The sequence below is a fragment of the Microtus pennsylvanicus genome, chromosome 12, assembly GCF_037038515.1.
Source record: "Microtus pennsylvanicus isolate mMicPen1 chromosome 12, mMicPen1.hap1, whole genome shotgun sequence".
NCBI classification, from domain to species: domain Eukaryota; kingdom Metazoa; phylum Chordata; class Mammalia; order Rodentia; family Cricetidae; genus Microtus; species Microtus pennsylvanicus.
In genome coordinates, this window is record NC_134590.1 from 18499472 (window position 1) to 18571560 (window position 72089).

At 38.0% G+C, this 72089-nt stretch overlaps 1 protein-coding gene across 2 annotated transcripts; it reads left to right on the forward strand.

The window, feature by feature from the left end:
- Positions 1 to 6538: 6538 nt before the first annotated feature.
- On the forward strand, positions 6539 to 52029 carry Cenpc (centromere protein C). Of its 2 annotated transcripts, XM_075942996.1 has the most exons (19): positions 6539 to 6793; positions 9179 to 9222; positions 12329 to 12399; positions 14816 to 14886; positions 17763 to 17862; positions 19966 to 20251; positions 21279 to 21479; positions 22975 to 23570; positions 25013 to 25171; positions 26384 to 26660; positions 27164 to 27310; positions 28346 to 28428; positions 36659 to 36715; positions 38815 to 38919; positions 40376 to 40498; positions 41022 to 41117; positions 43030 to 43184; positions 50449 to 50539; positions 51722 to 52029. In XM_075942996.1, exons 1-19 carry the CDS (start codon positions 6776 to 6778, stop codon positions 51790 to 51792), a joined length of 2751 nt encoding a protein of 916 aa, XP_075799111.1. In that variant the 5' UTR covers positions 6539 to 6775; the 3' UTR covers positions 51793 to 52029. The 2 variants fall into 2 exon arrangements, with proteins under 2 accessions (XP_075799111.1, XP_075799112.1); XM_075942997.1 differs by lacking the exon at positions 25013 to 25171 and having other exon boundaries at positions 6596 to 6793; positions 51722 to 51871.
- The last annotated feature ends 20060 nt before the right edge of the window (positions 52030 to 72089 follow it).

The window sequence follows — 72089 nt, forward strand, 5'->3', positions numbered from 1 at the left end:
GATTACTTTACTATCTACTTATTAGTATTGCTTAAACCAGTAAGTCTGAGCAGAAATGTCCAGTCCTCATGTAGAATTTCTTAGTTTCTGGTCCTTAGTACCTATTGATTAATTACCACATGCATCACAATTCATTTGATAGATTTAAAAGGTATTAACATTGAATATAATTGTGTTGCCAGGTGTGGTGATGCACACCTTTAATCCCAGCACTCAGGAGGCAGAGACAGGTGGGTGGATCACTGAGTTCAGAACAGCTTTGTATACAAGTGAATTCCAGGACATCCAGAACTACACAGAGAAATCTTGTCTTGAAAAACATGCATGCATGTGCACACACATGCACACACAGACATATACATACACACAAATTTTATGTTTACAATACATAACTGGAAAAAAAACTTCAATTTTAACAAACAACAAGGTGAATGAGTTTCTCATCAGTTTTTTATTGATACTAATAGGATAAAAGTGTTTTCAATAGAGAACATGAAAATTGTAGTAATAAAATCCTAGAGATTCATAGGCGCTCAGTACGGAGTTTCTTCCCTCCCCCTTTACCCAAAAATTATTGACATAATGAAGTTTTCAGAACATGTTTTCCAGAAGTATTTGGGTCAGAAAAAAATGGTGTAAAATCACTGCTGCTGAAGTTATACTAGAACCACTGTTTAATAATTTAATTCACTAGCCTTAGCATTTTTAGTATTGTATGAAGAATTGCTTTTAGTTGGTAAGAGTTTTTCCTGGTTATATGCCCACACTATTTTTATAATGTAATAGTTTGGGTGCTTATGGGCCCCCCTTCCCCCATTTTAGGACAGGTTTCATCATGTAGTTTGATTGGCCTGGAACTCACAAAAATCTGCCTGTCTCTGATGGGACCAAAGGTATGTTTACCGTCACACTCTAGTTGTGAATCTTGATTGACAGTCTTTTGTGGGGCACCTAAATTAGCAAAGGACAGTTCTGGATGTGTCTATGAGAAAAGTTACAGAGAAGATTAACTAAGAGGGAAAGATCACCTCTGGAAGTATGTGGCACCATCCCCCACACCTGGGACCTAGATGGAATAAGAGGGGGGAAGGGGGAGGGCTAGTGAGTTAGGCATGTTCTCTGCTCCCTGGCTCTATGGTATGTGTGTGTTCGGCTGTGCTGTATCCTCTCCTCCGTGTCATGATGGACTGAGACTTCTGAAACCATGAGCAAAGTCGGCCCTTCCCCAACTAAGTTGTTTTCCCAGGTGTTTTGTCACACTGGAGAAAAGTCTAACAGAGACCAATATACATATAGAACACCAGCTCCCAAATTAAGTAAATCACAAGCTACTGTTAGCTTTAGCAGAAGCAAGGAATTCAGAATAATAGATACTCTGGTGATAGCGTAATAATGATATTGTTAGTCAAATTTCTTGAAAATTCATTCTGCGATTACAGACTCAAAATATACAAAATTCAAGTGTATGCTTTTCATTTAAGATCATTTAGTTGGTGATGCAGGGTGAAAACAAAGTAGATTGATGCTTCACATTCATTTATACCCTAATATGCCATTCTTTACTGTAGAAGCTGAAAATGTTGGGAAACCCCGCCGCCCCCCAAAAAAACAATTCCAACTTTCTGCATTTTTTCAGAAAGTTTCCCAAGTAGAATTGGAATGAACCAATATGATTGGCAAGGATTGGATTCTTTTCACCAAAGTATGGTGGATGACGGGTATGGGCATTCACACCCGTCCTTAGGAAGAAGCCCAGAGGCACATCAAGGATGATTTTAGTCTTCCCAGCTGCAGGGGTACTCAGCCTTTTTGGGGACAGAGACTGTGGACCAAGCCAGGTTTCTTTATTGTTCTCCAGCTTTCATTTTTAGCAAGCTGATTTCCATAGCTTCCAAAGGGACAATGCCAAATGCAAATTCTCAATTAAGGAATATCATAGTGTGCTCCATTTTTTTTCTCAACCATTTCATTGCATAGACTTTGTACCCTTGGGAAACTCTCAGACAAGCTTCACATGGGAGGGCAACAAGAGAAACAAAAGGTAACTGCTCAACAAAAGGTGGGTTTAAGGCTTGATGCTACACACTTGGAGTCAGACTAGGTGAAGCTCAGTGAGAATTGTCCCATCACGAAAGAAAAGCAGGAACAGCTCATAAGTATCTGACTTCTCCATGGTAATGAAATGGGATGGTACAGTGTGCAATTGCTAGCTTCGCCAATGTTGATGGCCAGGGGCCATCAGTTGCACTGGTGTGTATCATGTTAGGTGTGATGTGGCATGAACTCAGATGCAATAAGCAGTCTTGATGTTCACTGTTGTGTTATTTGTGTAGGCTTCTCTGAGGGGGCAGTTTTGTAATTGCGGTGACTTCCTGATTGCATTGCCTATACAGTCTTAGAGACTGGCATTATTATCAGGTTCCTAATTTTTCAATTTGCTTCATGATTATAGAAACAGTGGCTTAACTTCACACCAAGTCTTTGAGCATGGATCCCCAACCATCCTCCCTCCCTCCCTCCCTCCCTTCCTTCCCACACATGATTTTACCATTCCTCCCTGCCAGAAGCAAAGACCTGTATTTTGTTTATTGCCATCTTAAGCTCACAAGTTAAGTAAAATATTCACCTCTGTCACCTCTGCAGGATAAGTTCTGAGTCTAGCAAATTAACCTAGTAACTTGTCTCCCTGCAATACCTGCAGTCCTCAAGCTTTAGAAGCAATTAGCATTTCCTTTGTTAGTTAACAATCACAGACCTCAGTATTTCCCCATCAAATAGGGACCTTTCCAGACCTAAATTCCAGCATCCTACCTCCTCTCCCCCTTGCCTGTTTGCTATATAACAGCTTCTGAGGAATAAAAAAGTGGACAGCTTGATAAGAAAACTAGACTTGCTGTCATTTCTCGTGTTTCTTGCCCTTCTATTCCTCCCCTCCAGGTTTATCAGGGACCCCCTCCCTCGTTCATGTCCCACTGGATGGGATACCTCCCAAATTTCTGTAAGCTGTTAAATGCCTGATGGTGGATGAGTTTTAATCTGAACTAGTGATTACAAATCCTTGTTCTTTATAACCAGTCCTAGATAAATACAGTCCCTCACTGGCCATAGAATTGGTGAAATTTTATCTGAACCTCGGACGTGTCCCAGATCAGATTTCATTTCGCAAACATTAGTATATTTTTCTTTTTTCTTTTGTTTTTAATTTTTTTAATTTATTTATTTATTAAAGATTTCTGTCTCTTCCCCACCACCGCCTCCCATTTCCCTCTCCCTCCCCCTCCCTCATCAGCCCAAAGAGCAATCAGAGTTCCCTGCCCTGTGGGAAGTCCAAGGAACCCCCACCTCCATCCAGGTCTAGTAAGGTGAGCATCCAAACTGCCTAGGCTCCCACAAAGCCAGTACGTGCAGTAGGATAAAAAACCCATTGCCATTGTTCTTGAGTTCTCAGTAGTCCTCACTGTCCGCTATGTTCAGCAAGTCCGGTTTTATCCCATGCTTTTTCAGACCCAGGCCAGCTTGGCCTTGGTGAGTTCCCAGTAGAACATCCCCATTGTCTCAGTGTGTGGGTGCACCCCTCGCGGTCCTGAATTCCTTGCTCGTGCTCTCTCTCCTTCTGCTCCTGATTTGGGCCTTGAGATTTCTGTCCGGTGCTCCAATGTGGGTCTCTGTCTCTGTCTCCCTTCATCGCCTGATGAAGGTTAATATTCAGGAGGATGCCTGTATGTTTTTCTTTGGGTTCTCCTTATTTAGCTTCTCTAGGATCACTAATTATAGGCTCAATGTCCTTGGTTTATGGCTAGAAACCAAATATGAGTGAGTACATCCCATGTTCCTCTTTTTGGGTCTGGCTTACCTCACTCAGGATAGTGTTTTCTATTTCCATCCATTTGCATGCAAAATTCAAGAAGTCCTTGTTTTTTACTGCTGAGTAGTACTCTAATATGTATATATTCCATACTTTCTTTATCTATTCTTCCATTGAAGGGCATCTAGGTTGTTTCCAGGTTCTGGCTATTACAAACAATGCTGCTATGAACATAGTAGAGCATATACTTTTGTTTTATGATAAGGCCTCTCTTGTGTATATTCCTAAGAGTGATATTTTTAAATATAAGGAAAGTTTTTCCTCTTTCAGCATTTCATCAATGTTTCATTTTTGCCCCATATCTCTGCTGGCAGTTTTTCTTTGTATTTCCTCTTTTACACAATCTCTTATTTTTATGTACTGCCTATGTAAGTTTGGCATTTTCATCATTTACAGTTTCCTATAGTAATTTTGAATTAACAAATACCTAAAGATGATTCAACATAGGACATAGTGTGGCATTTCCCAAGTGAGACATCAGGAAAATCTCAAAATTACTTATGTGCAAGGCAAGTATGATCATATATACAATGATTGTTGTCGTCACAGAGTTCAAAACTAAACTCTGAGCTGCTTTCATGTCAGTCAGGCAGGTAAAGTGCTCCAGCTGCTTGGTTTTGATGTTGTGGAGGATTCCAGGTCCCGGTTCCCCCCCTTTGTGGCTTTCTGAGCTGTAAGTTTGGTGAGGTCTCTAGAAACCGGATACGTTCTTCCTGGTGGTCTCCACTCTCCTCACTCCCTGGCCGACTTCAGCATTTTGATGACGAAAGGGTGGTGGCTGTCCTGGTCAATCATTTTCAGTGTGTGACCTTTCTGAAAGTTTCACAGGACTTTCAAGAGCTTCATACTCTGAGGGGGACAGAATATTTTTCGTCTGTGTAGAGGTCTTCAGGTTTTCTTTATCAGCATAGCATGGAGAGGTGGGGGGCGGGGAGTCAAACTTCCTAGTCACCGTGGCCAGCATCATTGACCAGAACGTTTAAACCCCTGTATTAATGATGCTCTTTCTGTCTTTAATAGCTGGGAGACTCAAAGATTTACTGTCAATTTTATATATTCTCCTGGATGGAGTTTAGAGATTGTTTATGCTTGTTGGTTCCCAAGGTTTCAAAGCAAAAATCCATTTTTTTTATCCTGCACTTTCTGTCTGACTCTCTAGACTCCCTCTCAACTGCTTCTTCAGCAAACAGTGTCTGCACGTTGAACAATTTAGCATCGTATACTTCTATTTGGCCACAGCTTTTGTTCAAAATACCCACAAAGTACCCCGTTGCCTTTGAGGACAACAGTGCCAAAATTGTTTCCAATATAGGAGAAAGACTATTTCAGTTGCTAGGATTAGCTGACTCCTCTTTGAGGTTTATCTAGTTGTTGCTGTTGTACTAGGTACAAGTTGCCTGGATTCTGCCCCTTTCCATTGGAGAATAGGATTAATAAATACATTTCGGCCTGTTAGGTTTGCAGCACCTCTGCTGCCCTCTGGCGGATCTGGCCGGCAAGCTTGGCAGATGTCGGCCCAGAGCGCAATTAGCTCGTAAAGAACCCCTTCATTTTAAAACGATCTCCAATAAAAGAAAATTACTTTATAGGTACGAGTGTTTTGTTTGCATGTAGGCATCACGTGCATGCCTGGTGTTGGCTGAGGTCGGAAGAGGGGGTCGGATGCCCTGTAACTAGAGCTACAGATGGTTGTGAGGTGAGGTTTGGATGCTCGAAACGGAACTTTGCTCTGAAAGTGCTGCAAGCGCTCTTGACCACAGAGACATCACTTAAACCCTCACACCCATTCACTCATATTGATTTGCTTTTAAAGGACATTTTGTCTTTTCAGGATATAGATCAGCTACAGTTGCAACTCCGTGACTTTAGGCGACCAAGAAGTGGTATAGGATAGTCCTCAGAACATCGATTTAATCTTGTTTTCCAATCTGGGCCATTACTTTAATTTTTCATAAGACTGAAGCAGCCGCTTTTCCTTAATAAGTCGCTCTGCTAATGCGTATACGTGTATATATTTATGCAGATTATTTTGTCTGCAATGATACTTCATAAATGATTTCCACATACTCAAAAAAAGAAGACATTATTCTTGCTATTATTTTCGGAGATAGCGTATAGAGCTGGCTTGGCTGCAGCTGACGAATCTGTGTAGTGTAATCTGTTCAACACGTCTGCAATTTCCACCTCTAATCCTTCTTTTTTTTCCTTTTGTTTTTTTCCGAGACAAACAGGTTTCCCTGTAGCCCTGGCTGTCTAGGAGCTCGCTTTGTAAACCTGGGGAGACGGGCGAGAGGCGGGGCGACGGGCGAGAGAGGCGGGGCGACGGGCAGAGGCGGGGCGATGGGTGAGAGAGGCGGGGCGACAGGCGAGAGGCGGGGCGATGGGTGAGAGAGGCGGGGCGACGGGTGAGAGGCGGGAAGACGGGCGAGAGAGGCGGGGCGACGGGCAAGAGGCGGGGCGATGGGTGAGAGAGGCGGGGCGACGGGTGAGAGGCGGGAAGACGGGCGAGAGAGGCGGGGCGACGGGTGAGAGGCGGGGCGACAGGCGGGAGGCGGGGCGACGGGCGGGAGGGAGAGACGGCCCGCCGGAAGCCAAGGCGCGGGGTGGGAGGGCGGAGCGACCTGAGGAAGGCGGGTTGATAGGTTGGACTGGCTCGGGGACGGGATGAAGGGCGGGACTCCAATAACGGCCAGAGTTTTAGCGGCTGCGCAGTGCGTTTTGCGCAAGCGCGGCTGTTTTGAATCCTGTTTATTTAGGACCTAGTTTGAAGTGCGGAACCCGAGGCTCTTAGGCCGCGGCTTCCGTCCGCAATCTGACTCCGGGCGGACGACTTTTTTCTTGACCCTCCTGGAACCCTGGCCTGCTGCGGTTTCGCTCCCAGGCCTCAGTTGGGCTTTGTGGGCCGGTAACATGGCCTTTTTCCATCTGGTAAGTGCTGGTCTGGACCCTGGCTGTGAGCAGAAGCGGCGGCCCTGCGGTCGAGCAGTCCGGACGCCGGGCGGGTGGCTCGGGGTGGGTGCTCTGGGGGTGTTCGGGGGTGGGTGCTGTGAGCGGCTGGTCCGGGGAGGGTGATGTGAGCGGCTGGTCGGGGTGAGTGCAATGGGGGTGATCAGGGGTGTGTCGGATGGGTACTGTTAGCGGCTGGTCGGGAGTGGGTTGAAAGCAGCACAGGTAATAAACCAGATGTGGTTGTGGACCAGCAGCTGGAGTAACTGGACTATTAGTCTCAAGGTTTCCCACCGTAGTCTCGTCTATGCCTGCTTTTATTTCTGAAGAGACTGTTCCCGTTCCACGTTTTAGCCTCTATTTCCTAGTCTTCCAAATACTCCTTACTACTGTACAAGTCCGTCTTGATGGTCTGGAAATACTTGAGTATTAATTTCTCCCTAAAGCAAAAACCAACCAAATAAAACCCTCTGAAGTTATACTTTTTGTCAAAATGCTATTACGTGTAGTTTCTAATATTAATGGGTCATCTGTTATTGTTAAAGCTTTTATTTAAGACAATCATTTTTTAAAAAGGTGCCAACTTTGAATGTCTGACTTGGACCAGAACTTGTCACTTTATGTTTCTTGACACATTGATATTCATTAGTCTTTTAAATTTTATGTGATTACTATGCCCTAACCTAGCAGTTCTCTATCTTTTTAAGAAAATCTTCATCGATGATCTCCTATTATATAGCGATGATCTCCTATTATATAGCTGTATATGTATGCTTGAACACGTATGAGAAGACACTATAGTGTGCATTCTGTAAAATCATATATAATTTACACTCTATGTGATCAGAGGAAAAAGTCATTAAAGCCACAAAACAACAAAACTTAACAGATGTTTGTTGTACATTATCAAATACCTATATAAACCTACCACTGTTTTGAGTTTACACTGATAACAATGTGTTGTCTATTTAGAAGGTAAGGGCAGAGAAGAGAAGGTATTCATATATATACTTAAGTGTTTTCAAGGGCATTTCTTACCTTAGGCATACTTGTTTATAACCAAAGAAACTTTTGTTTTTCTGCAGTGTGGGTTTGGGTTTGGATAGGGAGGATGAGGGAGTGCTAACAAGGTGCCTAAGTACCTACTGGATAGAGACCAAGGATTCTGCTAAGCATCCTACAACAGAATGCCATTCACTCCAAACAGATGTTGGCGAATTCAGTTGTGTTGTACAACTTTTCTTTCTTGTGGACTATAGTCTCGGTGGAAGAAAACCAAGTTGAGATCAACTGAAGGATAGGTTGAAGTTGGCAGGTTGTAGTTTCAAATGAATATTTTCTAGATTTTAACTGAGAACTGTCTCTGCTCCTGGTTCTCTCACTATGTTTTCTCTATTATCTATCCCTAGCTGGTCTCACATCTTTCTTTCTTTCTTTCTTTCTTTCTTTCTTTCTTTCTTTCTTTCTTTCTTTCTTTCTTTCTTTCTTTCTTTCTTTCTTTCTCTGCTCTGGTCTCTTTCAAGATGCCTCTGGCTGTTGTAACTCATATCTACAATAAAAACCTTCCCCTTAACCATATCATGTCATCCTGTCAGTTTTATGATGTGTTTTTTTAAATCTCTCCTATCCACCTTTATTGAGACGAAGTCTCACTGTTTGGCACAACCCAGGTTGATATCAAAGTTGAAATCCTCTGGCTTAGGCACATCAAGTTCTGGGACTGCAGATGAGCACCCCTGTGCCGGGGAATTGCTCTACTACTGTCTGCATGTCTTAATTCTTTCTGTCTTATCTCAAGTTCTTGTTCCACATCTCTGTGACTTTCTTTTGGGCAGATTAAACTCCTTCACTGAGTGCACAATATTTATATATATTACATTAATATATCCAATGAAGGATATTATATGTAGTATATATTAATATATAATATTTTACGTTTGTTATATTTCATTATTTATCATGCTTCCTCTGTTTTCCGTCTTTCAGAAAATTGTTGGGTGTTTTTGCAAATGGCTTTCTAATCCATTTTTATTGTTGTTTTATGTCTTGCTATTTCATTTAGTATGTGTGCGCACTCATGTGACATGTGTATCAGGGACCAACTTAGTGGAGTCAGTTCTTTTTTCCTAACTTAACTAGGGATCAAACTCATGTCATTAAGGTTGTATTTTGGGAAAGCAGCTCCTAATTAGCCATCTTGTCCTCCCTAAAATCTTTATAGTATTAATGGGACAATTGACAGATACTTGATAATGGAGTAAATGAAAAAATATGATTTTTCTTCATCTTATATTGTACTGGAATTATTTTGAAGATGAATTATATTTGATTATAGTTTAAAAAATTGCTAATTAACTTTTCTTTCAGGATCATCTAAAGAATTACCACAGAAGATTTTGCCGGCCTTCCAGGTGACATGCTTATACTTGAACTTTTAAGACAACTTATTTTCATCTTTGGAAACTGTTTTTTTATATTGAAGATAGAAAAATCTGTTACCTTTGACTGATTGATTTCTATGTGCACTGATTGTTTGGTCTTTTAATTATTTTATATGAGAGAACTATTAATACAAGTCATGCAATAACTTAGTAGAAGTAAGAAAAATGCTTATATAGAATTGTGGACAAGAAGAATTGAACATTGAATTATTAGCAATGAATGGTGCTATTATGGTAAGATGATAATGGTGATATTAGTGAAATATGCTTATTTTGATAAACAGTGAAGTATACTTATTTCAGTAAGTTTTTGGATCATAAAGAGCTTGTATTTTGTTTGAAAGTTTTTTTTTTCCTGTACTTACCAGTAAGATTACTTAATGGCATATGGACAAAACTATTATTTATAATTGGATAATAAAGTAAGAGATTATATCATAAAAGGCTTATATATTATTTAGCTATTAATTTGAAGTGCAGTCAGCCATATAAGAAATTATATGGAATTTGTGTTTTTGATATTAATGAAAGGTTAAAGGTTTAGTGTAATTTTATTTATAATGTATTGTGTTCTGCTTGCATGTATGCCTGCAGGCTGGAAGAGGACACCAGATCTTATTACAGATAGTTGTGAGCCACTGTGTGGTTGCTGGAAATTGAACTCAGAACCTTTGAAAGAGCAGCCAGTGCTCTTAACTGCTGCACCATCTCTCCAGCCCCAGATTAGTGTAATTTTTAAGCAAAAGTTTATTAACCCTCTTTAGAGCTGCATACCTAACTTATGCTCATCAAAATCCAGATGTCCTTCATTAGGTAAATATTTAAACTCTATGATATATTCATATCATGGAATATTATTCAGCAATAATTGGAATGAACAGTTCATTATTCCAATAACTTAGATTACTCCCTAGAGAATTATACTGAGTAAAAAAAAGTTGTTGAAAAATATTACAATACTATACAGTCCCATTTCTATGGATGATTATTTTTTAAATGACAGAAATTTATAAATGAAGTGTTGACAGAGATTTCTGTCCCACCTGCTCCTGCAGCTGTTCAGTTCCAAAGAAACACACAAAGGTTCATATTCATTATAAACTGGTTGGCCTATTAGCTTAGGCTTCTTATTGACTCTTATAACTTACATTAGCTCATAATTTGTGTCTGTGTTAGCCACGTGGCTTAGTAACTTTTACCAGTGAGGCATTCTCATCTTGCTTCCTCTGTGTCTGGATAACAACTGCAGACTGCATCTTTCCTCTTCCCATGTTGTATAGAGCGAGGTCCCTTTGTTTTGGCCTGGCTAGTTTAACCCCCAGAATAATCACACAGAAACTGTATTCATTTAAACACTGCCTGGCCCATTATCTCTAGCCTCTTATTAGCTAATCCTCACATCTTGATCTAACCCATTTCTATTAATCTGTGTTCACCATGAGGTTGTGGCTTACCGGGAAAGATTCAGCATGTCTGACCTGGCAGCTCCATGTCGGCTTTCTGACTCTTCTTCCTATTCTGTCTACTCCTCCTTCCTAAGTGCTGCCCTATCAAAAGGCCAAGGCAGTTTCTTTATCAACACAAATATAGAAGGACCTCCTATACCATTCCCAGAATTCTCTTCTTTTTGCCCTGCCTCTACTTCCTGCCTGGTCGCCCCTCCTATACTTCCTGCCTGGCTCTGGCTAATCACTGTTTTATTAAAACAATACACTATAAGTGACAGGGTACAAGACCATTGTCTCACAGCAATGGATGGATAATTGTTGTACAGGGGTTAGGAATGATAGAATGAGGTAAGGAAAGACGGAAGTCAGAGGGACGTATATATATTTCTGAAAGAGAATACAGTGATCCTTATGGTGACTAAACCATTCAGTATCCTGTCTGTGGTTGTGATAGTGAACCTATAGAGGTAATGCATTGGGTAGAATTGTGTGCGTGCACACACACACACAGACAGACAGACACGGAAACTGAAATGATTTGTGCAAGATAGTTACTGATAACCACACTGATTAAACCAGCTAAAAGTTTTAAGTTCTTTTAATGGACAAAGAGCAGGCTCATGCCTCTGAAAAGTCTTTTGATGATCAAGCTCAGGGGTACAGTGTTTTATAGACAAAACCACAATTACATCAGTGCTGGCTCAGGGGTCCCTGGGGGTGGGTACGGTGTGGTAATTAGTGAGGGATTTGAAGCTTAACAATATTATTCCAGATACTATATGACAGTTATTTTGATTTATATTTTCTCTTGATTATTTTAGTTTTATTTTTTAAAATTCCATAAAGATCATTTATTTCAGTAAATATATCTGGACCAGAGTCAGGGCTATGACAGTCCCAAAAGTGATGCCAACGTAGATGTGGATATTGGAGGTTGGGAAGGCAGAGAGGTGTCTAGGCAGACACAAAATAAAATTGAGACAAAATCGTATTACATTAGTCATGTCAAAACATAAACACATGAGTGGGACATAGAACCAGAAAAAGTAAATATGGTCTAGCTATATGGTAATATCAAATGAACACAATATTTAATTTAAGCTATTTCTATTCATTTATAAATTTCTGGTTAATTAAAAATTAATGCTGTTCAATCCAAAGTGCACTGGAAAAGTTGCAGAGAAGATAATGTTACTTGAAGGTGTTGAAACTGGTGTTTATAAAGTCTTCACTAAAGAAGCATTAAGTGCTGTAATATAGTTCAATGGTAGTATAATGCTAGAAATCCTGGGCTTAGTTCCCAAAACAAAAGCAAAGTATTTCAGAATCAATTTATTTTCTTCAAAAACTGGAATTACTATTGAAATATAGCAGTGTCCAAACCATTTTCAGATACAGATATTCAACTTTGAGTAGATATATGTAGATAATAAAATAACTTTTCTTAATATTGCATACAAATAAGGTGTTTGATGAACTCAAACTACTAGGTGTTTTTCTTGTGTTAAAATAGTAGAGATATTTTTTCCTATTTAAAGTTAACATTTTATATGGGCTTTCAAGCAGACAATAACATAAGTAACAAACATCTTGCAGAAATGATATATTTACCTTTTCTTTTTTATTAGAGCGCCCAACATTCATGGAAAGCAAGGCCAGAATGTGCTGGAAGTCTTACAAGACTGTTTTGATGAACAAAGTAAGGCTTCATTTCTAAATGGACTTTCAGAGTTGGTGTAGATGAAAATAGATATTTATCACTAATGTCTAATGTAGCAGATATGTAGCATTTAAGTATATAGAGCAATTTCTTTATTTTTCTTTTATTTTTTTTTATTGAGAAAAGGGAAAAAAGTATCCGCCTCCTCCCAGCCTCCCATTTCCCTCCCCCTCCTCCCACCCTTCTCCCCCTCCCCCAAACTCCTCTCCCCCTCCCTCTCCAGTCCAAAGAGCAGCCAGGGTTCCCTGCCCTGTGGAAAGTCCAAGGTCCGCCCCCCTCTGTCCATGTCTAGAAAGGTGAACATCCAAACTGGCTAGGCTCCCACAAAGCCAGAACATGAAGTAGGGTCAAAACCCCGTGCCATTGTCCTTGGCTTCTCATCAGCCCTCATTGTTCACCATGTTCAGAGAGTCCAGTTTTATCCCATGCTTTTTCAGTCACAATCCAGCTGGCCTTGGTGAGCTCCCAATAGATCAGCCCCATTGTCTCAGTGGGTGGGTGCACCCCTCGTGGTCCTGACTTCCTTGCTCATCTTCTCCCTGCTTCCGCTCCTCATTGGGACCTTGGGAGCTCAGTCCAGTGCTCCAGTGTGGGTCTCTGTCTCTATCTCCATCCATCACCAGATGAAGGTTCTATGGTGATATGCAAGATATTCGTCAGTATTGCTATAGGATAGGGTCATTTCAGGTTCCCTATCCTCAGCTGCCCAAGGGACTAACTGGGGACATCACCATGGGCTCCTGGGAGCCACTCTAGGGTCAAGTCTCTTGCCAACCCTAAGGTGGATCCCTTAACTAAGAATTGTGCTTCCGTGCTCCCCTGTCCAACCTTCCTTTATCCCAATCCTCCTGTTTCCCCACGTTTCCCCCCCCTCCTTCCCTTCTCACTTTTCTCTCCCCATCTCCCCTTACCCCCATCCCACCCCGAGCAATTTCTTTATAACTTTGAGTATACATAACCAATCCTTGTACATTTTAGTATATTGAGGGGAATATAGAATATTACTGATATAGCTACAGTAATGTGTCATCTTTAATTACACTAGATTCCTAAAATTTGAAATTCCAGAGATCAGTTACAATGCACAAAAGAAAATATTTCCTTTGTGAAAATCTAAAATCATAAATGCTTGGAAATCCAGGACTTCGGATATAAATATCATGCATGGAAATTACTATGAAACTTTGTTTTATGTACAAAATTACCTCCTGTCTTTGTGTATAATGTGCATATGAAATGTAAGTAAAATTTTGTGTTTATACTCAAGAAAAGTCTTTGGAATATGTAAATATTCCAAAGTCTGCTTAAAACACAAAATTAGATACTTAGAGATCCAAGTATATTTATATGGGAAAAAGTGTAAGGGATAATTAAGAGTTTGAGGTACTTTTGGTAATTTACATTTGTTTATTTCAAAGTAATGAATTAGGTAGGGCAAAATATGTTCTGAGGCTGAGCATGAGTAGCTGAGTGGAGAGGTTTAATGTCATCTCCCAAAAGATGGCTTGGAACATTGATTTCCAGTGCAGTAGTGTTCAGAGATGTGACTTTTGAGGTGTGATTAGATTGTAATGCTTCTGTCCTCATGAATGAATTTAAGCTATCCTTAAAAGGCCTTGGGAACTTTTGTCAACTCTGTATCTTGCTTGCTTGGGATAAAATAAAGACTCTTGCTAGATACCAAATTTCTGTGCTTTTTCAATCATTCAGTTTCCTGTATTTATTTTTCAGATCTGGGTATGAAGCCCAGGGTGTTGTGGCTGTTAGGCAAGCACTCTGTTACTGAGCTACACCCCTAATTCAGCCTCAGGTATTCTGACAGCACAAGAAGTGGGACAGATAAAAACACATCTACAGACTGAAAGCGCAGAATTTTCTTTTCTTTAGGAATTTTTTTTGCTTTTCAGTTTCTGATATCTGTAGGAACATTTGACTACTACATTGATATTTCCGTTTCTTTAGGCTAATTGTATTCTGAAGAGTCAATTGATAGTTCATCACAGGTCATATAGAGCAGTGGTTCTCAACCTTCCTAATGTTGTGACCCTTTAATATGGTTCCTCATGTTGTGGTGACCCCCAACCATAGCATTATTTTGTTGCTACTTAATAACTGTAATTTTACTGCTGTTATGAGTCATAAATGTCTGTGTTTTCCAATGGTCTATGAAAAGGTCATTTCATGACTCACAAGTTGAGAGCCACTGATATAGAGCCATTTTAATTGTTCAGTTAGAATCTTCTTCCATACAGGGTCTCAGCATGTAGATGAGGCTACCTTTGAATTCACAGAGATCTGCCTGCCTCTTTCACCTGAGTGCTGAGATTTTAAAAGTTTTATTCCACTTTTTATTTTTTGAATACTTTTTAAGTCTTGTCAATGGTTTTAATTGCAGGTTCTACAGAGTCATTGCTTTCTTTCACACCTAAAGTGAAAGATGCTCGCAGTCAGTCGGCAGGGAAAGAGGTAAGTCTAACAGGAGAACTGATGGAGGTTTGGTCCGGTAATGAATGTTGAACAGTGTTCTTATTTACATTTTAGTTATCTGATTCTTTAAAGAGAATCCTATGCTTCTCTTGAATTTTATAAAATTTGAGCTATTATAATTTTTTTTGACATTTCTAGTATTTGAAATTGGGACAAAATCCATAAAATTATAGCAAGTCTTTTAATTTCTTTTATACTATTACTTAAGAGTTTGAGAGAAATGGGTAGCTTTAAGGTTCCTGATCAGATTAACAAGTGTGGTTGTTTTTGGAAGACTGATAGGACTGGTCACTGTCCAGAAAAAACTGCTTCTGGTTGGTTATGTGCCTTAAAAGGTTAGGTTGATTTATCATCCAAAAGTAGAACAGTTTTAGGTAGAATTTTTTAAGTATATGTTTGAACCCAGGGGCACATGCCAAACACAGGGCTGGATCACTGAGCCACACTCCTAGAGGTAAAGGTTTTGAAGCTAGTGGCCAAAGAGATATTATTTGGAAGCATAATGTTAATTAGAAAGATCATAGAAGTAAATTAAAGTTCATTAAAAACTGATAAGCAGGGCTGGAGAGATGGCTCAGCGGTTAAGAGCACTGACTGTTCTTCTAGAGGACCTGAGTTCAATTCCCAGCAACCACATGGTGGCTCACAACCATCTATAATGAGATCTGGCACCCTCGTCTGGCCTGCAGGCATACATGGAGGCAGACTGTTGTATACATAATAAATAAATAAATAAAATCTTTTAAAAAAAAACCTGATAAGCAGTGTTCTACCACAGGCTGACCTGGATCTTAGCTATACTACCTAGGCTGACCTTGAGTTCATGATCCTGATTGCTGTACCTGTATAGATTGCCTTTAGTCTTAAGGAATGTAGACAGCCATATTTTTCAGAATTTGGGAGACTTTTTATAATATGAGAAATTATATTGATTTTTGAAAATTAAAATCAACTTTTAAATTTCCTGGGAACTCGATCATTAAAGTCTGAAGCAATAAATTTGTACTTTGACAGTTTTATACGTGTGTATAACGAATTGACTTTTTGTTTTGACTTAAATTTAGCTTAATGTTTGAGATGCTTGCATCCATAGTCACGAATATTGGTCTCCTCTCCTGCCTTAAAATGTTTTTATTGGTCTTAACTTTTGAGGTTCCTTTTCTAGGTGGAATCAAGTATGTTATAGCAGTTCAGCAACACCCTACTGTGATAGCTAGTTAAGCATAAAATGTAAACAGATTATAGTTTTATAGCTTTCAGAGATAATGAAGACAGGTTTTACAGTATATAACCTGCTGCTAATTTTCCTCACGTTTGAGGGGAAAAAAATGTTCTTTATTGTTTGCTGACTTAGGGAGGTTTTTCCTCTCTTGCTGATAGGTACAGGCATTAATCTAGCTTCTCTTTGTCTGAGAGGAGTATTTCTCCCAGGTTCAGATGGTTCTTTTTCTGGCCTTGGTATGTATGCATATATTATGTATTTATAATTATTAACTAAGTTGAGAGCCTGTCTCACTTGAGCTTATACTCATGAGACTCTTGCCTGAGTTTACTGAGTGCTGGGATCACAGATGTGTACTATTGTGTTTAGCTTTAAAAAGATTTCTGAGACAAGGTCTCATGTAGCTTAGTCTGACTTTGAACTTGCTGTGTATCCAAGGATGGCTTTGAACTCCTGACCGTTCTCTGTCTCCTAGGTGTTGTGATTATAGCTGTACACTAGCTTGCCTGATTTAAATGCTCATTTTGATAAATTTTTATAACTATGATCTTGATCAAGATATATATACACATGTACAGCCTCCTATATTATCCTACGAACCATGAATGTTAAGTCTGAAGAGTAGTATGCATACACATTCATTAATTAATCTATGCTCTTCTGAATTTATTATTTTCTGCATTGACTCTTAATTTAATACTTTTGAACTTTGATCTCATTTGTTTTTTTAAAGATTTATTTATTTATTTTGAATGCACAGCATTCTGTCTGCATGTATGCCTGCATACCAGAGGAGAGCACCAGATTTTATCATAGATGATTGTGAGCCACCATGTGATTGCTGGGAATTGAACTCATGAGCTCTGGAAGAGCAGCCAGTGCTCCTAACCTCTGAGCCATCTCTCTGCTCATTTGTTTTTTTTTCTACTGTGAGAGTATTACACTCTAGGCTTAGAGTATCTGTGATTCAAAGCCAAAGATTTTTATCTATTTGCCTATCATTCACAACATTTAGTGTACCATTAGTGAGAGACAATCATGTTTATGTTATTTCTCCCTGGGAAAGCCTTTTGACACAAGTCCATTATTGGGTTCTGGTTCCATGGACATTCCCAATTATCAAGTATAATCCCAGAAGGAAACAAAACAAGTGTTTACCATAATCATGTTTTGTAAAATAGTTAAGACCAGTTACAATATCAGGTTCAACCTTACCGCTTGTTAAAGAAGAAGCATTGTAAAATCCAGTCTGTAGATGCTTGGCAATGTCTAGCCCTTTCAGAGAGCCCTCTCAGTGATTAGGTATGCTGTGTTAACACTTTGTTACAGAGTGAATTCCTAAATACTGTATTGTTACATACTTCCTTTTATATTTTTTAACTTTACCTTAATGACATCATTATGCATTTTCATGAACTTGCTTTTTTTGTTACTGTAATTGTTTGTTGCTTGTGTTAACTCTGGTGTTTTAACTCTTAGAGATATTATTTCATGGCCCATAGATTGTTTATTTCCTCTCTGTTCAGTAGTTCTTTAGTATACATTGCCAGCTGCTTTGTTGTCTAACCATCCCCATCTAATCAGAATTGACAACATACTAAAAGTATATCAAATGTATTTCTTTTGTGCTCAGTGCCAGGCATCACATTCACAATCAGTTCCAGTGTCTTCAGGGAGGAAAGATGCTTCTCCACAAGTTACTGCCGAACCAAGTGAAGCCACTCTTGGATCAGGTTGGTAGTAGACTCATGGCAATTAAAAAGCTGATGACAAAGGTGGTGCACACATTGTGCCAGGTGACAAGATCAAGGTCAGACTAGGTGTAATTGCTAGTGGTTAGGCTTTATTTTTCTTCCCTTTCCTCTCTTCTTTATTCTGGGATACGTGCTGGTTTTTTGTTTGCTTTGTTTTTTACATTTATTTTTGTTACAAATTAGAAAAGTAGTATTCTGTTTGTTCTGTTTGAGCTAATAGACTCAAAGATTTACAAGAAAAATGTAATTGCTCCCATCATTTTTTTGGGGGGGGGTGTGTGGTAACGCTTGAACTCTTCCATACCTTCATTGGTGCTCATAAATTTAAAAAATATAAACGTATGTGACGTGGTTACATGGTTGCCCTTTGTGTCATATATGTTTCTAACTGATCCCTAGACTTTGGGCTTAAAAATATAAAGATATATATTTAATTTTTTTTATTATTGTTTGCACATTCATGTGTGTACTCTAATTTGCATGCCATGGCATGCCTGTTGAGGGCAGAGAATTACTGTGTGGAGGTGGGTCTCCTTCCATATTCACATAGGTTCCCATGATTGAACTCAGGTTGTCAGGCTTGCTTGGTAAGCAGCTCTACTCCCTGAACCATCTTGCCAGTCCTGAAATTATTATTATTATTATTACTACTACTATTATTGTTGTTGTTGAGACCGGATCATACTATGTAGCTCTACAACTCACTATGGCTATCAGGCTGGTTTCTAAGTAGGAATTCAGTTTGCCTATTCTTTCAAAGGTTTGTGCCACAATGACAGCTGAAATTATATTTTTAACCATGGAACTTAATACTTTGCTTTAATTGTAGAATGTGTGACTCTTACCTGTAAGTTGCCTAGTTTCCTATTTTGATTAAACAACTCTTTTTTTCTATAGTTGAACATATTCATAATAACATATTAATTTTGTTCTCTTTGTTAAAATTCTAACTAGAATGGGCTTTCTGTAATAATTTTTTTATAATCATTTATATTTCTGTCTTCCTTAACAAACATATATATATACCCTTCAAAAATGCTAAAGTTTGAAGGGCACTATAGCATGTGAAAGGATAACTAAGGTATGGTGGAGAATGTGTGCAGGCTAATTATCTGATAAGGACTTTTCTTCCATAACACTTCCCTTGTTCCCTAGTACAACCTAGTACTTTGCTGCACTGCCACTGCAGGCAGAACAGAGCCACCATGGCAAGGGTTGGAGTCTCCCTCTAGTCTGTGTTCCCTCACCTTATTGAGAGAATGTGGGCTCTGGGTTGCAGACATCTCAGGAGCCTAGTCCAGGGACAAATGGGAAGTGAACAGGAGACCCAAGAGGCTACACAGTGAATTGTTCCTTAAGTCTTCAGTTTTCTAGGTAGGTACCCTAGTTTGGCTCAGTTTTCAGAGGCCTATTATAGCTGGTTGATTATTTCTAAGGAATTTAGTTACATTAAGAGGGAGAAATAAATGACATCTTACCACTGAACCAAAAGCCTTTTTTTGTTGTATTTAAATTTTTAAATCTTTGCATTTAAGAGCAATGAGTTAATATGAATACTAGCTAATCATTTTTCTTTGACATTTGAAGACTGAAGGTGATTTTATATAAGCATGTATGTATATTCTCTCTATATACGTATATAGATACATGTATGCACTTGTTTTATGTATGCCTGTTATATATGTGTGTATGTTTGTCTAGCCAAATTAACTTACTTGCTCTTAGTCTGTGCATAACAGAATCTCATAATTTCTCTAACTTCTTTGTATTTAAACTTTGTGCTATTCAAACTTTGTATCTCAAGACTTTAGGCATAAATTTTGGAGTTTCTGTGTTTGAGGATTTCTGTGTTTCCATAACCTCAGATGGTGTGAATCAAGTACATGTTTCACTTCATTAATCTGGTAAATCGGAATGTCCTAAGACATAGGTATTTTAATTATAAGCCTCTGATTCTAAGCTTAATAAACTGTGTGTCTTCTGAAAGCTTTTTATTTTAATTGTGGTTGATTTTTAAAAGTACGTTTAATTTAAATACCGTTTTCAGCTACTGAGAGCCGTCATCATATACTTTTCTTTTAGTTCAGGCTAATGAAGTTCATCAGAAAATTCTGACTATCTCTGATGTTTCTGAAAGTCCAGCGAACTCAAACAACATGTCAAGTAAAAAAACAAATGGATCCAGCAGTGCCACCAAGGATCACCTTTACTTACCTGGCTGCTCCCCTGTTGTTCCTTTGTATGAAAAAATGTCTGAATCGCAGAATGTTATTTCATCTCTCAGCCAAAAGAGAGGGGCTTACAACTCAAGAAATTCAATAGATACTAAATCTTCATATACAGACATTTCTCTTAAAACCAGGAAAAGGTAATTTCTGTTTAAATAATAATAATTCTGCTTAATTTTATCCTAATATTGCAATGTTAATTTAGCCTTTTATGTAGGTTTGAATAAATGAGTTAAGGGATAGCGTGAGAAAAGAGCAAATGCTTTTTGCTTAGCTTTAGTTTTTAATTAGTAGTAAGGAAAGCATTAAAGTATACTTCAAAGAAATTTGGAGTTTAACTTTTCTAGTCTGTGGAAAATACTTTCTTTGTGGGGCTGTTGAGATGGCTCAGCAAATTAAGGCACCTGGTGTACAGGTCTGCTAAGCAGAGTTCAATCTCTGAAAACCAAATAAAGATAGAAGAGAAATCTAACTCCACAAGGTTGTCCTCCAAAACCCATGTGCTTGCTGTGGCCTTCGCATCCTTATGTATCATGCTAAGTTATCCTCCAGTGCCCACGTGCATGATTTGGCATGTGCATCCTTATACATCATGCAAAGTTGTCCTCCAATGTCCATGTGCGTGTTTGACATGTGCATCCTTTTACATCATGCAGAGTTGTCCTCCAGCGCCTACGTGCATGATTTGGCATGTGCATCCTTATACATCATGCAAAGTTGTCCTCCAATGTCCATGTGCGTGTTTTGGCATGTGCATCCTTTTATATCATGCATGTGCACATACACAATAAGACAAAGTATTCTTTGTGATAATTAGTTTTCTTTGATTTACTTAACTTTTTTAGTTATCATACAAAATAATTTCCATTAACATTTTTATTTATCATTATACATTGCTTATATTCTCCCCACCCCATTATCTTTAACTTCTTGAAAGAAACAACTTATATTTCCTGCGTATTATGTACGATTGCAAGGGTCAGTATTAGGTCCTTTCTAGAATAGCAGAGTATGGATGAATTATAAACCCAGTTCCAGTTCTGAGAGCTTTCTTTTTGCCTTTAAGATACAAAAAAATAGGTTATTTAAGATACTTTGTTATTTGGAGACATTTGTAATAAGTGTAATTTACTTATGGAGATTTGTCTTACCGTTTTAACCTTCCAGGTTAAACTTTGAAGATAAAGATAGTTTGAACAAAGCAAAAGTAGAGAACAATGTATTAGAAGTATCAGAAGGACAAGAAAGGACATCATCAGAAACATCTCAGAAAAGAGCACAAGATTTGACCTATGAAATTCAACCACAATCTAGAAAGAGTTTTTCAACATTGTATTTAGAAACTGTCAAGAGGAAAAGTGAATCCAGGTAAAGTTATTACAAAACTGTCCTTTGGGACATTTCTTCTGTCTCTTTCTGTGAACTGTATCTGGGTGTTCTGTTAATTAATATAGAAATCTTTTTATTTTCTTTTTGTTGAATTATAAATTCTTTTATTAGAATTTTGTACAACGTGTTTTGATCGTTTATTCATATGCCTCATCTTTACAACTCTTCAAACTCTTTCTAGACCCTGCCTTTCTTTCCTTCCTTACCCAAGCAGCTTTGTGGCCTCCTCTCTTCTATTTAGCACTTGTCAAGTCCATTCTGTGCTGCACATGCATTCTTACATGCGCCACCTTCCCACTGGAGCATAGTTTGCTTACTAGGGCCAGGAAACCAAGTGTCTCTCTGCCAGCAGCTGTGAGTTGACAGTAGCTCCTTGGTTAGGCCCTTTGTGCCTACCTTGACTGGCTTGAGTTTGCACAGGTCTTATGTATGCTGTCACCTGTCTGGAAGGTATTGTTTCATTGTAGCCATCTGCTGCCTTTGGCTCTTACATTCTTTTCACTTCCACAGAGAAGGGAATGTCATACAGATATCCCACTTAGGACAATCTATGGTCTCTGTCTCTGTCTCTCTCTCTTCTACAAACAACAAATAAAAAACAAAACAAAACAAAAACACCAACCAGAACAATCAATAAATGTGTGAATTGCCTAAGATGTACAAATGTGTCCTTTTATGAATATTTTAGCAAGTTTGTAATCCTTTTATAACTGAGTGTATACAAAGATGATATTGCTTCCTTACTAAATAAATTTAGGGTTAGCTGTGTGGGGAAAGAAGGCTGTAGCAGGATAACATTATTTGACCTCATAACAACAAATTGTGTGGCATTGTCTGCTTTTAATAAGAATCATGTTTCTTTTATATAGCACTAGATTTCTTGTGCCTGTGGCACCCTAGACAACTTAGTTCTGAACTGTTACTATGATATTGATATATGTGTGAAAATAAGCATGCGCTATTGGAACTTAATATGAAATTTTATATGTTATAGTTCATTTATATGAATAATTATTACTTTCACTTAACATCTGTGTATTTGGTGCTATTATGAGTAGAGTTCTATCAGATATAAAAAAGATAAACCATTCAAGATCAGTTCTCTTAAAATATTAGATATGATGGTTTATTATATTGAATATTGCTAATGTTTTAGATATGAAGAATTGAACATATATGTACAAATAGTTTCATCAAACATATAGATATGGCATGCACTTTCTATTGTAAGTAAATACGTTTGGGTTGTAATTATACAGTTGTGAATTTCAAGGTTTTAGTGTGTTTATTGATTTAGGGGCATCAAAGTAAATGACCAACTTTAAATTTCTATGATCTTAATATTATAAAATGGAGATTAAAATTAAGAGAAAATCAAGGAGAAGTGATTGCATTTCCTGTATAGAATATTTTATTCACTAAACAAAGATGAAACTTCAGCTACTTTAACTGTTAAAATCATGTTTTGTTTCAGTTCCAGTGTTAGGCACACAGCAGCAATTTCACCTCACTCATCTCCAAAGGCCAGGACATTGTTAGAAGATGAATTTATTATTGAAGAATCGGGGAGAAGTTTTGAAAGTCAACCTTGGGTGAAAATTCCAAGAAAAGACAGACATCAGAGCCACCACTTGCCATCTCCTGAAAACATTGTAGCTGCTAAAGATAAGAAACCGGGAGAAAAACCTCATAGTGTGCCAGCTACGTCTTTGATACATGACACACAGTTTCATAAGGCTTCCCCAATAGAGACATCTCAGCCCTCTGTTGAAAAAATCCTGGGGACTAGTTATATAGATGAATTGGAAAGTGATTATAGTTCTACAGAGAATAACATACATTCTGAGAATGCCAAAAAAACATCTGAAAGCAAAAGGACTAGAAGACAGAAGAAGCAAAGAGTATCAAAGCCTAAAGTAGTTGAAGAGCAACTTGATATGGGACAGGGTAAAAAGAAAAAGAGGAATATGTCAAATACTGACAAATTACAACTAAATTCAAAAAGAAATATGGAAGATTGTGAAGGGGCAAGAAATAAACCTATTCCCAACAAGCAGATATCCCCTGTTGGTAAGTGTTAATAGAAATTCAAAGTATAAGTATTCTTTCATTATTTTATAGTTGCTTAGCTTTGGGAGATAGGCAAAGTAAAGCTGCCTACAAAGATTCAGAAACCTTTTGGGGGTTCTTTTTGACAATCTCTCTAGGTTTAGTTCAGTGCAGAGTCACTCTCTTTTTATTTAAATAGATCCCATGACAGAAACACACATGAAGAAGTGAAAGACTGTAAACAAGTTAATGAAACGCTTTCTCCTGCTAACATATTGTGTGTGTATGTAGATTGACAAATACATATGTATATAGGATGAAAGTAGAAGAGAAAATAAGTCTCTATCCAATATGGCCATAAATCTTTATATCTTCATAAATATGTTCAGTAAAGACTGGTTAATGAATATGATGTTCTGATGTGTTGCTATACTGATTGTGATTTTTCCATTGTTACAAATTGCCACACAGTAGAATAAACAACACACTTACATTTTTTTCAGTCTTATATAATTTTTAAGTCAGAAGTTTCATAGGACGGAAAAAAATATCTTTGTTAAGCTCAGTTTCTGGTGTGTATGTAAGAGTTTTGCTCCTTACCTTCCCATCCTGTTGAGCTACCCATCGTCTTTGACTGATGGTCCTTCTCTGCCATCAAAGCTAACAATGCTTGCTTTCTTCTAGCTCTGATTTCTCACTTTGCCTGCTGTCATCCCAAGTTTTGTTTGATCAGTTTTATGGATACATGAGCTGGTAGGGTTAATCCAAAGTAATCTCATTTCAAGGTTTATAATTTAATCATACTTAATCTTTAAATTTCTTTTTTCAAAATTAGATTACAAAACAATTAAAAGGTAAGTCAGTAATTAACTGTTTTATTTTGTATAGTGGTAAGTACAAAGAAACTATTTTGTTTTTCAAAAGATACTCAGACTAGGGAGGTGGCACAATACTCATCTTTCAAGCAGAATAACTTGATTTTGATCCCCAAAACCCAAGTTAGAAAAATATAACTGTTGTGGTTTTACACGTTTGTAATGCCAGGACTAGGGAGGCAGAGAAAGGGTTGATGGCCAGTAAGCATAGCCTAATGGTTGAGTTCTAGGCAGTAACTCTCTCAATAAAAGATAAAATAAAATAAAAATAAATAAATAAGGAGAAGAGATGGCATCTAAGGTTGTCCTTTGGTTTCTATACTTAGGCACTTGAATGCATGTGCCTGCAAGTACATACATGCATATTCTCTTTTAGTTTATGACTAACAGTGTAAAGTATTTAACATTTAATTGACAGAAAATCAGAGATCTGCTTGAAAACATACGTTTTTTTAAAGACATGTATGTGAAACTAGCCCATGGGATAAACGTAAGATGTTTCTGTAATTGAGTTTTATTTTTTTGAAGTCTGTTGTGAACTTTGAAAACTGATGTTTTGAATAGTTTTATGGTTTTTCTTTACATTAGAAAATAAAAAGAGAAAGCATAGCATCCAAAAAGATATGGAAAAATCCGGGAAGAAAAGTTTCTCTGGTGGTTCCAAGGACAAACAAGAGCAAGAGATTGTCAGAAGTGGTAGAATTTCTCATTGTCCATCTGAGTGGTGGCTGGTAAAACCAGAGGAAGGTAAGTATTTTTATTTAGATTATCTTTGTTGAAAGGGCCCTACAGTAATTCTTTCTGGGGTTCTATGTGACTATTCCCATTCTATAGGAATATGTTACAAAGACAAGGTTAAAATGGTTTACCAACAGAAATATTGTCAGTTAGGAAGTATAAAGTTACACAGTGTGCCGTGGACAAACATATCCAAAATCAGAAGTCCTTGTACTTCAGAAGACTACATTCTATGAGGGAAGACACTATAGGTAAAATAATCCATGTAATGATAGATGTTTAAAAATCAGATGAAAGATAAAGATAAGAAAGAGATGTCAGGGGATGATAAAATTGAGCACTACTTTAGTACAAGATGCTATGACTGGATAGGCTTTTACAAAGAAAGATGATAAACTGATCGTTTGGAATTACAACAAACACTCAGATCTTACAGGCGATGTCTTAGCAACTTTCTGTTGGTGTGACAAACTACTCTGATAAAAGCAGCTTCAGAGAGAAAGGGTTTATTTTGCCTTACAGTTCTGGAAGCTAAGGTACGGCGTCAGGAGGCTAGCTGCTTATATTGCCTCTATGCTCAGGAAACAGAGAACAGCACCCTCTCTACCTGTGCCATCCAGGATCCAAGATGGCAGCCGAGGAATGGTGCCACCCACATGTGTGCGGGTCGGTCTTCTCACTTTAGTTAACACAATCCATGAAACCTCCTTGTAGGCATACCCAGAGACCCATTTCCTGGGAGATTTAGATTCTATTAAATTGACGTTTATTATTACAGATGGTCAGGTGAGTAATGGGTAGAGCCAGAGACAAAATTACTAAGGAAGTTTGTGGTGAATTTAATAAATCTAGTACATTGGGGCTGGAGAGGTGGCTCAGTGGTTAAGAGCACTGATTGTTTTTCCAAAGGTCCTGAGTTCAATTCCTAGCAACCACATGGTGGCTCACAACCACCTGTAATAAAAAAAAAATCTGGTGCCAACTTCTGGCCTGCAGGGACACATACAGGCAAAGCATTGTATACATAATATATAAATCTTAAAAAAAAACAAATAAATCTAGTACATGTCCTATAAATACAACTGAAAAAAATATAAGATTTTTTATGTGAAAACAAATTTAGCTTATGAAATTGGTATGTGCATTTATATGTAAATATAATGACATTGATCTTTTCATTTGAACAAACATGCTATTTGAAGTTGTCATTGAATCTTTCAGGTTCTGTTGATAGAAGCTTTTCAAGAGAAAGTAAATTGTCAGTGGTGCGTCACAATGGAAAAAGGCGGACTAGGAAAAGTCGGTTATCTAAGAATACTGGGAAAAAACCTTCTCCATCAAAAAGACGGAAGACAGAGAGCAGCTCAAGAGTACAGAAGACTTTGAATACGAAGGGTTCTAGAAGAAGTGTTAGTCATGATGAAATTTCTGGTTCTCAGAGTGAGCCACTGGAAAACGAGGCAGACCCAACTCAGAAGAAAAGTCTTGATATTTCTGGGTAATTTCTGTTGTATTTACAATATAACTTTTTTTCTTTTCCCCATTGAGAATTTAGTAATTTGTCTGTTATTTAGTACTCAGAGGGGGAATAAGCATAAAGGACTTGGTCAAAGTTGTTATTAAATCTAGGCTCTGCAATTTGCTGGATGACACCGAGGAATAGTACCACTCTGAACTTGTTTCCTTATTGTAAAACTGGGAACGATCAGTATGTAGCTGTACAGTAGATGCCATCGACTATTAGAGTCAGTGTCACTCATCGTCACTCTTTCTAATTCTCAGGTCAGGTTTGTACTGTTTTCTCTATTTTTATTTCTTTTTAATTGGGAGTCTTGGTAGACCAGATACCTTTGTGAACCTAGTTTTAAATCTCAAGGTCTGAACATGATGAACTTATGCTTGCTGTAGCTAATTTTATATTGCTTGTACAAACATTTGTATATTGTTTCTAGAAGAAAGAACTTTTGAAAAATAATTTTAACCTTTTCTTTTTCCCCATAGACCTACAGGAGGCTCTAAGTATCAAAACAGTGTTATGACTTCACAGAATGTTCATTTAAAGTCTCATACTGGGGAATATACACGTAAATCATCAATGAAGTCTAATTCCAATGCAGGGGAGCCTAAAAATTCAATTTGGGAAGAAAGGTGTGTATATAGTGTAGTGAAAATAGAAGTTACTCACTGTACTAGTTATCCATTTCTATGTTACTTCCAAACATAATTTATTTTTGCTATTTACTCTCTGTGGGGCTAGAAATCTGGACAAGGCTTAGCTAGCTGTTTTGGCCTTGGAGGTGTCTTTTTCTTTTCTATCCCTTTGTTGACTTGACTACAACTAGAATATCCATTTATGTCTCATGACTGTTGGTTGAAGGTTGCAATTCTTTGCTGTCTTTTGGTAGTTGGCCTTTGTTTCTTATAATGTGGCAGCTGACTTCCTACAAAACAAATGATCTGAGAGAAGATAGTATCAAATGCCTTTTCAATTACTTACCCTCTGGAGTTCTATACTCACGGTTATAGTTTACTTACCCTCTGGAGTTCTATACTCACGGTTATAGTTTTCTGTTCATTAGAAACAAGTCATCACAAGTCCAGACCACAGTCAGGAAAAGGGAAATGGGACTTTATCTTTTGAAGATTGTCACAGAATTTGTGGGTGTGTTATTAAAATATCTTAATTTTAAAAGAAATCATCTACAAAAAATGAAAATTAAGATATGCTTGCTGATTTCTCTTATTTGTGTGAAAGAATATTGTTATTGGACTTGACTAAATTTATAAGTGATTCATGAATTAACTTTAAATATTCTAGCTGAGCTTGGTGATGATGCCTATAATCCAAACACTCAAGAGGCTGAGACAGGAGGATTGCAAATTCTAGACCAGTTTAGGCTACAGTAAGGAGGCCCAGGGCCTGAGCTACTTAATCAGTCAGTCTCTCTGTCTCTGTCTTCCTCTCTCTCTCTCTGTCTCTCTCTCTCTCATTTATATAAATTTGTATTTATCAGATTTGACTCTATGGGATCAAATCGCAGTTCTTGCTTCATGCTGCATGGAAACACATTCTTGTTGACCTATTGTATCACTTTTAGTTTCATAGGAAAGACATTGATGGCAGTTTTAAGACATGATCATAGTTATAAAAGCACAATTTTTATGGTTTATTTTGTTCTTAAGTGGACCTTCCAGGTTCAAGGATCATGTAATGTCTAAAAGCAATAATTCTGACATGGGTGATGAAAAGGATCAGGAGAGTTCGGGTAAGTTACTGTTTTCTACTATCTTGCTTTCTATGGCACTATGAATATACAGTAAAGTATTCTGTGTTTATTTAAATTTTCAGTAACAGTAAATGTGGATGTACTCCTGAGATTACTGCTTTATAGTTGGAAATTTGTTGAAATGGTCCAGATGCATCATCCTTTAAAAAATATTTAGTTTTTTCTCTGTGGTGTTATAGTTTTTATGTAGTAATATGGGCGGCGGCAGGGCTGCGTCCCCAACACCCCAGCTGCCGGCTCGGCTAGCTTTATCCGAAATAATTACACAGACACTGTATTCTTTTAAACACTGCTTTGGCCCATTTCTATCTAGCCTCTTCTAGGCTAATTCTCACACCTGGACTAGCCCATTTCTTATCAACTGTGTAGCGCCCCTAGGTGCGCTTACCGGGAAGATTCTAGCCTATGTCCATCCTGGGTCGGAGCTTCATTGCTTGCGTCTGCCTGGGAGCTGGGACATGGCGTCTCTCTCTGAGGTGTCTGCTCCCAAGAGGAGAGCTGTCGAGTCTGACCTCACTTCCTCTTCCTCCCGGCATTCTGTTCTGTTTACTTCTCCCACCTATCTCCTAACCAATGAGAGCCAAGCAGCTTCTTTTATTTTAACCAATGACCTTCCTCCATCATTTCCCCTTTTTCGGTTTAAACAAAAAAAAGGCTTTAACTTTAACATAGCAAAATTACATATAACAAAACAGTTATCAAGTAAAAGTTACATCAGAAACATTTATACATATAACAAAATTGACCTTAAATCTCTATCAATGCAAATTATTCATACCTATATCATTTCCCCCTTTAAATGTAAAAGAACATTTATAAACAATATTTGGGAACATGGGCGCAGTTTTTTCTCTCCAAACTGCTTCCTGCTGAATGGGGGCGTCGTTAATTAGGTCTTTCATGGTATAACCTGTGTGCTAATTTCATCTCAGTTGGCAGTTGAGCGAAGCAATTTTCTGAGGGCGTTCACAGGAACCTTTCGGGAGGTCGTGGTCCATCATACCAAATCGGGATAGAAGAAATCCAAAGGGTCTGGTCCTCTGTGAAAAAAAAGAATACTCTCTCCAAAGCATCATATCCTTAGACCCAAATTCTGAAGTCATACCCTCATGATATCCGTTCTGGTTCCACTTGGCAGCCCATATAATGAAATGTCTCTCTGTACTTAGCTCCTTCACAGTCAAAAATTTTAAAGAAAACACAATGTACATAATCCAGACTCTCTGTGAATTTTCCATCTTTACGCGGCTTATTTTTCTTTATTTCTTTTAATCTCTTAACTATCTGTACTCTGTCTCTTTAAAGACTTTACCTTTTCTTTTTTAACATTAACTTTATTTTCTATATTCTTTTTCTTCTCTCTCCCAAGCCTACGTACAATCATCCAACAGTGTGATTCATTTAGTGGTCTGAATCTGTCCTATTGTGAATCTGCAATTTTTTACTATCCAGGAGCACTTTTGATTTACGCCTTTAAATCACTAGGCGCTTAAGAATCTAAGCTGTGACATTCCTAGGTTAACTTTTTGCTTTTTGAGCGTATATCTGTAGACCTGGAATAACCCTGTAGACCAGGCTGTCTTTGAACTCTCAGAGATCCGCCTGTCTCTGCCTCCCAGGCATTGGGATTAAAGGTGTTTGCTACTACACCTTGAACTCAGAGATCTGTTCGTCTCTGCCTTCTAGGCACTGGGATTAAAGGCGTGTGCTACCACACCTTGAAGTCACAGAGGTTTACTTTAAGAATTTTAACTTTTAGTCTGCATATATTTTTAACACACTTTAAATCATTTAAAAATTTTCTCTGTCTTTGAATCTCTCTTTACTGTATATCTCTCTTTTTCTGATCACATGAGTCTTTAATTTACCAAGCAATATCAAAAGGACTAAAGGCGTGGCTTTGCCAGCTAGATCCAGTCCATTCCTTAGCTTTCCAGCCTCATGGCTGAGGTACTGGCTGTAGCCGTGTTTACTGCAACAACTCTATGGCGTTTCAAGGTCCCTGCCAGCCAGCAAGCTACAACAGACAACACTCAAATCCTCTCTCGGTAGCCGGCCCTCCTGCCTCAAACAGTCAGAGTTTGCCCTGGCAGGATGGCCCAGAAAGCGGGCATTTTTAAACGCACAGCTTTTTTCCTGCTACAGCTGAAAACCGAAAAGCATGCGTTCAGCTTTTTGTCACCACCGTTTAAGTGTTTAGTGGCAGGACCTCTTAATGAGCTGCAGGGATTTGCAGCTGAAGCTGAGTCAGGAAAATTTCAAAATGGAGGATGTACCATTTTGTGCTAGCTCTGGGGCCGCCAGGTAGGAGCGGCACTCAGCACTTTAATTCTGAGACTGAGCACGCAGCACAGAAATTCTTTTCATCCAAGTTACATCCAAATCTGACACGTAGAGCACTTTGCAGTCTGAAAACACGTCTCTGTAGGGCGGCAGGAATCCGCCATGCTCTTCCGCCTGCCTAAGCCTGATTCTGCCTTCTTCCCAGGAGCAGGCGGGGAGCTCTGAGTCATTGTCAAGGTCTCAGAGCACTCTCCTTCGGATCCCAAGTGGGAACACAAACATAAAGCCAGAGTTTGCACTGGCGGCACAGCCCCAGGAAGCCACGCTTTGAAATGACACAGCGTTTTTTCTGCTGCTGTTGCCGAATCAGGAAATCTCTCTACAGCACGCCACCAACAAACAGCAAAAATCTGTGTTAAACGCTCTCTCCCTTATTTTTAAGCCTTCTCAGGTTTTTTAAGTGGGTTTAGTCCATCACGTGGGAGCCATTTGTAGTAATAGGAGCGGCGGGCTATTTTCCCGGCACCCGGCCGCCCACACGGCTAGCTTTATCCGAAATAATTACACAGACACTGTATTCTTTTAAACACTGCTTTGGCCCATTTCTATCTAGCCTCTTCTAGGCTAATTCTCACACCTGGACTAGCCCATTTCTTATCAACTGTGTAGCGCCCCTAGGTGCGCTTACCGGGAAGATTCTAGCCTATGTCCATCCTGGGTCGGAGCTTTATTGCTTGCGTCTGCCTGGGAGCTGGGACATGGCGTCTCTCTCTGAGGTGTCTGCTCCCAAGAGGAGAGCTGTCGAGTCTGACCTCACTTCCTCTTCCTCCCGGCATTCTGTTCTGTTTACTCCTCCCACCTATCTCCTAACCAATGAGAGCCAAGCAGCTTCTTTTATTTTAACCAATGACCTTTCTCCATCATTTTTAACTATCATTTCTTCTAAAACTCAAACAGTGATAGATTTCATCATTTGCTGTTATTTTAACTGACTCCTTCTTTGTCATGAATCTGTCATTTTTGGAATATTGCCTTTTTGGGAGTTGGGGGACATAAGTTGTTCCATAAGATGTACTTTTAATTCTGCAATCAATAATTGCTTTGAAAAATACCTGATTCTTATTGATGTACCGTGGCATTTAGAATCCAAGACAAGTGTTGTTATTATTGACATACCTTTGGTTCTAGGGTTTTTTTTTTTCTTTCTGGGTAGGATAGGAACACACACACACACACACACACACACACACACACACACACACACGGTGGAGGGAGAGAGACTGATACTCTGAGACAGACTGTATGTAATACAGTGTCATCTAACTTAGGGTTTTGCTGATGTGATAAAACAACATGACCAATAGCAACTTGCGGAGGAAAGAGTATATTTCAGCATATAGTTCCAATCATAGTTTATCCCAGAGGGAAGTTAGGACAGGAATTCGAACAGGATGAAGACCTGGAGGCAGGAGCTGATGCAGAGGCCCTCCTATATAATCAGAATGCTCTGCAGACTTGCCTACAAGCCAATCCTATGCAGGCATTTTCTTGATTCATATTTCTTCTTCCCAGATGACCCTAGCCTGTGTCAAGTTGACAAAAACTATCCAGCAAGCAACTATCTATATTTATATCTAGAAAGCACAGATTTATCTCAATACCTCCAGTTCCAGCACAGTACAGAACTCTCTTTTCTGTTTGTATAAGCCCTTTTTCAAACAGTAGGAAACCTCATTCCCATTATTCTCATGCATTCAATTATCTACCAGACGCCTTCAAGGTCCACTGCTGTGGGAATTTTTTCAGCAAAGATAAAGCATCTACTCACATGCAGATTACATGGTAAATTGGATTGGAGCGGAGGTGATAACAGCTTGATTTCGGAGGTAAACTTCACATGTCATAATTAGCTTAGTATGTAGTCATCATTGTAGCCAACTTTAGAATATTTTGTCATTGCCCTGGCCCTGCCCCAGTGCCATATCCTTCACCAGCCATCTTCTCTTCTCTTCTTCTCAGGCCTGGGAAAACACTCATCTGCTTTTGATCTCCACAGATTTATTTAGTACAGGGCAATTCAGTTTTATAGACACTAGAGTTTTTTCCAAATTAACAATTCTATGTTTTATTTAGTAAATTTTAAACAATATTTTGTTTTCTCAAAGCTTGAACCAACTTTTCAGGAAAATGTTTATATATAGTCAATATAAGTAGCTCATGAACATGAAATATTCCAACCTTATTGCTTCATTGCTATCTTAAAACTCAATAGCTTAATACAGCTATTGATTTATTTTACATGGTTCTGGCAATTTGTCTAGGCAGTTCTTAGGAAGATACATTTATGATATGATAGTTAGATACAAGGTATTTACTTGCAATTTCTGAAGTTTAATTGAACTATATCTTCAAAATGAGTTCCTCATTTCTGTATTTGGCACCCATCTCAAATAGACAGCACACTGAGCTGTCTCAGAATCTTTTTCTCTGTACTGCCTATTCATGTGGCTGTCTTGGGTTTTCTGAAAGCATGACAATCTAGGGTAGTTGATAGCATTATTGTCTTCCTCAAAGTTTGACCCCCTAGTGGAATTTACATATCTTGTTAGGATTTTGGATGTAATAACATTAGTCTCAGAAAGTAATTTTTGTGTGTTCAATTAGTATAGCAAGTCACTCTGGCCAGCAGAAATTCAAGAAGGAAATGAAACTGTTGCTGAGGCTTTTTTTTGGGGGGGGAGCACTTAAAAAAGTTGAAGTATCATTACATAATTCCCTCCCCTTTGTAATTTGGATAAATCTAGAAATTTGTTCATTTCTTTTAGATTTCCCAACTTAATGGAGTATTTTTAAAGTATTCACTTATTCTTAATTTCTCTGGTATCTGATATGTTTCTCTGTTAATTTGCATCCTTTCTTTTGGCTAGTTGGATCAGTGGTCTGCCAATCTTATCTCCTCAGAGATCCATCTCCTATATTTGTTAATTCTTTGTATTCTTTTCTTTGCTTCTATTTAATTAATTTCTGCTTTAATTGACATTAAAATTGATTTGATTTGTTCTGGTTTATCCTTTTGAGTTGCATTATTAAGCTATTTGTGCTTTTATTGATTTCAAAATGTAAGCACTTACACATTTCCCTCATGTCCCAGGAGTTTTATTATGCTATGCTTTCATTTTCATTTAGTTCCAGGAAGATTTTTTCCCCTTCTTTCTAGATTTCTTTTTTGACTCATTAATCATTCATTTATGAGTTTTTTATTCACCATGAGTTTGTATCCTTACTGGAGATTTGTTTGTTGTTTTAAGTTTTATTGTTTTATCATGGTCAGATTGGCTCTACAGAGTTATTTCAATCTTTCTGAATTCGTAAGAATTCTTCAGGATATCTCTTTTAGAGAACTTTACATGTGCTGCTGAGTAGATATATATTCTTTGGATAGAGTAATCTGTAGATATCTGTTAAGTTCAGTGGTCAGTTAATTCTGATATTTCTGTTTACTTTTTGTTCAGATGACCTGTCCATTGCAGAAAGTAGGATATTGAAATTGCATAGTATTAATAGGTTGATGTTAATTTGATTTTTTTTCATGTCAGTAGTTCACTTTTATGACATTGTGCACTCCAGAGTTTGGTGCATGTGTGTTTAGGATAGAGATGTCTTCTTGATTAATTTACTTGATTAGAATGATGCATTTTTCCTTATTCTGATTAGTTTTAGCTTGAAGCCTATTTAATCAAATAGTAAGTTAGCAAGACTTTCTTGCTTTCTGGTTGCATTTGATTGGAATACCTTTTTTTGCTTACTCACTTTCATTGTTAAGATAAGTCAAGTTTCATGTAGCAAGCAGAAAGATGAATTTTGTGTTTTGATCCAGTCAGCTGATCTGTCTTTTGATTGTAGAGTTGAGATCATAAGTATTTACTGGTTTGTGGTGATTGCATTCTTCTTTTTCTTCTTCTCCGTTTGTGTTTTTAGTTGTACTTTTATTTCACTAATTATAGTTCCATTTGTTTTGTTTTTTTCTAGTCTCTTATATTTCTATATTTTTTATATTCTTTATATTTCTATAGTCTCTTGTATTTTTCTGTTTAGAAATAGAAGTGTTGGCCGGGCGATGATTGTGCACACCTTTAATCCCAGCACTTGGGAGGCAGAGGCAGGCAGATCTCTGTGAGTTTGAGGCCAACCTGGTCTACAAGAGCTAGTTCCAGGACAGGCTCCAAAGCTACAGAGAAACCTGTCTCGAAAAAACAAAAAAAACAAACAAACAAACAAAAAAAGAAGTGTTGCTTCCAGTATTCTCTTTAGAGCTGGTTTGGTAGACATGAATTCTTTTAGCCTTTTAATATTCTGGAGTATTTTTTCTTCTACTAGGATTGATAGTTTTGTTGGGTACTGTAGTCTAGGTTGTCACCCATGATCTCTTAGAACTTCTAGTTTTCTTTATGTCAAGTGTTTTTTTTTTCCCCACGTGGCTTTAAATATTCTTTCTTTGTTCTGCATACTTAGTGTTTTAACTATGTATCTGTATGGGTATGTTTTCCTTAATTTGGAGACATTTCATTTTATTATCTTGTTAAAGATCCTGATCTGTTCCATTGACTTGGGATTCTTGCTCCTCATCTCTGTCTATAATTTTTCTTTTCATAGTGTTCCATGGTTTCTACATGTTTCATTTTTGTAGGTTTTTTTAAAAAAATTTTTATATTCTTTACTTGTGTGGTCTTATTCTTCTGCTTTATCTTTGAGTCCTGATATTCTCCTAAGTTTTCTTGTTGGATTATTAAGGTTTTACTTTTTTTCTCTTTTATTCATTTTTGTCTCTTCAATCTACGTCTCTTTATTGAATTTTGAATTCTGGTGTTTTTATCATTTTCATCAGCCTCATCATGTTCGTGTTTTCATGGGCATCAGTTAGGCATTTATTTTCTTTAAGTTCATTGAGCTGTTTCTTCTTTAAACTCTCTTGAATTCTTTAAAGTTTATGGCAGTTCTTGAACAAGGTATCCTGGAGTTCATTTCAATAATTTTCTTTAGAGAACTTCTATGGGTTGGTGGATTTAGAGGGAACATACTCTGATTTTTAATATTTTTCTTTTGTGATAAAATGTGGGCATATGGACTTTTTTCATTGGTTTTGCATGTGATATGGACACAGTAGGCTAAGACAGAGCATAGCATGTGAGTGTTGGATATGGTACAGGTGAATTGAAGTATTAGGACACAGAGGATGCTGGGATAGTACACAGACACAGAATGTGCATCCTGGCCCAAGCCTGGAGGTTGAAGAGAGCATGGGGCTGAGAATGGGAGCTCAGAAAATTAGGCCTGGGCACTGGATCTAGGATTACGGATAGATCTGAGGATTGGGAGTGGCGGTGCAGAGTAGACTAGATGGACTGACCAATTTGGGCCCCCATACAATATTGTAATTCTATTTCTTAATAAAGATCACATGTGTATACAATGTGGAAAAAAATCTATGACAAATCGATGATGTTTTAGAATGTTGCTAAATTGAGAACCTGGGAGTGATTTTACTATTAGAACTTTAAGAAGAAAGTTGTGGGTGATTGTAGGTAACATTATTGAAATTATTTACTCACCATTATGCCATGCCTTTTTATTTGCTAGTGGCTTATTTGCCATTCATGGATAATAGATAATATTTGTTTTTTTTTTGTTAATTTTAATGGTTGTGCTCTTTAAATATGTTTATTGTATCAAAGAGTAAAGAGATTTTGTACTGTTTTTTTCCTTAGTTTGTGTTGTTTTTCAATGAAAAGAGAAAGTATAAATTATATTTTCAGGTTTAAATCTTATTTATAATACTTAGTACAAGTTGATTAGAAAACACTTTAAATCAATATAGAATAGCAGTCATTGTTGTATTGTTTATAATACTATCTTTTGTATTTTTCAGATTTAAGAAGAAGAAGTTCTAATGTACTACCAGATAGTAATATACATCACAAATTAGGTGAATAATTTATTCTTACATTATTCCCATTGAAGAAAATTGTATTATTGAATCTCTCTATAAATATAACTTAATTTTTTTAACAGGGAAAATACATCCAGGTTAGTAATACTTGTTTAGATCTCAGCATTTCATAGTGTATTGTGAAATCTCAAGATAATTTTAATTTATACTTCCTTGATTGTTAAGGATGTTGACCTTTTTAAAAGTATTTCTCAGCTATTTTTGTTTTATCTTTTGAGAACTCTGTTTTGTTGACAGAGGTTTCTTTTTCTCACCATCCCACAGCTGTTTGGCCCAAAGAAACACACAGAGGTCTACATTAATTATAAACTGATTGGCCTATTAGCTCAGGCGTCTTACTAACTCTTACAGCCTACATTAACCTATAATTCTTGTCTGTGTTAGCCACGTGGCTTGGTACCTTTTATCAATGAGGCATTCTCATCTTGTTTCCTCTGTGTCTGGGTGACACCTGCAGACTGAGTTCTCATTGCTCTGCTTATACTTCTTGCCTGGCTACTGGCCAATTAGCATTTTATTAAAGCAATACAACTGAGAAATCTTTACAGGGCACAAGATCATTGCCCCACAGCACTGTTTAGTTGTATACTCCATTTTTAAATTTAGGTTAATTTGTTTTCTTGATGCTCAGTTTTTTATTTTTTAATATATTCTAGATATGAACTCTAAGGTGCATAATTTGTAAAGTTTTTTCCATCCTATTGACTACTGCTGTGTTCAAATTATGTTGTCCTATGCCATACAGAAGCTTTTCAGTTTCATGAGAAGTCATTTATTGTTGGTCTCCGACTTAGTTATTTTTCTGTTGATGTGATGAAACTTAAAAAAGCAACTTATAAAAGGAAGCATTTATTTGGGGGCTTGCTTACAGTGTCAAAGGAATAGTCAATTTTTACTAGGTTGGAGAGCATGGCAGTAGGCAGGCAAGAATTGTACTGGAGCAGTAGCCAAGGACTTACATCCTGATCCATAGTCTCTAGGCAGAGTGACAAGACAGCCTGGTATGGAATTTTAAAACCTAAAGCCCACTCCCAGTGACACAGTTCCTCTAACAAGGTCACATCTTTTAATCCTTTCTGAACAGTTCACCAGCTGGCAACCAAACATTCAAATAAATGACCCTTTTAGGGCCATTCTCATTTAAATCACCATAGTCTTACTCCCTATGCTTTTGGTGTTTTGTTCAGAAAGTCTTCCTATATTTTCCATGTTCTCTACCAGATTCAGGGTATCTGGTTTTATATTAGGGTCAAAGTATTTCTCTTTTTTTGAAGTTCTTTTGTTGTGTTTCAAATGCTTTTCCTATGGCTATTATAATAAGGTTGCTGGCTTCTTAAAGAGGCACATACTGTCCTATACTGTTTTGGTTATTCATGTCTTTTTTTTCTTTTTGTTATGGTTTGGTTTTTTGGTCCTGGGATCTAGGAAGTTAATGACTTTTGAAGTGATTCTTGGCATAGATACCTTTTTGTCTTGGTTGCTATTGCCCATTCTGGGTCCCAGCTAAGCCTGATTTCTTTGGAGTTCCTTATTCACAGTTAAATGTGGTGACTGTGGGGGTCCCTGGTAGTTCTTTGGTTCAGTGAGAAGTCACAAAGGAATGGATAGAAGGAGAGGCTGAGAGATGTGGTAAGGAAGAACTCTGCACGAAGAGACTGAGTCCCGAGGACTTGGAAATGGTCTGGGAGGTTTTACTCAGGTGGACAGGCTGCAGCAGGTCTGAAGTCTGGTCTAGAGAGACTGAAATGGGGAGCAGGAAGGAACATCAAGTTCACTTACCTAGAACCTTGTGACTGTGGTGGTGGGGCGTCCCTGGTTGAAGTGGTTCTGCCGGTTAGTGTCAGTCATAAACTAATGGAATCTCAGATTATAACAAATTCTGTTTAATATATGGAAGGTAGCATTGTTCAGTCTCACATGTGGGTACTATCAAACTTTTATTTCTTGGCCAATCTAGAGGTTCATGTACTTTTATTTGCACAAGCATCTAAAAATTTGAAACATTATGTTCTAAGAGTTGGTATGCATCTTTACTATGTTTGCTCAATTTTTGAATTTTTGTTTAACTTTGACAGTACTGCCCTCCAATTCACCAAATGTTCGTAGAACAAAGAGAATACGTTTGAAACCTCTCGAATATTGGCGAGGGGAACGGATAGATTATCAAGAAAGGCCATCAGGTAAGACTTAATTTAGGTGAGTGTGTCTTATAAGTGAAAGATTCATTGCTTGAAATAATTTTATCATGTGACAGGCTCTATTCTGCATATTTTTATCACCTCCCATATACAAACATCTAAAAATAGGGTTTTAATTAAAATTTTTCTCATTATTTTAGAGGTGTTGATTTTTTTAATTTTTATTTATTTTTACTTAAAAATTTCCACTTCCTCCCCTCCTCCCATTTTCTTCCCCCTCCCCAAATCCCCGTCCCTCTTCAGTCCAAAGAGCAGTTAGGGTTCCCTGCCCTGTGGGAAGTCCAAGGTCCTCCCCACTCCATCCAGGTCTAGGAAGGTGAGCATCCAAACAGTCTAGGCTCCCACAAAGCCAGTACATGCAGTAGGATCAAAACCCAGTGCCACTGTCCTTGGCTTCTCAGTCAGCCCTCCTTGTCCTACACGTTCAGAGAGTCTGGTTTGATCACATGTTCCATCAGTCCCATTTCAGCTGGCCTTGGTGAGCTCCCATTAGATCAGCCCCCACGTCTCAGTGGGTGGGTGCACCCCTCTCCGTCCTGACTTCCTTGTTCATATTCTCTCTCCTTCTGCTCCTCATTTGGACCTTGGGAGCTCAGTCCGGTGCTCCAATGTGGGTCTCTGTCTCTATCTCTATCCATTGCCAGATGAAGGTTCTGTCCAGATGGAACTCCTCAGCCGAGGTGTTGATTTTTTTTCCCTTTTTTAAAATAACTAGCTATTTGACTCTCTGACTTTGTAGATATTGTCACTTAAATAGCTGAGGTTTCTGATTGCATAAAGTGAATAATTTTAAAATTTCATTTTAATTGTGTGTATGTGGGAGGCTGTGAAGATATACACAGAGGCAAAGAATCATTGAATCCCTCTGGAGGTGAGTGGACAGGTGGTTGTGAGGCACCCATGATGGGTGCTGGGAATTGAACTCTGGTTCTTTATGAGAGCAGTATAAACTCTTTACTGGTGAGCTGTCCTTCCAGCCTAAAATGAAACATATTAGAACATGAGAAAATTAGTATCTGATAAAGATGATATCTTTCTCACTCATAGCATCTAGTCCCTTTATAGAGTTAACAAGGAACTAAGTGTTAAGGTTATTTCCCTATTTAGATGGGTGTAGCTATGTTAAAGGACACTTCACCGTGGCTCACTACTTCAGGTTTATTACTAGTTTCTGCAGTGTTCCATTTTGTTTTGAATCCTCCATTGACAACTATCGATTTCAAGTGAGTAACAGGGTATTGAGTCTTGTTTCATTAGTGATTTAGACTTCATCATCTGATTTAGATTGTTAGAGACACAGTTGAAATTGGTTAGTATTTGTGTCAGCTGTAACATGTAACAGCATTTCCTTTGGTACTTTGAAAGGAAATGTAATATATTTAATGTTTTGCTTTTAGTTTTTAAAGTCACCAGGAAAACTTTTTTTGTTAAATTTTAGGAAGAGTTGTGATCGGAATAGTATCCCCACCTCCAGTATCACCCATAAAAAGGGCAAAAAGAAACCTGGACAAAGTCAACAAAAAAGCCAACAAGAAACGGATCCATCGTGATAACCATGAAAGTATGAACCTGTTCAATGTAACTTAGATTTTGTATCTCTTAAAAACCTTCAGACATAGTAGCCTCGTCAGTAAAGATCATTTTATGTCACCCCCCAATTTAGAATATAAGATAATTTTATCCTTATAAAAATAGCTATGGTATAGTTTAAAATGTTTCCTTTTGAGAACATTACCTAGTCATATGACTCTTCCCTTTTCCATGCTCGAAGTATGGTTGCGGTAGACATTTAATTTACGTTCCCAGAACTTTGTCATGATTGCAGCTCTGAGCGATTATGCAAATCATCATTTAGTTTTTGTTGAAATGAAAAGTTTACATAATGGCTCTCAGAGGTATTTACTTTACATTAAATCTTATGTCTTAGAATTTGAAATTTTGCTTATTAATGTGCTAACATGGTCAGAAAGAGGTTGCTAAATCTTTTTCAGTTTCCTTTACTACTTATCTCTAATTATATTTTGTATTGAAATTTTTTATAATGAATACAAATTAATTTTGTTTCAATGGTGTTTGTTCTACAGAGGATAGGTTAGTGGTGAATCTGGATAAACCCCTAGGAAACCCCTTTGAGGCAACATTGGCAAAGGACCCAGAAACAAGAGAGATTGTCCCTATGGGTAAGTTTGGGAATGATACTGAAAATAATTTAACAGAAACTATTGAATGGTTGGTCAGTGTGTATGCTCTCTTCCTCCCTCCCTCTTCTCCCTTTACCTCTTTCTCCTTCTTTCTCCTCCTCCTCCTCTCTCAGCACTAAAATCTCTTTCAATAAACAGCCTTTGTGAGAATAATTATGGATGAACATTTATGTGAAATACAGTATCATGTGTTTGTGTTCTGAGTTCTGGAGTTCAAGTGGTACTATTACCTCCCAGATATGTTATCTTTTCCAGTAGGTCTAGGCCTTCTATAAATGAGTAGATATATGAGGAACTTTCTATGGGAAATTATAGAAAGTTAACTTATGCCCCAGGATGTACTCCATTTGGGCCAGGGCACACACTATCTTCTGTACCTTTGGAATCCAGTCATGGTATCTGGAACGTGAAACTTTGTGAAGATGACTGTGAGTAGCATCAATCAGTCATACAAATATCAGTTTTAATATTAAGAGCCTAGAAGCCTCATGCTGTATTACATTGACATTAAACATTTAGTTTCTGGGAGGCCATCCATAATATTCTAGTGGTACAGGGCTTTAGGGAATATATGAGTGTTTACCAACTCTCTCAGTTAGGATTTCTATTGCGAGTTAGAATTTCTATTGCTGTGAAGAGACACTGTGAACTCGGCAACTCTTATAAAGGAAAACGTTTAATTTAAGTGATGGCTTAGGTTCAGAGGTTTAGTCCATTATCATCACGGAGGGGAGCGTTTGGCAGGTAGGCACATGGTGCTAGAGAAGGATGTGTGGATATGCAGGCTGCAGAAAGTAGACTGTTTCACTGGGCATGGCTTGAGCAAATATGAGGCCTCTAAGCCTGTGTGCACAGTGACACACACTTCATCCAACAAGACCACACCTACTCCAAAAAGACCAAACTTCCTAATAATACCACTCCTTTCAGGGGCCATTTTCTTTCAAACCACCATACCAACCAAGTAGTATTTATTTGTAGGAAGTACTTAAAGATCTTAAAAACTATATGGACTATGTCCTAGTCACTGCCCTATTACTGTGAAGAGAAACCATAACCAAAGCAGTTCTTACAAAAGAAAACACTTAGTTGTGGACTTGCTCAGAGTTTCATTTATCATTATGGTTTAGTCCATTATTACTGTGGCAGCAAGCATTGCAAGCATGGTGCTAGAAGTAGTTGAGTTATATCCTGATCTGTAGGCAGAAAGACACTGGGCTTGGCATTAGCTTTTATATTATACTTTCTTGTAGTCTTAATTAAATAAAAATGTTTCTGTTTAATCATCATCAAATGAACAAAACCAATTTATTGTCATTGTGATGACACATTTTTATTTTGGAGCTTGTTAAGCTTTGTAAAGGCATGGAGCTCTTTATTATGTCTCTCCTAATATTATTTTCCATCTTAGTCTCCTTCGAAGTAAAAACAGTTCCATTATTTTTAAGCTAATAACATAGTGCTTAGTTTGAGTCAGTCATTGCTTTTTGTTTTCATTTATCAATTCTTTGAGATTCACAGAAACTGTTTAAACAGGCTGTTGCTCATTTTTACAGAAAGGAAATTGAGGCTTAGAGAGAGAGCGTAAGTAGTCCAGAGTTACATAGTTATGAGCCAGGCAGAGTGTGACCTTTGGCATTCCAGCTACAGAGCCAGTCATCTTCAGTCTGCGTAATACTACTGCCTGTATGTATGCATGGCCTAAATGACTCTTATATACATATTTATAATATATCATTCAGTACTACTATTCCAATAGGATTTCCCATGTGTACCCCAGAGGGACTTCCAGTGTATAACCTTCCTTAGTTCCCTAAGTGTTAAGATGACAGTTACATGCTGTTAAGCATGTTTAGCTGGTACTATATTTGTATTGTTATTTTCTCCCTAGATCTTATAAGGCCACGAGATACATACCAATTTTTTGTGGAGCAACATGGTTTAAAAGTTTTTAAAACGTTGGATACAGCAGTCTTTTCTACTGGAAAACTGATTTTAGGACCCTATGAAGAAAAGGGAAAACAGCATGTTGGCCAAGATATATTGGTGAGTATATTTCTCCATTTATTTCTAGAAGTACAACTGATTTTTTTTCTCTGATGATGCGTTGAAATTCTATTTACCTGGTAGTGAAATCCCATTGCTATACTGCACAAAAAAATCTTCTCCTTTATTAAATCTGTTGTGGTTAACTAGTCAGTAATTATTTAAAAATACCTGTACCGTGTATAGCACAACCTTGAGGTTCAGTGGTTTGAGATGTGTTTGTTAAGAGAATCTTAGAATACAGATTTGCAAATAAAGAAGTAGAACTTTAGAGCTGCAGGGAACGATAGAGATTAAGGTTTGTGAATTTCTGTAACCATGTGGTTGAGGATCAAAGAGTTTTAAAATGATTTAAATAGTTAGAGTACTCCGGAGGCAAAGAACTGGCTGCCTCCCTGTTGTACCTAACAGGGTCTGAAGTTGCCCCTCTCTTCTTTCTCCCTCTCCCTTTGTCTCAGTATCTACTGCGTACACATGTGTGCTGTGCATATGTTCACGAGTGCTGTTAACACTTCATTCTAAACATGATAAATGTAAAATTTACAGAGTTTATTTTAAGGATATTTAATATGCCATCATTGTAGCAATATTATAATTAAGGGACATTGTAAGAATAATTTATTATTGCATCATTATAACTAGAATCAATTAAAATAATTTCAGTGTTAATGTTCTGTAGCTTTATGTCTGTGTGGTATATGCACATATGGCAGGGTGCAGAGACCAGATGGTGTCCTGCTAAATTACTCTTATTCCTGTGAGACAGGATCTCACTGAACATGGCGTTAGGTTGACAAACTACAAGCCCAACTATTCTCCTGCCTCTACCTCCACCTTTGCCCTGTAGTGCTGGGGCTACAGGCACACATTTTACACCTGAGTTTTGACATAGGTGCTGGTGCTCACACTTTGCAACAAGTGCTCTTTCCCATTTCTCTGGCTCCTATCCAAGGGTTCTTAATGATTTATTTAATTCAGTGGATTAAACAATAGCTAATGATGAAGACATTGTGTATCATCACCAACCTAATGATAGTTACCTGTTAAATTATAATGCCCTTATGTAAAAGGAAATTTAAATAATAAATATTTGAAATATTTAACCTGGTTAGTATTAAAAGGGATCCACATCTTAAAACAAATGACACTATAATGAATTAATAGAATTTAACTAGAAAAATACCAACCTTTCTATTAGAGTACAAACTGATTATGTACATTCATTTGTAATACTACTTATAATTGGAAAATTTGGAAAAGAAAAACATAGTACAGGAAGAAAAATGACTGTATTTTTATTTTGGGTTAATAGCATAAATATGTGGCAAAATAAAGTTATATAACTTCAAATGTGATCTAAGAAGTATTTGTACTTTTAAAAACTATCTCAAATGTATCTTTAATACTAGCTATATGAGAACTTTTTTGGGCTAACGTTCTAAAGCAAATTTTTAATTTGTATCTTTCTATTTTCCTTCTGTTTACTTTACTGTGTGTTATGAATGGAACTTTAGGGTTTAGTGTGTGCTAGACAAGCTTTCTTCCATTGAGCTGCATCTTTAGCCCCTGATTAGAATGAAAATATAAATGGCAGGAAAACATAAAAAACGTGTTACTATGTTATTGGTTATTAGCTTTGAGTACTCATTTATAACTGAAAATTGGAATTAAATATTTTCTTAATAATTGGAACATTTTTTTATTAATTTTTAGGTCAGCATACAAAGTATTTTTTGCATTTTTAAAAAACTTTAAGCACACTTGATATGATCTTTGAAAAACAAAAAGAAACAAAAATAGAACCCCGGCATTTGCCTTTAACTTCTTCCAGGTACAATGCTAGAGACGCTGTCTAAAGGAGGAGGAGAAGGAGATCAAACCAAAGGAAGATTAGCAATGTACTAGTAGAGCTGATTATGGATCTTTCCTAAAAAGCAGAAAGGCGCTTAAGATAGGTAGTAGGAAAGGCAAGGAGGACCATCGGGATGATTCAGTGAGGCAGCTTTGGGAAGGAGAGGACTGGTTTCTACAGTTCCTACAGGTGGCCTGTGGCCTGTAAACCGCCCCTCTCCAAATAAAATGAAATAAATGTTAGATTAAAACAAATGATGTGAAGAACACAACAAAACATGAAAATGTACTAAAATTGTAGGAATGTTAAAGTGAGAATTTCTTTTGTTTTTTCTTTTTTAAAAGATCTGGAAATACAATTTAAACATTATAAATAAATAATCCAGAACTAAGACAAACAAACAAACAAAATGTCAACTGCCCCACATTAACTATTATTCCATTTCTTGTGGGAAATGCCCAATTTGGGCCTTCGTTTAGGCTTCGGATGTTTTTATCATGGCATACATGATGGAAGACTATCAGAGATGAGCAGGATTCGGTAATAACGTCTCAGCATCCAGCTTAAAGATGCTCTCCCACTGGCCAAAGATGAAAGAACACTCTTTGGGTTGATGTCCTTCAGTTCTGTCGGAGTCCGTCACTGTTAGATAGCCTCCAAAAGAAAACCTAATGTGTTAAATCTGGAGGCTTCTTGGATGCTGCTCATCATGTTCCCAGCGATAGTCAAGCCAAGGGGGGCAAATCAATCCTTTACTCTCCTTTTCCTATACAAAGTCTGAAGTGAGGAAGGCCGACAATAGGTGAGAATTTCTTGTTAGGAATGCTTAGGTACTGAGTGAACATGGAATGCTGCGCTTGAAATAATCACCATTTTGTGTCCTTGATAAACTAAAGTGGGACCTGAGCATCAGTGGCTGCTGGCGTCTGTAAGGAGCATAGCTAGACATGTATTTCCTGATAGAAAAATAGTGTTGTAAGTAGTCTTAATGTCTTTAAAATACATAGAAACTGGAAGAAAATAACATGGAATCAGAGGTCTCTAGATCAAACTACTAGTTCATGGGGAATGAAAGAGAACTGAAAGTGAATATAATAAACAAAGCCCTGCTGTCTGAATATTTTATGATCAGTTACTTAATCTATTGTATATGAGAGCAATAGGAATTGAAAAGAGAGAGAGAACCAGGTAAAACCTCTACGCCAGGGCTTCCCAGCATGGCACGGTTAACCTTTTTCCCTGGGTGATTGTCTTTATTGTAGCAGGGAGTTATTCTATATATATAGATGGACATTTAGAAACTTCCCTGGTTTCTCTCTATTGGTACCACACTAGGCGGTGACAGTTATGTTTTCAGAGACTGTTTTATCCCAAGGAGAACAATCAGCCTTGATTGAGACCACTGCTATTAACTGAAAGGTCTGATCAGTAACTGTTTGTACCTCTATTGTGTGTATACCCTAGTCTCAAAGCCAAGCAAAACAAAAAGCCCTTGAAAATATGTTGAAGACATAAGTGGAATTTTTGAGTGTTAATTTTAGTGATGACAGTATTGTGGTTATATATATCTATATAAAGGACTTTATCTTTTAGTCCTTTTAAATTATCTATGCTAAGCTTTCTTCTCAAATATTAAGCAATGAAGGAAATAGACTATATTGGACAGGCATCTTTGCCCTTTTGTTCTGTTTGTATATATCAAATTCTTTTTTTGTGTGTGAATGTGCTTGTGTGTTGGTAGTGGGTGCATGTGTATGGGTAGGGTATACGTATGCACGTAGGGAGTTGATAGCAGTTGCTTTTCTACTTTATTCTTTGAGACAAAGTTTTTACTCAACCTGAAGCTCAACAATTGGCTGGCCTGGCTGGGTGATGATACCCTACGACCCTTCTGTCTTCACCACCCAAGCATTTACTGGTGTTATAGGCATGTACTATGCTACCTGTTTTTTTTTTTCTTTTACTGTGGTACTAGGGATCTGAACTCAGGTCGTCATGCTTGTGTTTACCACCTAAACCATCTCCAGCCCCTCAAAAATGTGTTTTATAATATATTTGAATCATGCTTATTTAGTTTAATTTTTATTATTTTTCAGCGGAGTTAAAAAGCAATACATAGAGTAATGTGATATTTTGATGCATGTGTGATACATTGTAAACTATTTAAATCAAGTTAAATATACCTATTTTTTGAAGTTTTATCATTTCTTTGTGGTAAAAATGGATAGGGGACGGTCCATGAGGCCTTAATCCTATACAAAGAATTAAAGGCAACTAAGGAATTCTGAGAGCACAAGAAATAGACTTCTCCAGGGAAGAGCATAGCATTTGGTTATCCAATACCAAATAGTCAGCCTTAAAGACATACACAAGTAACATACAGACTGAGCAGGCTGTATGTAGGAATATATGTGTACATAGATGTACATGTGTACATGTAATAACAAAGAAAAAAGGCCATGAATGTAAAAGAGAGCAGGAGGGGTATATGGGAGGGTTTGAAGTATGGACAGGGAAGGGAAAAATGTTGTAATTATAATCTCAAAAAAAAAAAATAAAAAAAAAAGATGTTTCTTACTGCTTTAAAAATGTACAGAGTATTCTTTTCTATTGTAGCCTTATTGTGTGTCAGAGCTTTTTGCTTCTGTCTCTCTACCTGTAACTTAGTACCCATTGGGATTAATTTTTTTATATTACAGGGAGTGTCTTTTCTCATTGGTGGTTTATTTTACTTAGCATAAAGATCTCTTGTTTTATTTGATGTCACAAACAATAATACATTTATGAAATATTATTCCATCCTGTATATGTATCACATTTTGTATCTGCCTATTGGGCAGTGTGCACTTAGGTTATTTCTAGTGTTTGGGTTTTGTAGACATTAGAGCCTCAAGCACTTCTTCGATAGACTCCTTTTTTTCCTTTGCATATATATCCATTAGAGGAATTGCTAGGTCATATTATAGTTGTGGTTTAATTTTTGAGATATCTGTGTGGGGTTTTCCATAAGGCATGCAGTGACTTACATTTCCACCAATAGAATAGAAACATTCAATTCTCTCTATATCCTTACCAGCATTTTTTATCTTTAGTTTTTTTTTTTTGATAATAATCATTCTTTGTGGGGTAATGTGATAGCTTGTAACTCTTATTTCCCTATTGATTAGTTGTCACTCTGATATCCAAATATTAGCTATTTGAATGTTCTCATTTGATTTTTATGTAGAGCTGTTTCTCATTTACTTAAAAATTATCTTAATTAAATATTGGCAAAAATGGGAAGAGGTATGCTTAGAGAGCTAAGCTGATCAGATAAGGAAAATGATCTAGAAATATATGCATGACTTTCTAAATTCACCTTTTCTACTTGAGGCAGATTTTTAGATGACATAAAAATTTAAAAAAATTTGGAGGAACATTTTTCCATTTAGAGAGCTATCCTTTCGTAGAGGTTGGGAATGTGAGTTGTGGCGTTGGAGTGCACAATCCCAATCCCAGTTCTGTCATTTCATTGACTTTTGAAGCTTATCTAATCTCTGTGCCTCACACTTTTAAAACAGGTATATTATCTGAAGCAAAATATTCTTGAAGGGTGCCTTAGATTAATAATAATACTATAGATTTAGTGTCTCCAAAAACGAACATTTATTTCTCAGTTTTAGAGGCTGAGATGTGTTTGTTGAAAGCATACTTCCTGGTTTACATGAAGAAGAGATGTGGGGGAAGGGGAAGAAGGGAGAGAGAAGGGGCAAGCAGATGGGAGGGGAGTAGAGTGAGGAAGGGTAGAAACAGAAAGGGAGAGAATATTCTGGTGTAATTTTAAGGGCATCAATTTCTTTCATGATGGCTCCACAATAATACCATCAAGTTGGGAATAAATCTTCAAAGTACAAAATTTGATGATAAACCTAACAGTAGGCACATCATAAAATTTGGATACTTTGTTTATTTTAGTGGCGTCCAAAATAGATAACTGTCTATATATAAATAAACCGGGAAGTTAGCCATCTTTGAATTTGAAGCCAACATAATTGAAAAGTAAATTTATCCTATTTTTTTCTTATTCTTGATGTTAAAATATGTGAGATGGGCTTTTTGTTTTGTCATCCCCCACACCCACAAGCTGGATTTGTGATATGCATGTCTTTCTGTATATGTGTTGCTTTTATTGGTTGATGAATAAAGCTGCTTTGGCCTGTGGCAGGCAGAATATAGTCAAGCTGGAAGGGATATATATATAGAGAGAAGGCAGAGTCAAGGAGACTCCATGTAGCTGCCAAAGGAGAAGGACCCAGAACCTTTCCAGTAAGTCCTCGTGACAGTACACAGATGAATAGAAATGGGTTAATTTAAGATATAAGAGTTAACCAGGAATATGCCTAAGCTATTGGCTAAGCAGTGTTGTAATTAATACAATTTCTAGATGATTGTTTGGGTCTGAATAGTTGAGAAATGAAAGAGCAGTCTCCTACAGATTTGGCTTCTTATCTGTGGTTCATCCCTATTGAGAAGTGTGTTATTCAAAAAACATGTAATCTTTGAAGGAGCATGTATAACATTTTTCTTTTTTAGTAAAGTTTACTTGTAAGATTAAGTACTGAATTTTCATGACATTGAATGAACAAAATTGAATTCATGTTAGTTTTCTGTTATTGATTTAACAAAATACAGTGTACTAGTGGCTTAAAGTAGTGACCTTTGATTATCTTATTTTGCGTAGTTATACATCTGGCAGACTTGGCTGTATAGTTTATTCAGAGTATCAAGGGTTTGGAATTAAGATATTGACAGATTTGCTTCCTTTTCTAAGGATGAATCTGTTCATTTCCTCCCAGATTTATTGATATTGTTGGGAGAATTCAATTCCCATGTGACTATAGAACTGACATTTTCATTTTTTCTCTGGAGGTTGGCAGCTTTTTGTTCCTTGACTTGTGCCCTCTTCTCCTTACTACCAGCGAGTATAAAAACCTTATGTTTAAAATTGCTCTTTCTGCCTCATTTTCTTCTCCCTCCCTCCCTCCCTCCCTCCCTCCCTCCCTCCCTCCCTCCCTCCCTCCCTCCCTCCCTCCCCCTCTCTCTCTCTCTCTCTCTCTCTCTCTCTCTCTCTCTCTCTCTCTCTCTCTCTCTCTCTGTGTGTGTGTCTTGGATGTGTTTGTATGGGGACCGGTGGGTGGTATGGGTGAGTTCATCTTTGAGGGTTTGTGTGTTTAGATTTGGTTTAGTTGAAATTAAGGCGTACTCTCTGTCTCAAGGTTCTTTTGTTACATAGGATGTATTTGCAGGTTCTGGAGATTAGAATACAGACATGCGTGAGGAGTCATTATTTTTCATGCTGCATTTCATTTAAGGATTTCTGTAGCATAATTGTGGTTCAATTTGAACTGAGATTTCTTTTTTTTAATTCTATAGGTTTTTTATGTTAACTTTGGTGACCTTTTATGTACCTTACATGAAACAGCATATATGATAAGTACTGGTGATTCGTTCTATGTTCCTTCAGGTAAGAACAACTAAAGCATTTTGATTCATTTTGTTATAATGACTGTATAGTTGCTGGTGTATAGTTCCATGAATATGGAAGCTACAGTGGTCATCATGTTATTGATGCCAAAACAGTTTGATACATATTTTCCTTTTATTTTATCGTTAAGTATTTATAGTGTTTTGATGTATAAAATTCAGACATGTTTATTGCTAAATAATAAAAATATTAAGTAAAAGTTGTCTTGCCTTCCAAGCTTTTAGCGAATATTTCCACATTGTTATTTCCTATGACTTTATAGCCCTTTTTAGTTCGTTGTTTTAACTATACAAACCAGTGTACTATTAAAAGATTATAGGTCATCAGTAATAGGTATTTTAATTTATTTGCTTGCTTATTCCTTCCTTCAGTAAATATGAATAACAGTGTAATGTGATACCAAGTATTGTTCTTTAAGTTTGGGATAAATGAATGGAAAGAGAAAACTCTTCACATTTACAAAGCTCACATTGTGATGAAAGGAGTAGTAGCTATATTTATATACTTTCATCTTGTGGCTCTGCGAATTGAACTGAAGTCCTTTTCTTACTGCTGGGCAAGTGCTCAGTGAGTGCATCCCCGTCCTAGCCCTGTACTTGCTGTGCACTAGCACTGTTGTGGAGATGCTTGTAAGTCTAGTAGTTTTAATGGATACCAATCTCTAATTGAAATTAGAAAGACGGAGAAAGTCACAGTAATAATATTTAATGCAAGTAAACCTGTCATATATGACACTATCCATCTGACACTCTAGAGCAGCATTTGCCCTTACCTTTTATTCTTACCAGTGCAAGTATGTGTATGCCTGGTTTATAGGAACTTACAGCATTTCTAAAGATCATTTAAAGACTAATTTCAGAATGGTTTTCTCTTCTTGTATACATTTTTTATTTATCTCTGCTTTTCTTAGAAGTTGATGGGAAATTTTTGTTCTTTCATGTCCTCTCTGCATCAGTAGGTGGTGATTGATTTTTGTGTCTTTGGATTCGTACAATTAAAATTAAATAAGTTACTTTAAGTTAGATAATTGTTTTTATTTCATATTACCTGCTGTATGTGTTAAGTGGTGAAGAAATACTTCAAAAGAAATGATTCTTATGGAAATAAATATATCTTTTTGTTACTTGAAATAATTGTATTTTCTTGTTACTTTACTTTTAGGTAATCATTACAACATTAAAAACCTCTTGAATGTGGAAAGTTGTCTTCTTTTTACTCAAATAAAGAGATGAAATGTGCATACATGTATAAAATGGTTGTTTATTGTAAATTTTTGTAACTATGATTATTTTAAGAGATGAAAGGTGCATACATGTATAAAATGGTTGTTTATTGTAAATTTTTGTAACTATGATTATTTTAAAATAAAACTTTTATTTAGTTTTGAGTAAACTTGAATTAGATAATCTTTTCATACTCCTGGGTAAACATTTCATAATTTTGCATGAATGTGCACACTACCTTTAGTGGTTACCATTTTGAAAAAAACAAAATAAAAAAAAAATTTTAAAAAAGCAAAAAAAAAAAGAAAAAACAAAATCACTGTTTTCACAATATAACATGTTTGCTATAAAAGAACTGATTAATATGATTAAGAGTTGGTTCCAAATATAAATTTTAAATCACTGGTCATTAAATAATCAAATAGAAAACTGTAGTAAATTTGCTGAATTAATTTCCATGGGCTGCTGTAACAAAGTGATTTAAACAATGGAAATTTGTTTTATGTATTTTTTGCCTCCGTATTTTGAGACTTGAAGTATGAGTTTATCAGGCCAATGCTCACTTCTGTAGAAGGGACTCACTCTTCTTTCTACTATCTGATTTAGTTCCTATCTTTGGCTTTCCTTGTGTTGTACCTTACACACTTCAGTCTTTACCTCTTATCAAATGTCTTAGTTTCTTTTCTGTTGATGTGATAAGACACTATGACCAATGCAACTTATATAGGAAGGTGTTTATTTGTGACTTGCAGTTTCATAGGATTAGAGTCCCTGACTATCTATCGTACAGGGTGAGCTTACATCTAGATCAATAAACATAAGACAGAGAGAGCTAACTGAGAATTCCATGTGCTTTTGAAATCTCTGGGTCAACACCCAGTAACACTCCTTCTCCAAAAAAGGCCACACCTCCTAATCCTTCCCAAATAGTTCCACCACCATGCAGATTACTTCTGCACTTAGCCCAAGGTTCAATAAATACTGAATGTTTGCATGGGGCAGTGAGTAATGGTCCAGTATCCTTGCATGGTGATGAACACACACTTCACCAGCATGAGGTCAGGAATTGTCTAGGCCCAGATTGTTCTTTTAATAGTCTGACTGAATTGGGTTATTTGCCTAAACATTTGGCTTTTCCCTTTTGCAATCCTGGAGTAGCTTTTGCTTATGTATCCATCTTGTGGAGATGGGAGGTGAGAAGTGGAAGTCTGAGAAATAAGTACATTGAAGGTAAAACTCTGTTGCTGAAGACTCCACACGTTTCAGACACAAGACTCGGAGAAATGAAGCTGGAACTGATATAGAATCCTTGCCTGAAGACTATCTCTTACAGTACCAAGAGGTACTGCAATGCCAAGGGAGAAATGTAATCAATCAGAAGTCCTACCTAGCTGTAATGCCTACAAATCACAACCGTAACCAACATGGCATGGTACTTCAGTAGTGGCACCTGTATCCTGAGGAGATCCAACAACCACTTAATTGAACTGAAGGCCTGCTCATTCAGTAGGTAAAATTCATGACTGAAAGAGTAAACCTAACCCTTTGTACTTGGTGAGGTCAAGGACCCAAGAGGAGAAACTACTACTACCACTACCTTTCCTAGACCTGGGTCGTTTCTGTGCTTTCAATAGTTAATACTCACAAGTAAGTGTAGCTTTCATCCCTCATCAAACAAATTTCTTCTTGTAGCCAATGAAAACTATTATTAAAATCCACTAGCTCTTCAACATGTAGGAAACAACTGACTGTGGTGCTTGACTCAAAGGTCTGCAGCATAACTACTGTGTCATGGAACATTAACGGCAAGTGAGAGGACATTCTGTAGGAGCCATGACAGATGTCTGCTTTGAGATAGTACCTTCCATATGAGGAAGCTTTATGCAGGGAAGTTGCAACCGTGAAAGTTTGATGTTATGGTTGCTTCTATAGGTATGTGCCACCATGCCTGGTGTTATGTAGTGCTAGGGAATTGTTCTGGATAAAATCATCTGAGAGCAGGTGTGGTGGTTTGAAAAAGGTATCCCCCATAGACTCATGTACTTGAATGCTTGACCCATAAGGAGTGGCTCTATTAGGTGTGGTCTTTTTGAAGTGGGTGTGGTTTGTTGAAGGAAGAGTGTCCTATATGTTCAAGCCATGCCCATTGTCTCAGACCACTTCCTGTTGCCTGCCTCTCAAGATGTAAGAGCCCTCAGCTCCTTCTCTAGCACCATGTCTGCCTGCATGCTGCCTTCCTGTCATGACAACAATGTACTAAACCTCTGAACTATAAACAAAATACTCCAATTTAATGTTTTCCTTTGTAAGAGTTTTCTTAGTCATTTCTTTTCATAGCAATAGAAACCCTAATTACGAAAGGAATGAACCTCAACTAAGAAAATGCCTCCATAAGATGGGGCCATAGGCAAGGCTGTGGGGCATTTTCTTAATTAGTGATTGATGGGGGAGAGCACAGCTCACTAGGGGTGGTGTTACCCCTGGACTGATAGTCTAGGTTCTATAAAAATGGAACAAGCCAGTAAGTAGTAAACATCTGTGACTTCTATATTAGCTCCTGCCTCCAGGTTCTTATCCTCACTGTTTTTGATGATGAACTGTTATATGGAACTGTGAGCAAAATAAAGCCTCTTCCCCCCAAGTTGCTTTTGGTCATGGCATTTCATCACAGCAATAGCAACCCTAACGAAGTTGGTATAGCAGCATATTGGTATGGGTGTTGCTGCTACAGACCCATGTTTTGGAGAGGATTGTGGAAGGATGGGACTTTGAGCAGTGTACTGGAGCCAGCTGGAGCCTAGAAGACAAACTGTGTTTGCTACAGAGGACAGAGCTGGAGAATTGACCAAGCTCATTGGAGAAGCCCAGGAGATTGTTAGTGAGTCCCAGATAATTGGACATTGGGTTATTTATATGTTGCAGTTTGGTCTTACTTGGTTAAGATTGTGACTTTGCCCTGATTCTTCCCTCTTTTTTTTTTTAAATGATTCTTCCCTCTTGAAGAAAGTATTTAACTTGATTTTGATTTTTATGGGAACTCACAGCTGAAAGATTTTGAACTTTTTGGAATTTTCAATGGATTGGATATTTTAAAGAGACTTCATTTTTAATGTGTTTGAATTTGTATTGACTATAAAACTTTTAAAGTTATTTATATATTTAATGAGAGTTCTTGGGAATAAAATAGATTAGAAAGGAAAGGTTGTACCTTTACAGTGATGTGTTTGTGTCCAATTGACAAATGCTGGATAGTTTTATGTCAACTTGACATAAGCAAAGGTCTTTTGAGAGAAGAGAACTTCAGTGAAGAAAATACTTCTATATGATGAGGCTGTAGGCAAGTCTGTACATAGGGCATTTACTTACATAGTGATTGATGGGGAGGGCACAACCTACTGTGGGTGGCCAGATAGTCCTGGGCTCTATAAGAAAACAGGTTGAGCAAGCCAGTAGGCAACACTCCTCCATGGCCTCTGCATCAGCTCCTGCCTCCAGCTTACTGCGCTGCATGAGTTCCTGCCCTCACTGCCTTTGGTGATGAAATGTGAGCAAAATCTACCCTTTCCTCCCCTAGTTGCTTGGTGTTTCATCACAGGATTGAACTCAATTTTGTGCATACTAGTTAAACCCTGTGCTAATTGAGCTACATCCCAGCATAACAATGAAGCACTAGTTCTGAGTTAAGGCTAACGAGGACAATGTTTTACAGGAGATAAGATTCTCAGTTTTCAAGCCCTCCACTCTTTGGTTCAGTGTATAAGACATGAAAACCAATATTATGCTTTTTTGCTTTTTTTTTTAGGAGATGGTAACGATTGCCTTAAGATTAGAAGTCATGCGTGTGATGTGCATGCTCACAAGATAGCCACTTTGTGACTATGAAATTATAGTAAAATTGGAAATAGGCCCTGAAGTGTTTTAGTGAAATGCTTGAAAGTTTGTCTGCGGTAAGCTTTTTGTTAAGAACTGCTTAGAAAACATGCATCCATCTAGTTTGTCACTGTAGAAGAATAAGAGTCAAATAGTTTGTCTGGAGGAATCATTTATTTCTCTGAGAGGCAGTTGGTCAAACAGCACAGGTTATGCCAGTTAAGATTAAGTTTAAAATCCTGGTTAATGAGAATCTGCTGATGTAATAAACCAATCAAACCAAATTAATAGACCAGGTTTATTCTGAGCAAAGCTTTCCTTGGTGGCCCCAGGGGAAACTGAAGAAACCACAAGGGAAACCACAAAGTGGGGGCTTTTAATGCTCTTGGGGATGGAGCCACCAATGACGGGCTTTCTCTGGGGCACAGTCTGTACGGAGGCAGCTCAAGGGAGGGTTTGGGGTGGAGCATCTACCCAGAGATTATCTAGATTCCCCTGCTGCAACTTAATTTAAGAAAGAAAAAAGTTGAAAATTGTTGGGGTCCCGGGGGCTCGTGCAAAGATAGGGACAGACCATCAAAGTCTAATAAACCAGAAGCAAACTTTATTCCAGAAACCAGAATCCAGGAAAAAATAAAATAGAAAACTCTCCATGGGGCACAAAAAGTTTATCACCACAGCCAGAGATGGATTTTGTAAGTCTGTGGGAAAAGCCGGTTTCGGAACCCACCTTTTTATATTAGGGGTACCAAGCATTAGGTCTGAACAAAGGAATATTTACAATCTTGAGGTAAAACTCAGATACAGATTGCCTTACTTTACAATCTTCATAACAGAGTTTTTCAGTTAAACTAGTGTTTGTACTTAATCTATTGTCTTCCTTGGTACTTCCAGGCAGTGTTTATTGAAGCCCTGTGCTCTCCTCTTTGATGCTGCCATTTTCACTAGGCAGGGATAATGTGTAACTCAGAGGTCATATATCTGTCTCCTAAGACTTAACTTAGCTCATATTCGTGTTAATCAAGGATGGCCGGGGTGTTAGGCTCTCAGTTTGCAGAGAGATGCTTCGGCCTTGTAAATAGAGCTATGGGTGGTAAAGCAGAATAACCCACTGTTAATAGTTAATTTTTTTTACACATATACAGATTGATATTTATTAATAAATTAATTTTTAAAAATAATATTAAAACATTTTTCATAGAATAAAACAGTGATATTTTAAACCTATGTAATTTATTTACTGCATAACAAATTGATAATACAGAAAATGAGACCAAAATATTTTGCACCCAGCATAACAAGAATTAATTATAAGATACTGGGCTATAATAGTTAATTCTTAAGCTGCCAAGAAACTTAAGCTGACAGAAACCTTCTCATTCTCCTAGGCTTACAACTTTATATTTATTAATTTCTACATTCTTATTTTTGGAATCTACATTTTTATGTTCTTATTCCTGGACCCTTCAAAAATGTTACACCAACTGAAACTAGAAATTTTAAAGAAAGACCACATACTTGGGAGTTTGCATAACTGACAGTTTATGTCTTCAAATACCTTTCTGGACCTTGGAGAACTAATGTATGATTTGGGAGGACAACCTAGATTAAATAAAGCGATTTCTTATGTATCTTAGGGTTTCTATTGCTGTGCAGAGACCATGATCACGGCAACTCTGGTAAAGGAAAACATTTAACGGTGGCTTGCAGGCAGATATGACACTGGAGTGTGAGTCAGTCCTGCATCTTGATTGGCAGACAACAGGAAGTAGTCTGAACTACTGTGTAAGGCTTGAGCATATATGAGACTTCAAAGCCTGTCTTCACCGTCTAACACTTCTTCCAGTAAGGCCACACCTACTCCAACAGAGCCACACCTAGTAGTTTCACTCCCTATGAGCTTCTGGGGGTCCAGTTCCAATTAAACTCTCACACTATGTAGCAGACACATTCATACATACACACCGGTTATTTGAGATAGTGTCTTCCTATATAACCAAGTCTGGTCTTGAACTCTTAATCTTCCTTCTTCAGCCTCTTGAGGAATTTTAGACAACACCACTATATCCAGCATAAGAACATCTCCACATCTTTAATGTTCTTAGGAATGCGAGATCTCCACATGTAAAATTTATATTTCTGCTATGTATCTTATATTTCCTGTGCATAAAATGAAAAATTTCCGTATATGCATAAATTCTCTCTCTATATGTATATAGTATGTATTTATACATACACACACAGGATAGGTATGTGATACCTGTCACTGGTAGTTAGAATTATACATAGGATTTTGTTGTTGTGGCTGTTAAAAGGGATTGGTTATAATCAGAAGGAAAACAGATCTGTGGGCCAAATAATGTTTTTTTTTTTTGTTTTTTTATGAATTACTCAGCCTGCTGTATTCTTTGCTGAGACAGAAAAAGCACCAAGACACTCTTGTAATTTCGTTTTCTAGATTTCTCTCTGAGTTTCTTCCATTTTTGGCCTGTACTCCCACACTCCTCCCCTAGGCCCTTTTCCATTCTCCAATTCTGAACTTTGGCTTTCAGACCTTGTCTAACCACAGATCCCTGAATATTGCTGTTTTATCTAAAAAATTGTATCTACCTTCTTCAGGACACTATCACATTTTTTTTAATATTCTTTTTTTTTGTTTATTTTTTTTTAATTGTTGAAAAAAAATTTCCGTCTCCTCCCCGTTTCCCATTTCCCTCGCACACATCGCCCCCTCCCCCCACTCCCCTCCCCCTCTCCCCCTCCCCCCACTCCATTCCCCTTCCCTCTCGAGAATGAAGAGCAGTCCAGATTCCCTGCCCTGCGGGAAGTCCAAGGTCCTCCCACTTCTATCCAGGTCCAGGAGGGTGAGCATCCAAACAGGCTAGGCTCCCACAAAGCCAGTTCATGTATTAGGATCGAAACCTAGTGCCATTGTCCTTGGCTTCTCATCAGCCTTCATTGTCCGCCACGTTCAGAAAGTCCGGTTTCATCCCATGCTTATTCAGTCCCAGTCCCGCTGGCCTTGGTGAGCTCCCAATAGATCAGTTCCACTGTCACAGTGGGTGGGTGCACCCCTCGTGGTCCTGACTTCCTTGCTCATGTTCTCCCTCCTTCTGCTCCTCATTTGGATCTTAAGAGCTCAGTCCGGTGCTCCAATTTGGGTCTCTGTCTCTATCTCGATCCATCGCCAGATGAAGGTTCTAAGGTGATATGCAAGATATTCATCAGTATGGCTATAGGATAGGGTCATTTCAGGTTCCCTCTCCTCAGTTGCTCAAGGTACTAGCTGGGGGACATCTCCCTGGACACCTGCGAGCCCCTCTAGAGTCAAGTCTCTTGCAAGACACTATCACATTTGCATCACCATCAACCTTTATTCTTTCCTGTTTCTGTCATTCCGCTTGTCCCTATCTCATACCCAGGCCACTCTTGGCAGCCTTGTCTTGACGCATCTGTCATGTAGTCTGTCTGTTAAACAAGTTGTCACTCACCACAAATGTTAGCATATTGAATAATCCCATTTACATTGCAAGTATTCTTAGCCCAACTGGATTAAGGCCATTCAGCATTGTATTTTTGGAAGGCTTTCTTTTATTTTCTCCTAGAAGAGTGAGAGGCAAAGATAGTAGGAGGATAAATGAACATTTGGCATAGCAATTATATGGTAAACCCAGGGAACTCCACACTTGCCATATTTCTGTTTTATAAGAGCTGACAGGAATTCCCATTAACCCATTGCTTTAATTTATGGAGATGAACAAATAAATCTGTGCTGTAGTTAGCTAGTACTAGGTCACAGGCCATCGCTGCAGGTAGCTAGTTCTAGATCATGGGCCATCATTAAAGATAACTAGTTCTAGGTCACGGACAATCACATCACTGCAGATAGCTAGCTAGTTCTAGGTCATGGGCCATCACTACTGCTGATAGAATGCATCAGAGTGACAGTATGCCAGTTTGAGCTGAGGCATCAAATCCTTGAATACGTCTCAGGCTAGTTCTAAGTGAAGGCCTTGTTTTATGTTTTTTTATTTCTATGAAGAGACACGAAGACCACAGCAACTTTTATGAAAGAAAGCATTTAATCGAGGTGGTTTACATTATCATCATGGTGGGAAAACGCGGTAGCATGGTGCTGGAGGAAAAGCCGGAGCTGAGAGTCCTACATCTTGATCTGCAGGCAGCAGGGAGTAAACTGTTTACAACACTGAGTGGAGCTTGAGCAAAGGAGACCTCAAAGCGAACCTCCACAGTGACACTTCCACAAGGCCACATCCATTCCAACAAAGCCACACCTCCTAATAGTGCCACTCCCTTGGATGGTCATTTTTCAAACCACCCCAGGCCTTAATATGGAAACTTGCTTGTGTGCATGAGAAAAAACCCAGCTAGTTCACTGAATGAGAGCATACACAGAGGACAAAAAAGCTGGCTCTACTGAGTGAGGCCAAGCTAACCCAGCTAGCTAGCTCCAGACCTAACAGACAGCCTCTGGGGGGATATCGTGAATTCACTGAGGCCAAGCTAACCCAGCTAGCTTCAGACCTAACAGCCTCTGGCGGTGCCGTGATTCCACTGAACACCATAAGAGTCACCTGCCTAAGGCCAGCTCAAGGTAATGAATGACTAGTTGATTCAGTTTTGAAGTTGGTTCTTATACACCTGATATAATATACGACTAAGCAGGTGTTACTATAGCAGTTAACCGAGGCTGACTAGGAAGTCTTTAGTGCCCTCATTTGTCCTGCCATTCTGAGAAAAGCTGAGCATGTTTGAGGATGGATGGTTTTGTAGTCCAATGTTTACTCTTTGTTTTCATCGAAAAATAATAGACTTGTGATAACTGTGAGTACCTTTTTTTTGTTTTTAAAGTTAATTCTGGTAGTCCTTTTTGGAACCATAGAAAAGCATAACATTTTTGTTTTAAATGTCCTATGAAAGTAAGATTATAATTTAAGGCTGTGATAGAAATTAAAATGCACGAGGAACTAAAGAATTGAGTTTTCATTGGTCTCGGCACTAATATTCCTCACCGATGCCTAGGACTGTCAGTGAGCTTTCTTTCAGGCTCTCTTCTCCTCAGCAGTTTGAATGAGGGAAATAACGGAAATGGCTAATTGGACAAATACAAGGAAAGTTAATAAAAGAACAATATCAAGAACAGACCCGCAACGTGCTGTCTTCAAGTTAAATGACCTAATTGCTCCTGACTGAATTCTCTAAGGGTGACACTGTTTTTGTAAAAACAGAGCAGTACACTGGCTTAAAAATAGAATTCTGAAGAACTATGTAGTTTTCAGCCTTTGCAAATGCAGCTGTTCCCCGTATCCTCACACATAAACAAATCTATAGGAAACATCCTCTTGTTTTAGAAGCTTGTGGGGACTTAACATTTGGGTATCTGCATCTGAAAGCAAAATGCAGTCATCTATTATTTTTAAATATTAGCTTTACCTACATATGCAAATATTGAAAACTGACACACACACACATACACACACATACACACACACATACACACACGATCATATATATTCCAGCTGTTATAGAGAAGAGCTGTGTAACACATTGCAGTGTGGGAATTGAACCACAAGATGGCAAAAGAGTATCTCTAATCTCAAAGGCTTGGCTTTTGTTTGCTTGATTGCTTTCTTTCTTTTGCCTACTAGAAGAGCTAATTAACCCTCCCATTCATTTATTGCAAGGGTTAATTAGTTAGACAAAAAATATCATTTCTGAACCATTTTAGCTGTCTAATAATTTGCATTTTATTTGTGTCCCAAGAAGAGCTAGGATTGAGAATTTAGTTTTACAAAAATAAATCTGCATTTATTTTGATTTAAAGACTAGAATTTAACACTTATCATCTGTTGCAGAGGTCAGTTATGCTAAGATGATTGGCAATCAAAGTAAGAGATGTGTCTTACATTTTATGGCTCTAAAGTTAATATAGGAAGAATGGATTTGGAGAAATGAGCCTCTTTTGTTGAATGAGTTTGATTCAGGGACAATTTAGGTGTAATTATCCACTTCAAACTATGGCTGAGGCTGGTCAGGTTAACGTTTGAAGGAGGACAGGAAGAGGGGAGAGATGACAGGAGGCTGAGCTAATTACATACAAAGGGGAGCTGGTGCACTGCTGTGGCCTTCCATGCATCTTCTACTAATTCCCCTCTGATTGGAGGGGAATACTATTGTTACCAGCTCTGCATTCTTGTAGAAGAACTCAGACCTCAGAAAACCAGGTAACTAATGATTGCCTGGCTAGCATTATAAGGAGCAAAAATTACATCAGTGAGGATAGTTGAGTCCCAGATCCTTACAACCCCCAAATGCATGCTGAAAAAGAGCAGAGCTAATCTAGATGCACAAACCAGGAGAATCCTTGGTAACTTAGTGGGTCTTAGGTCAGCCTGGGATACACAGGGCCTTGTCACAAACAAATTAAATTAAAAAACTAGCAGCAGAGCTTTAATTTTACTTCATCAGAAAACATACTAAATACAGTAATGTAATATGATGCAGTATAATATATAGTACATAATTGATAATGGACTAACATATAAAATACACTATGCATATTTAGGGGAGAAGAATGTCTTTTCCTGCCTACATAAAACAATTAAAAGAAAAACACCATTTAACACAAGCTTTAAGTTCTACAATCTTCATAAGGAAGTAAGATCTCAATACATGATTATCTCTGAGCAATGTTCTACTAGTTTGGATCCAGAGTGGAAAATCACAGGAAAATATGACAAGACAGAAAGGGTATGGGCTAAGAGCAGTGCACTAGGAGAGCAGAAGTCATGCTGGTTTAGTCTGGTCTCTGGTGCTCCTTTCCTTCTGGGCCAGGGAGGCCCTTTTGGGGAGAGTCTTAGGGCATGCTTTTGGAGAACACTGCTGTTATGGCGCTTGCTCTTTCTCAGACTGCTTCAGCAGACATTATACAATCCGATACTCTGCTGGGATAGCATGTTCTTGAATATCAAATAATATTGACTACAGTTTTATTAAAATATATTTTTCATGTAGGTGACTTCTTTTTGCCAAGCAGATAAGGATGAATTAAAGTCAGGAAAGAACACGTATTACTCTTGTAGAAGACCTGAATCCAATTCCCCGCATCCACATGGTGGCTTACAACTGTCTGTAGATTCAGTCCTAGGGAATCTGACACCTTCTTTTGAGCTCCCTGGGATCCACGCACATAAAAAAAAAAAAAAAAAGAAGCCAGGAAATCTTAACTATTACTTTAGTCATTAATCAAAGTTCCCCCAGGAGTTTGGCCGTGTTTTTTGAAATTGAAATATTGTAACATCTTAACATTGGCCTGCTCTCTTACCTACCTTGAGGAACGCACTTGGAAATTTTCTAAGTTCACGGATTTTGAATTAGTATCTGCATGGGTATGTGTAATATGGGTGTCTCCTGGTAGAATTTCTGCTTTAGAGAATAAGGCTGAAAACTACACCCTTGGGATGCCATATATGAATTGGGGAGACAGGGTGGGCATTTGTGCACCACCACCCACAAAACCTTGGTTACAAGAGATCTACATATTCTGGGACTGGCGCTATCTGCCTTTACCATACTGTAAGATCTAATATTTACTTACCAGGCCAAAGTTATCTGATATGGTTAAATGAGAATGAAATCTTGACCAGGTCGGGTTGGAGGGATCACACCAAGACTGAGGCTGTGACAAGTTTATTGCAAGCAATTAGAATTTTTATCCCCTTATCAGAAATAGTACAAATGGAGTTTGCCAGGATCAATACAATGGTAGTTTCTAGGATACAAAGATGTTTGCAGGGTGTATAGGGTACACAAGATTAATGTCTAAGACTAATGTTCTGTCAAGCTTCTACATGCTTCACTGACTTCTAGGGAATACAGAGGAACACAGGTGGCCTGAATGCTCCACTGCCTTGAGGGAGTACGGTTTCTCAGGAACTGAAAGTCCCGGTGTCCAGGAGCAATAGACTTTAACCTGAAAAACCTGTGATAAGTGCCTCTCATGGCAGCTAGGCCAGACCATATTCTTTTTTTTTCTTGTCATTTTGTCTTTATAAGTATATATATTTGCCTGCATGTGTGTCTTCACCATGTGTGTTCCCATGCCTATGTCTGTGCAAGTCAGAAAAGGACATCCTTTTATAGAACTCTTTGATGGAACTGGAGTTATAGGCGGTTGTGAATCACTGTGTGGGTACTGGGTACTGAACCCAGGTCCTCTGGAAAAGCAGCTAATACTCTACTCTTAACTGCTGAGCCATTTCTCCAGCCCTCTTGTTTTTTTCTTATGTGTGAACTTCTATTCACTGTTCCTAGGCTTTTGATTCCAGTAGATTGTCTTTGTTCCTTGCTTTTGTTGACTCTTCGATATACCCTGGGTAACTTCCAATACTCTGCCCCTGTGCTGGTCACCTCTGTGCACTATCATCTTTTGAGATGCTCTAGGATGGATCTTGGAACCATTACCTACTATCTCGTGAGAGCACTTATTTCCTCAAGATCTCTAGAGTCTTGCCTTGTGTCCTCTGCTTCCCCCATGTCTGTTTTTCTTTTCCTATTTTCAGGCTATATTCCTTGCACATCATTTTTAAAATTCTCTTGTTTGTACTCTGTTCACTTATTTTTCTAACAAATTTCAGAACTCGCCCCACTTCACTTGAGTCAATGTAAGTAAACTCATTTTGCATTTACTGCTTGCTTCTTGGAAGGGAGAACGTTTCTGTACTTATCACAGGTTTCTTGGCTGTTACCACTAAGACAGATCAGCACTTTCAAGTACACAATCTTATGCTTATTTTATATAAGTTTTATGAGACAGGGCATCTTAAGAAATGAAGGTTCAAAGAAATAGGCAGATTGTGTTCGGTGGAACAAAGGTTATGACCTCATGGTGGTGAACCAGAAGGCGCTCACCAAGGGTGGTTTTATTTGGGTTCTCTGGGTTTCATTATTTTCATCTGAGAATGAAGCTTTATGAAGATTTTACGAGTTGCCTTGTAGGAAAGATAGTCTTCAATGGCCTGGTGCAGGGATGAGAGGTGATGGGAGACTAAGGGTGAATTTTCTGTTTCTTCTACTTTCTGCAGTGCTAAGTTGCAAGGCTTTGGAAGTGGGGTGGGTCTTAGAAGGTCCTGAGCTGAATTAACTCCTAGTATTTTACATCCTTCTCCAGATGACAATGACATCTTGTTTTTTTTTTAATCAAGAATAGTTTATTTTTAACAGAAAATTTATATATTAGGAGCCTGAGGCTTGATGTTAAGAATGATTCTTAACTAGATTACAGAAAAGCCAAGTCCAAAGTCCACCCTTGCCCCCCTACTCTCCTTCTCCTCCACCTCCGTGTGTACCCCCCCTCTGTGTGTTGGGGATCCAACCCAGGACTTCATACATGTGCTTCAAGGCAAGTAATCTTCAAACCATGTTTCTAACACCAAGTTACATATTCACCTAGAAATTTTAGAATTATAGTTATTTCCACACGAATTCATCCTTCATGGTGACATTGCCATGCATGCATATTCTGATCACTTTTGAATGAGATCAGCGAAGGAATGAATTTTGGATGTATGCTCATCATTTCTGTTTAAAAAAAGTAAGCTTTTTGTTTGTTTGTTATTTTGATATCTGGTGTTATTTTTTATTTTTTTATTATTAATTTATTTATTAAAGATTTCTGCCTCCTCCCCGCCACCGCCTCCCATTTCCTTCCCCCTCCTCCGATCAAGTCCCCCTCCCTCATCAGCCCAAAGAGCTATCAGGGTTCCCTGCCCTGTGGGAAGTCCAAGGACCACCCACCTCCATCCAGGTGTAGTAAGGTGAGCATCCAAACTGCCTAGGCTCCCACAAAGCCAGTACGTGCAGTAGGATCAAAAACCCATTGCCATTGTTCTTGAGTTCTCAGTAGTCCTCATTGTCTGCTATGTTCAGCAAGTCCGGTTTTATCCCAGGCTTTTTCAGACCCAGTCCAGCTGGCCTTGGTGAGTTCCCGATAGAACATCCCCATTGTCTCAGTGTGTGGGTGCACCCCTCGCGGTCCTGAGTTCCTTGCTCGTGCTCTCTCTTCTTCTGCTCCTGATTTGGACCTTGATATCTGGTGTTAGAAACCAAATTTGAAGTATCTGCTATTTATCAATGAGGTTCCACTAGCTTACACATTAGGCCAGTAGGTGGCACTCCAATCTTGTTTACTATATGACTCAATTTAAGACTACTTGTTTAACTTTAAGGGAAGGACATACATCACATCTAGTTTATGGGACCTCTGGCAATTATGCCTCAGTTATTCTAAGAAGCCTACTGAAAATGGATAAAAATAACATAAGGGTTAGTGCTCACACGCTGGAGGGAATATTTGGGCATTTGTTTATTTTCCCCCCCTGGGGAGTATTCTTTCCAAACTGCCAAATTATTTAGTGCAGAGAATTATTTCAAAATATCACAACAATCCTTTGAAGTTCTTTAATTCTAAGTACAAATATAGATTTCAATGATTTTAGGAAAGGGAAGAGGCACCTGTTTAATTTATGAAGGACTTGGAGCCAGGTGTAATGGCTCATCCTTGCAATCCCAGCACTCAAGAGTCGTAGCAGGATACCCAAGAGTTCAAAGCCTGGCTATGTGAAACCTTTTAACAGGAACAAAAGGAAGGGAGGAGGAAGACAGCAGTAGCATCCGAGAGAAATAGCCCTTTCCCATCCAAAATAGCTCCCTGACCCAGGCACCACACGTGCGTTGCACAATATAGCCAGCATCAGACACCTGCCACTCTGTGACATAGCAGCATTCATAAGCAGTGTCATCTGTCCCCAACCCCCTTTTCTCTTCCAAATAACCCAGCAGATAGAAGAGAGGGCAGAGGAATTAAATCATAGACAAGGAAAAAAATAGTAAAACCCTTTCGTGTTTATACTCAATTAAGAACAAAAATGTATGAAAAAGGGTCAAAACTTTTGTTTTTTGTTTTTCCAAGACAGGATTTCAGGCAGGGTTTCTCTATGTAACAGTCCTGATTATTCTGGAACTCACTCTATATCCTAGGCTAGCCTCGAACTCAGAGATCCACCTGCTTCTGTCTGTGTGCTGGGATTAAAGGAGTGTGCCACCACTGTTGGGCGAATAAAAGCATTTTCAATCTATGAATGCATGCTCAGAAAAGCTGGTGAAATGTAGTAGAAAACCAACAAGTCAGCTGTTTTTTGCACATTTATCTCATTCATTCATTCACTCACTCCACAAGTACTTGATCAGCTCTCATTGAGGCTCAGCTGCTTGAGATACAATTGAAATAGAAAACAAATGTGATCTTTGTCATAAAACACTATGCAGAGGAAGCCTTAGGTATTAAAAACACACCAGTGGCTGTAATCTGGAAAGTATTCAAAAGAGACCAACATGACATTTCAACACTATGTAGTAGCAGTCCTTTCTCTAACCTTAATATTTTCTGGGGGAAATGATGTGTTATTTTATGTAGTGATTCTAAAAAGAATACTTACTATGTTGGAATCAAAATCAAAATTCGTGTATTATCTCAAAATCCCTCTGAGATGGTAATACTAATGTCAACTTGACAAGATAGGATAATTTGGGAGAAACCTAAGGCCACATCTGTGTGAGTTCCTAACTTTAACAGTAACTAATATATCCTGCCTCCACCCCACCCCCGTGGCTCCTTCCACTGTCTTTTTTTCCCTTCTCTCCTTTCTATTCCACCTTAATTGGGTGGCTCACCAAGAACACTGAAAGCCAACAGGTTTGGCATCAAGGGGTTGCGAGTAACTACCTTGTGGAAGGGACTTTGCAGTATTTTAAGAATATATCTTTTTGGCAGAGGCTGCACATTCATTCCTGGCTGCTCAGCTCCAAAATAATCACACAGAAACCATATTATTCAAATCATTGCTTGGCTTATTATCTCTAACTTCTTTATTGACTAGCCTTTACATCTTAAATTAACCCATTTCTATTAATCTGTATATTGCCATGTGGCTGTGGCTTACTGGCAGTGTTCCCGGTGGCAATGTTTTGATGTTTTCCCACCTAGCTCTATCCTGCCCTGCCACAGGCCTGAAAGTGGCTTCTTTATTCATAAACTCATATACTGAAGTACTTCCCAAATCATCTCCCCTTTTCTGTCTAAATAAAAAGGAAAGTTTTTACTTTATTATAGTAAAATTACATATAATAAGACAGGTATCGAGCAAGAATTACAGTTACAACATTTATATCTATTTTATATTTTTAATAGATTTTTATTGAGCTCTACATTTTTCTCTGCTCCCTTCCCTGCCTCTCCCCTCCCCTTCAACCGTATTTAATTTTATTTTTAATGATAAGATGCAGTGTATTATTTTTCCTTAATCAAATTGGGCTTTACAAGGAGAATGAGTGATTCAGTTTAGAATTTATAATGAAATACAGAAGCTTTGAAATGAAACATTCCAACAGGAAACAGATATTGCTGGAGATGAAGAAGAAGTGATAACTGAAGTGCTTCGGAAAAAAATGCAAGGGAAAAAAAGAAAGTTCAATGAAATTAAGAGACAAAAGGACAAGAATTTTAAAGAACCCCAGCTTTCCTCTTCTCCTTGGTTTCTTTGGGAATATTTTCTAATAGCCATCTGTTGAGAGAGTTAAATTTCACTACTTCACAGAAAGTTTGAGACCCAGAAAACTGTATGAGTTCAATCTGCCATTTTGCAGACCTCATTATGGAATGAGTTAGCTAATATTTGGGAATTTTAAATGATTTTGACATTTTTTGTTGGATATGAGAAATAGTTCTTCACCATGGAGATGGAATTCATTCAATGTGTAATTTGAAATTTGTCTTCAAGTACCTAAGCGATGATTAGAGTCAGTTTTAGTTCCTATGAGGTGATAAGAATAGGAAATCAGAAGCATCTCCATCTTTATATTCATGCCATGCCCCATTTTTAAACTGGGCTATTTGTTTTCTTGATCATTAGCTTTTTGAGTTCTTTGTATGTTCTAGATATTAATCCTGTGTCAGATGCGTAGATGGTAAAGGTTTTCCCCAATCTGCAGACGGCCTCTTTTATGTGGGTGGATGTGGACATCAAATCCTACCTCTAGATGAGAGCTATGAACATTTGATAGCTTCTGGGAGAGAGAGAGTCAGTATTCTTTAATGATATGACCTAATGTAGGTTGACCATAATCCAGGGCAGGCCCCACTCCCAAGAGTAGTTGGGTAACAAAAGCTCGACCTGATGAGGGGAGGAGAGAATTCCATGTTGGTAGAGAGGGGAGGTTGTAGAGAGTAGATATGGGAGGAGTTGGGAAGGGAGGTAAATATGATAAAAATGCATTGTATAAAATTTTTAAAGAACTAATAAAAATACCTAAATATGGAAATATATATTAGCAACCTTCACAGCAGATGTTAATTGTGTTGTAGTTCTGGACTCTGAGTTCCAAGAAGACTCAGCTACCTTCAGAGACAGGCTCTTTTCCTTTCCCTTGTCCTCTTAATCTTCTGCCATTCTCTCCTGCCTCAACACAGATGTTAAAAATTACTTATCTTCTGTAATTTACAGGTTAGTAATTAACACTGATGTGTCTGCCTGTCTCTCATAGAGTTTCTTTGATTTCTAGTGTTTCTGTCTTTTCAAATATGAATAATTTCAGTGAGGATTTGTGAGTCTCTTTAGGCAGAGCAGAAGGAACGATGGTGCTTGAGTCCTTAGTGGCTGGGAAGCTCTGGGTCAGATTTCCAGAGGTAGGACCACTCCTCTCCATTCTCATGCCCGTCACCTTGTCCTTCCTGACTTCGGAGGTTGGAAGCTCTAACTTAACCATGTAAATCTATGATCACAGCACACTCTCAGCCGGCTCCAGTATTGTCGCATGGTTCAAAAGAGAGAATGCATGCTGCAGAAGTGCTCTGCAGAGTGGAAAGTGCTGGTTAAATGTGGGTACTATTATTCTACTCAGGAAGAACACTTAGCTCATTGCTTAGTAATGGTGAGGCAAACAGTGTCACTAAATAAGACAATATAATGGTCTTAAGAGGCTCTAATTCAGTTTCTCTTTTTATTCAAGCACACAATTGCATTCTAACACTTCACAGACAGCCTGAAATGGGTCCTGTGGAGGCTGATAAGGAAAATTAGAACAAGGAGCTATTTGAGCCCTCATTTTAATAACCAAGTCAAGGAGCAGGCACTTTAATACTGAGAAGAAGGAACACTTTCTTTTAGTCCTCAGCAGGATAATGGCTCCATTACTAAGTGTTCCTTCCATAATAAAGGATGCTTAGGAAGGAGAGAGATGCCAGTCCCATCTTTACCCTATTTTCAGGTAAAAGTAGACAGTTAGTATGTATGGATAATGGTCATTTTCACAAACCTAAAAAAAAAAATAGAAATCTCTGGCTAGAAATGGGCCTCAGTTTTACAAATACTTGCTGGGTATCTATGTTTTTTTGATTGAATTTGGCTTTATTTGAATGGATATTTACTGGCTTTATTCATCATTTGTGTGTGTGTGTGTGTGTGTGTGTGTGTGTGTGTGTATGTGTGTGTGTACATGTATAATTGTGATTGGATTCTAGTATGGGAGACTTGTGCCTTGTGTAGAGAACGTGAGAGAAACCCAAGGTCTGAGTTTGGGCAGGAGTATGCATGTTCATGGAGGCGGGGACATTTTTCTTTCTGTTAAGCTGAATCTAAGTGAGCAATGGCCTGAAGAGCTTGAAATAAAAAATTAAGTGCTTCTAAATGGACTGCCGAGAGCACCATTGATACCTATCACCCAGGGCCTGGAACAGAACAGACGTTCACATTATTTATGGCAAAATGAACAAATAAACGAGTGACAACTTCATTCTGCAGTGACAAGGGAAAAGGGTGCTGTGGTGCTTGGCTCCTAAACTCACAAGCTATTCCCCTTTGAAGGCTTGTACAAGGAGAGTGTTCTGTTCTTATGTTCAGTGCTCTTAACGATGATAGTTCCCTTTCTCCACTTAGCTTTATATATGCAAGCCAATACGGAGCTCTCAGATCAATGAGCCAGAAAACAGAAAATGCTTGAGGAGGAACCATTGAACATCCAGAATGTTAAGATTCTCTACTCCATAGCCTCAATGTGTCCCCGACAAAGAAAGATCTTGTGTCGAAACATAATCACTGAGGTAAGGGTATTTGGAGTTAGGGTCTTTGTGGGGCAGATCCCTTATCAATGGCCTTGGTGTACTAACGAAAGAGGACAGAGAACTACCTTGTCTCCTTCGTGTGAGCAGATAACGAGGTGTGATCTAGGTACCAGACACCAAATCTGCCTGTGGGTTTGGCCTTCACAGCTCCGGAACTGTGAGGTGTAAGTTTCTATGCTACCTCATCGACGGCATTTTGTTAAAGCTCTCGCACAACTGAGACACTTTCCATCACGCTTAGTCTGTGTACACAGGTGCTTCTGAGGTAATACAGCTAACAGCCGGGGCCTGGATATACAAGCAGGCTTTTGTTTGGCACTTGGTGAGATCCTGACCTTGCTTTTTGATTGGAGCAAATTACTTAACTTCTGTGGGCCTCCTTGTAAAACCTGGCTGAGAGTAGTACTTTCTTTATAAGATTGTTGTGAAAACTTTAAGAAGATATATATAGAGAATTTCTTTCTTTTTTTTTTTTGACTCAATACTAAGTAGTTTCCCAAGGTGAAGTTAACATGTAGCTTATGCTATGTGTAATGACTTCTATAAAGGCCCGTTATTTCCCCTCAGAGTCTCATCCAGCATACTTTGCTGACAAGGATAGACTTGCCTTAAAGAGGCCAGTCAAGTGATAGTAGGCAACACAGCTGTTAAACCTCACATCTGGAAATGATCAAACTGAGACTTCTGTAAAAAGGGCATTTTAGAGATAACATTTATTTCTTGGAGCATATCGAAGATTCTGATTCATATCAGTAAACTTACCAAACTTAAACTTCTTTCACTGCATATTCAAAAACACTTTTCAAAAAAATACTTTCGATTTTTACAAAACTTTATTCTAGGTAACTCTCAAAGTAAGACATGGGAAAAGGAAAATTTAAGCAGGTCTATGTTCTCCCAACTCAGAGACACCAAAACCTGTTTTCCATAATTCTGTCTGGATCTGTATATGTTGATGATCTATAACTAAAGTAGACATATTGCTTGTGACATTTTCATTAGACACATGATTATAAGTGCCATGGTTTGCTCTCGCCAGTCTCTGTAAATGATTGTATTTTACTTGTTCAGTTTAATTCTCTCTCTCTCTCCCTCCCCCCCCCCCCTCTCTCTCTCTGATGTTTTCTAGATCCATCCATTTGCCTGTAAATGTCAAGATGTCATCATTTTTTTCTGCTGTGTAGTACTTCATCATGTAAACGTACCACATTTTTCTTATCCATTCTTTTGTCAAGGGGCA

Coding starts and splice junctions, on each gene's coding strand:
- Cenpc (XM_075942996.1), top strand. Junction 26,661..27,163: donor AAAAGTCTTGATATTTCTGG/GTAATTTCTGTT, acceptor TTTTCCCCATAG/ACCTACAGGAGGCTCTAAGT. Junction 40,499..41,021: donor CCATCGTGATAACCATGAAA/GTATGAACCTGT, acceptor TTTGTTCTACAG/AGGATAGGTTAGTGGTGAAT.